The sequence below is a fragment of the Pinus tabuliformis genome, chromosome 1_2 (genome assembly GCF_031772625.1).
Source record: "Pinus tabuliformis cultivar Carrire ecotype Pingquan chromosome 1_2, CPIR1, whole genome shotgun sequence".
NCBI lineage: Eukaryota > Viridiplantae > Streptophyta > Pinopsida > Pinales > Pinaceae > Pinus > Pinus tabuliformis.
In genome coordinates this window covers 893,977,615-894,049,703 of record NC_142298.1, presented here as the reverse complement: position 1 = coordinate 894,049,703, position 72,089 = coordinate 893,977,615, and the positions used below count along the sequence as shown (strand labels likewise).

General features: G+C 36.3%; 1 protein-coding gene and 3 pseudogenes across 8 annotated transcripts; 2 read left to right on the top strand and 2 right to left on the bottom strand.

Annotated features, from left to right (window-relative positions):
* The first annotated feature begins 26,935 nt into the window (after window positions 1-26,935).
* On the top strand, window positions 26,936-39,823 carry LOC149208831 (small ribosomal subunit protein eS28 pseudogene; annotated as a pseudogene). Of its 6 annotated transcripts, XR_016252796.1 has the most exons (5): window positions 26,975-27,069; window positions 28,091-28,209; window positions 28,320-28,436; window positions 28,692-28,726; window positions 39,358-39,823. The product of XR_016252796.1 is annotated as a small ribosomal subunit protein eS28 pseudogene, transcript variant X3 (transcript). The 6 variants fall into 6 exon arrangements; XR_016252795.1 differs by lacking the exons at window positions 28,091-28,209; window positions 28,320-28,436 and having other exon boundaries at window positions 26,954-27,069; XR_016252799.1 differs by lacking the exons at window positions 26,975-27,069; window positions 28,091-28,209; window positions 28,320-28,436; window positions 28,692-28,726 and adding exons at window positions 35,623-35,794; window positions 39,149-39,181.
* LOC149208832 (cytochrome P450 750A1 pseudogene) lies at window positions 33,403-34,491 on the bottom strand (annotated as a pseudogene).
* A 14,465-nt stretch (window positions 39,824-54,288) lies between the features above and the next one.
* Window positions 54,289-55,966, top strand: LOC149208830 (uncharacterized). The gene has a single exon (XM_089396179.1). It carries the CDS (start codon window positions 54,684-54,686, stop codon window positions 55,386-55,388), a length of 705 nt encoding a protein of 234 aa, XP_089252305.1. The 5' UTR covers window positions 54,289-54,683; the 3' UTR covers window positions 55,389-55,966.
* Window positions 55,967-65,391: 9,425 nt separating this feature from the next.
* LOC149208829 (putative pectinesterase 68 pseudogene) lies at window positions 65,392-66,089 on the bottom strand (annotated as a pseudogene). Its single transcript, XR_016253074.1, has 2 exons — window positions 65,854-66,089; window positions 65,392-65,545 (listed from the first exon to the last, which is right to left on the bottom strand). The product of XR_016253074.1 is annotated as a putative pectinesterase 68 pseudogene (transcript).
* Window positions 66,090-72,089: the final 6,000 nt, after the last annotated feature.

The window sequence follows — 72,089 nt, the reverse complement described above, 5'->3', positions numbered from 1 at the left end:
CATGAATATAATTATTATAGTTTTTTATTAATTGCTTGAGTTAATTGCTCGAATACATTATTTATATTTGTTTTTTGTTTAAGTGAATTGTTTATGTAATAAGTTTTCTATTATATTTTATTTAAATAAAATAATTTATCATAATGATTTTGTTTTAATTAATTGTAATTTTATAGTAATAATTTTGTTTATATTTATTTAATTTTGCAAGTTTTAGTTTTTTAGGAGGTTAATGTATTATTAATGTTGTATTTCTAAGCTTATATGCTTGTTAATGAATTATAAAAAGTTTTATATGGTTAGGAGAGGAGCTAATTTGATCTAAAGATGAGAGGGTAAGAAGAAAGGGAGGGTCATTTTAATCCATGGGGGTGAGAAGTGAGGTCCAATTCCTACTAATTTCCAATTCCTATCAGGGGAAGCTACGACGAAGGCTTTGTGGGACAAGTTAGGGACTTTGTGCCAATCTAAGTCTCTGGTGAATAAACTGTTCCTGCGGAAAAAGCTGTATAACCTGAGGATGAAAGATGGAGACTCAGTGATAGAGCATCTGAACGCATTTAATACTGTGGTAAGTTAGTTAGCATCTATTGATATTAAAACTTCATATGAAGATAAGTGCATCAGTTTGTTGTGTTCTCTACCAAATTCGTGGGATAGTTTAGTTATTGCAATAGGTAGCAATGCAACTGCCTTGCAGTTTGATGAAATAGTCTCATCCTTGCTGACGGAGGAGATGAGACGGAAAAATATGGAGAGCGAGAATGGTGATGCCTTGTCTGTACGAGGACAGTCCCATAACAAAAACAAAAATAAGTCATCGAGTGGGAGATCTAAATCTCCAGGAAAACCTGTAAAGGTGGTGTGCTGGAAATGCGGAAAGGAAGGGCACTACAAAAGGGACTGTAAATCTAAAGCTCCTGATAAAGGAAAGGGATCTGATGATGCTCCTTCTGTAGAGGTGAAAACCACCTCAGATAAAGGTGGAGATGTGTACTTGGCTTCTTCAAGTACACATGTAGATCACGAGGCATGGTTGATTGACTCAGGTGCATCCTTTCACTTCACTCCCCATAGAGAGTGGTTCTGCGAGTATGAGAAATACGATGGTGGTGATGTCTTCTTGGGGGATGACAGGAAGGCTAGAATCATTGGTCGTAGAAAAGTAAAGTTGAAGTTGCAAGGTGGAAGGGTTAGAACACTTCCGGGTGTTTTACATATTCCTGCATTGGCTAGAAATTAGATTTCTGTAAGCAAGTTGGATGATGCAGGTGTAAAAACAATGTTAGGGAAGGGTAACTGCAAGATGGTTCGAGGAGCACTAGTATTGATGTGGGGAGTTCGGATTGGAACTCTATACAAGCTGCAAGGTAGCACATTGTTGATGAGTGCAACAGTTCTGTGGTTCTTGAAAGCGGAGCAGAAAATCCAGTGGTCTCTGGAGAGAAGACCATGTTGTGGCATCAAAGGCTTGGACATATTGGAGAGAAGGGTCTTCAAATACTTCATGGTAAAGGTATGGTAGGAGGTATGAGTAATAGCTCTCTGGGTTTTGATTTCTGTGAAAATTGTGTATATGGGAAGAAGAATCAGGTGAGTTTCCCCTCTGGTGGTAAGAGGGCGAAACATATATTAGAGCTTATGCATAGTGATGTGTTTGGACCTGTGAAGGTTCCATCATTGGGTAAGTCTATGTACTATGTATCATTTATAGATGACTTCTTAAGGAATACATGGATATATTTCCTTAAGAAGAAATCTGAAGTCTTTGACAGGTTTAAAGAATTTAAGGCTCCGGTGGAAAACTAGAAAGAGAAGAAGATAAAGGTGCTGAGGACAGATAGCGATGGAGAGTTTTGTAGTAGGGAATTTGAAGAATTCTGTAAAGTGTGGTATAGCAAGGTAGAAGACTACCCCACATACACCTCAGCAAAATGGAGTTGTAGAAAGAATGAACAAGACGTTGATGGAAAGGGCAAGAAGCATGCTCAGTGGTGCCGGCTTAGGACAGGAATTCTGGGCAGAGGCGGTGGAGACAACATGTTACCTGGTCAACAGATCACCTTCATCAGCGTTGGAGGATAAGACTCCATAAGAGGTATGGACTGGTAGGAAACCCTCTCTTTCACATATGAGGGTGTTTGGATGTGATGCACATGTACATGTTCCAAAGGAGAAACGAACCAAGTTGGATAGTAAATCTGAAAAGTGCTTCTTTATTGGGTATAAGGATGGTTTAAAGCGTTATAAGCTTTGGAACCCAGTAAGAAGGAAGGTTGTGTACAACCAAGATGTGGTGTTTAGAGAGGTGAAAGACGTTATTAAACATGAAGTCCAACCAAAGGAACCTGAGAAGATAGAGTTTGAGCTAAAGGAGGAAGAATCAGACTCTACAGCAGAGGAGGAATCAGAAGATGAAGAGCCACAAACTCCGAGTGTGAGAAGATCAGTTCAAGAAAGAAGGTAGCCAGAAAGGTATAGTCCATTTGCTTTCTGTTCAAATTTTGCTTTATCTATCACTGAGGATGATCCCAGAACTGTGAAGGAAGTAGTGGATTCAGAGGATGGAAAACTGGAAAGAGGCCATGGTTGATGAAATGGCATCTTTGCACAAAAAAGAGGCTTGTGATCTGGTGGAGTTACCGGCTGGAAGGAAACCCATCGGAAGCAAATGGGTGTTCAATAAGAAGACAAATGCAGAAGGAAAGGGGGAGAAATACAAAGCTCGATTGGTAGCAAAAGGTTATTCCCAGGTGCCGGGAATTGATTTTGGTGATTTTTTTTCTCCGGTTGCCAAGGTAACTTCTATTAGATTACTTTTATCTGTTGTTGTTGCTTTTGATTTTGAGGTAGAACAGATGGATGTGAAGACAACATTTCTTCACGGGGATCTGGAAGAGGAAATCTACATGAAGCAACCTGAAGGCTTTGCGGTGAAGGATAAAAAAGAACTGGTATGCAAGCTAAAGAAGTCTTTGTATGGATTAAAACAGTCACCAAGGATGTGGTATCAGAAATTTGATACATTTATACGAGGACTTGGCTTCACCAAAAGCAAAGCAAATCATTGTGTGTATTCTAAATTAATTGGTGGTCGTGTTATTTATTTGGTCTTGTATGTGGATGATATGTTGCTGGTTGGAAATGACAAAGAAATTATCCAGGATTTGAAGACCCAATTGCCCTCCAAATTCGACATGAAAGATCTTGGTGCTGCAAATTATATTTTGGGCATGGAAATTAAAAGAGATCGGGCAAAGAGGAAGCTCTGGTTAAACTAGAGGAAGTATGTCGAGACAATATTACAAAGATTTAATATGCAGGATAGTAAACCGGTGAAGGTTCCTATTCCTGTAGGTGTAAAGTTATCTGTTCAACAATGTCCCAAGAAACAAGAAGAGGAAGAGGACATGTCCCGTTTTCCATAAGCAAGTGCAGTCGGTAGCCTGATATATGCAATGGTCTTTACTAGACTAAACATTGTACATGTAGTGGGAGTATTAAGCAGGTTTATGTCAAATCCAGGAAAGGAGCATTGGATAACAGTGAAGCGGGTTTTCAGGTATTTGCGTGGCACTAGTGATTATGGTTTGTGCTGCTAAGGAAGACCAGGATTGGACAGAGTGTTGGATATTCGTGGCTTTTTTGATGCAGACTGGGCTGGAGATCTGGATCAGAGAAGATCTATAAGTGGGTATGTGTTTAACCTATTTGGAGGTGTAGTCAGTTGGATGAGTAAGAAATAATTTGTAGTGGCACTATCAACTACAGAGGCAGAATACATGGCAGCCAATCATGCAAGCAAGGAAGCAGTTTGGTTGCAGAGATTGTGTTCAAGTATGGGGTTAGTACAGGGAGCTATAAGGATAGACCGTGACAGCCAAAGTGCAATTTTCTTGGCAAAGAACCCTGCATATCATTAAAAAACAAAACACATTGATGTTCAATATCACTTTGCGAGGGATATGGTAGAAGACAAAAAGGTGTTGCTGGTAAAGGTGGACACTTTGAAGAATACTGTAGATGCATTGACAAAATCTATGAGCTCTGAGAAGTTCTCTTGGTGTAGAGAAACAATGGGCGTTGCAGGGCTGGATAAATGACTAAGCTCTCTTGTGGCCCCCTATGGAAAGAAAACAACAAGTGGGAGAATGTTGGGTTGTGTTATATTCTTTCCATGACTAGCCCACGCAGTTAAGTGGGGGGTTAGAAGGGGGCGGGAGCCCCCCCTTCGTTGCGCTGATTACATAGCGGGGGGAGTCACAAGGGGGTTTGAGGGGTGCAAGTAGCCCCACACTATGGGGTCCCAGCGCCCCAGAAAATTTTGGTTTTAGACCCTATGTTAGGTTGGGCAGACCCACCTATGGTTTGCGCATGATTTTCGCACATGGTTTTTGACGCAATGGTTTTCGGTCCATGGTATTGGATGCTTCGGCATGTATAAATATGTATTGTAACATTGAAAGGAACATAATGAAAAATCAATATGGTAGTCCCAGTTTTGGGATCCAAGGGAAAATCTCTGTGTATATGTGCTTTATGTGTTATGCTCTCGCATTGTTTATTTTCTGTGTTTTAGAATTCGTATGCAAGTAATTTTTGTACGGGGTTAAAACCTACATTAATATATATAATAATAATAAGGTTATAGTTTATATATACTATGTAATTACATAGTATATATAAAGTATAACCTTATTATATATATATATATATATATATATAAAATTAAAAAAAAAATTATTAAAAAAAAACCTAGAGTTGTAAAAAAAAAAATTAGTGTTATTAAAAAAAAAATCGATAACCTAGGATTCAAGAGAGTGTTACTAAACGAATTATACAAGCTGAGTTACATATGCCGAGATGACAAATGCAAACTGAAGGAAATTGCTGACAATAAGCTTTGAGGGCAAAGCTTCTAAAGGAAGGGGCTATGTTATGAATATAATTCATAACAAGTAAATAAATAAAATAAATGTAAATATTAAATAGTCAAATACTGATTATGTTAAATAGTCATTAAGTTAAGTGAAAAGGCATGTCTAAAAGACATGCCCAGTCACGAAAGGACACCTACCTAGGTATATATATGCAGGTCCTCATTGTAACATTCAATCACTTATACATTTTTATATTAATAAATTATTATTAAAATACCTCTTGTATATTTTTACGATATTAAGTCAACAAGCTATCAGTTTTTATGCTTTAGGTTTCTTGTAGAGTTTCAACTAGTAACCATTGACTAAAAGTGGAATTCCTTCTTCATCAATTGTTCCAATTTGGACAAAGCCATTCTCATGACACGTTTCCACCAGATAAGGACCTAACCATCTTGTCATCATAATTCCTTGAATCTAAAATCATACAAAAGGGCCCAATCACCCTCCTAGAAGGTCATTTCTCTTATGTTTTTATCATGTCAAATCTTCCTATACAACTACGCCACCTCAGTATGCATATGAGCCTATAATCTAAATTCATCAAGAGTATTGAGTTGTTGCAGCCTCTCTTGTTGGGCTTTGGTGATGTCTAGGTCCAATTGTGTTGCCATTCTTAGGGTGTTGTAATGGACAACAATGTATTTTTTCCATAAACCAACTCAAAGGGAGTGAACCTAGTGGTGGTTTTCCAAGTGTTATTGTAGCCCCAAGTGGCCTCCACAAGTTTGGTTGCCTAATCCTTTTTGTTGTTGCTGACAACTTTGGTCAAGATACTCTCCAAAGTTTTGTTTGTTACCTCCACTTACCCATTTTCTTAAGGATGATAGTGAGTGGATTTTATGTGCCTTATGTGATGTTGCTCCATGATTCCTTCAATTGATTTTGAAGTGAATTGAGCCCGTTGATAAGTGACTAGATCCCTTGGGAATCCAAACTTGTAGAAAATGTTCTCCCTCAGGAACTCTACCACCTTTTACTCTGTTGCTGCTTTAACTGCCTTCACTTCAACCCACTTTGTCAAATAATCAATGCACATAATGATGTATCTCTTTTGTTCGGATGGGGAGTCAATTGGTCTAATGAAATCCACGCCCCACTTCTAAAATGACTCAAGAGTCACTCGAGGTTGTAGGGGAATTTCATCCTTTGTTGTAGGCTTTCCCATACTTTGGCACTAATCACATCTAGCAATGTATCTCCTAGCATCTTGGTGTAGGGTAGGCCAATAGTAGCTTGCTTGGAGAATTTTGAAGGTTGTTCCCTTAGCAGGAAAATGGCCCCCACAAGGTCCATCATGGCATGTTGGGAGGATATCAAAGACCTCATCCTCCCTTACAAACCTCCTCAAGATATGATTTGGTCCCAATCTGAAAAGATTGCCCCCAATCCAAGTGAAAGGGGCACTTTTTCTGATAATTTGCCCTTCTCCTTGGAGGAGAGACTAGGAGGGAATCTACCAGCGACCAAGTAAACAAAAAACCAACGAGACAACAATGAAATAGCAAAGAGTTGCTCATCCGGTAGTTGATCATCTATCATCTCCTCATTTTCTATAGGAGATGTTAGTATAGACAAAAAAGTTGCAATCACATTTTCCTTCCTTGGCTTGTCAACAATTGTTAAATCAAATTGTTGCAACAATAATAATCATCTAATGATCCTAGCATTAACATTAGGTTTGTTTAGTAAATATTTAATGGTTGCATGATCAATATGTACAAAAACTTGGTACCCTATGATATAATGCCTAAACTTGTTCAAGGAGTGCACAACAACTAAGAGCTCTTTTTCAATAATTGTGTAATTAAGTTAAGCTTTGGATAGATTCTTACTAATAAAATATATACCATAGGGAAATTTACCTTCCATTTGTCCCAAAGCTTCCCCTAAAGCTTTGTTAGATGCATCAATGTGGATGTGAAAAGGAAAGGCCCAATTGGGACCCCTAAGAATTGGTGCAGTGGTCAATTTCTCCTTTAGCTCTTCAAATGCCTCTTGACATTTATTTGTCCAACAAAAATTTGAATCCTTAGTTAACAATCCAAACAAAGGTGAGGCCATCTTACTAAAATCTTTAATAAATCTCTTATAATATCCAGCTAGTCTGAGGAAACTTCTAACATCCCTTTGTTTATGAGGGACATGCATCCTTTTCATAGTGACAATCTTGTTAGGGTCAATTTGGATCCCTTCTTAGAAAGGAAGTGACCTAGGACAATCCCTACATTCATAAAATATTCACACTTCTCTAGACTTAGTGTGAGATTCATTTCAGTGCATTTCTTTAAAACTTTAGATAGACTGGAGAGAGCATCTTGGAAATCATTCCCATAAGGAGTGAAGTCATCTATATAAATTTCAACTGTGCCATGAACAAGATGAACAAAAATACTCAACATTGCCCTTTGGAAGGTAGTAAGGGCATTGCACAAGCCAAAGGGAAGGACTCTATAGGAAAAGGTCCCCCATGGATATGTGAAGGTGGTCTTATCTTGATCCTTAGGGTTGATCTAGATTTGATTATACCCACTAAAACCATCAAAGAATGAAAAGAACTTCCCTGCAAGACTATCCAAAACTTGATCAATGGAAGACAAGGGAAAATGATCTTTCTTTGTAGCCTTATTAAGTTCCCCATAGTCAACAAAAATTCTCCACTTCCCATTATTCTTGGGTACTATAACAAGAGGAGACACCCACTCACTATCTGAAATAGGATAAATGAATCTTGCATCCAATAACTTTTGTAGTTCTTCTTTCACAATGTCTTTAAGAGCAAGGTTCATTCTCCTCTGGGGTTGGTGCACATGTTTACATCCCTCTTTAACGTAGATGCGATGTGTACAAACTAAGGGATGCACCCCTTCCATCTCTTTATAGTCCCAAGCAAAAGCATCAATATGTTGCCTTAGCACAATGTGCAGTTTCTCTTCTTTCTCTGTTGAGAGGGAAGGATTGATTTTCAGGGTTTTAGATGGACTGATTTCCATAATCTTAGCATGATATTGATAAGAACCAACAATGAATAGTTCGGCCCTTGGGTGGTTCTCAGGTTGCCCTAAGGATTCTTCTAATATCTCATCAATTGACATGGAAGCAGGAGGTTAGTTTTGTAGAAGGTTGTCAATAAGGTCATCCTCATCTAGCTACCTGCTTCCTACAATGGTGTCTAATGTATAGATTGGGTAGGGGGATGACTAATAAAAATCTTCCTCTTCTTCTTCCTCTACCCACATAGGTAAGTCATGCTCAACAAGGGGTTGAGCAAGGGATATAATCCAAGTTGCTTTGTGAGCCACCCATTTTTAATTGTCATGTTTCCAACCCTGCAATTAATGTAAGCATCAACAATAGCTAACCAAGGTCTCCCTAAAATGAGAGGATACCCATTAAAATTGGTTTTGGGTTGGAGTACAAGGAAATTTGTGGGGTACTCCCATGAATCAATGGAGATCATCACATCATCAATAACACCCTCAGGGGCTATTGTGGACTTGTCTACAAGCTGCAGGACCATGGTGGTCTTCTCAAGGCTCATTGGAGGTCATGACATTGATCGCAACCCCAAGGTCAATCAGTGTGTCAGGGACTACAACATTGTTAATGTGTACATCCACTACTGGGATCCAGATACTTTAGGGAGATGACCGTAATCATTAGATCATCCAACTACCCAACCACAATAATAGTGGGATCATCTCTTCTTTCTTCTTCCAGTCCTCTTGAAACAATCTTCCATGATAAGCTTGTTATAGATGGGGACATCTTTGATGGCCTGGAGAAGGGGTATTTTAACACACAAGTTCTTCAATTCTCCCAGAAGTTTAGCCTCTTATGGGGTGTGGACTTTAGGTTGGAACAACCTTTCAGGATAGGGACGTATATTGGCCTGAGGGGCATTATCTTCCTCCTCTTCTTCAAGATCTTCAGATGGAGAAGGTGGGTGATAATCTTAAAGTACCTTCCTAGACCTAAGGTTGATTTCTTGGATCTCCACAACATAGGCAGGATAAGATATTTTCCCACTATAGACCTGCTAGGTTTGCTTGTTGTTTGGGTTCGGATTGGGTTAGGCAGGCATCTAAGGTTACTTGGGTGGATTATTGTGGGGTAGTTGTGCTTGAGGAGACATTAAGACAGGTGGTTAGGTTGCCTAAGGCCTCCATCCTTGTGAAGGGTTGCCCCATTGAGGAAGTTGAGATTGATATGGATGGAAGGGTGGATTGATAGGCTGAAGAGGATATTAAGGAGGATAGGACCAATGAGAAGGCATGGACTAAGGTGAGTGGGTTGGAGGATACCAAGGTTGAAAGGGTGCACTCTGATTTGGATTTAAAGAAGGATAGTGTGCACCTTGCATGCCTTGTTGATATGGCCAAGGGCCTTGTGGCCTCCTTTGGTTGATGAAACAAATTTGTTTTGCACTTCTCTTAGCCCCTTAATACACAACCTTCAATCCTAGAAGAGATGGACACTTATCAGTTGCATGGTTCTCATCACATACTAGGAAAACCTCTATCACATTTAATGGACATTCATTCCTAGGGTGCCTTTTGGTACATTTGGAGCAAAAGACAACTAGTGCCCTTTCTGCCTCCTCTTATTTCTTCCTAATCTGCATGGTGTCCATTTGTAAGGAAAAGGTGTATAACATTTCACTCTTGAAATCTTCCAACATACTCCCTATTTCATGTTTGATAACTGAGGTAGCAGGAGAAGAATTTTCCAGGGCTTGACTAGATCTACCTCGTTTCCTTGCAACCCTAAAGTGATTCTTAAACAATGTTTCGATGTCATCATAATTCAACTAGTAAATGTTTCCACTGGACAATGTATTAAGGGTTTCCATTGGCTCATCCCTAACCACGAGGGCTTCATTCAATGAACCTCTAACATAACACGTGTGTTCGTGGCATACTAAACAATACTCTTAATTTGACTACATATTAGAAAATACCTCTAAAAATCACATAATTTAAACCCCTACCAATACGAACCCAATACATCTTACTAATTTAAAAAACCCCTACTTTCACTAGATATTGTAGGTTTCCAATTTTTCATTAGCATTTTTTATACCCCTTTATATATTTTCATTAAATTTGAGGTCCATTTTTTTATACCTATCAACATTAAAACCCTTTACCCCCTATTATATGCTCAATATATTTTGTCATTTTTTCCTTAATATATATCCCCCAATATGAACCCACGTGGTATGGTATTGCTCCCCCAGTGAAGACCCCATGTCCTTAACCCCTCTGAATAATACAAGCTTTACTGATACTGAATCAAGGGTGTATTTGGCTCTCCTATAGCTGAGTTGAAACCTCTCCTCATAGTCTTCTAAGGACTCATCTATCCCCTAAGTCATCCTAAAGACTTCTTCCCTGGTATCCTTTGACCTGCAATAGTCTTTGTACTTCTCATTGAAGGCTTGCTGCATTTGAGCCCAAGTGGTGATGTTGCCTCCTTCCAAACCCATGAACCAACGCAGGGTTGCATCCTTGAGAGTGGAGGGAAACAACTTCAACTTCTACTCATCAGAAGTGTAATCATATGTTTTATAAACCACAAAAAACTCGAACATGAATGTATCAAGGTCTTTGAAAACTAGACCATGGAAGTGTGGGAGAGAAATGGGGCTTATGTTCTTCATTCTAGCCTCCCCATTGGTTTCTCTAATAGGAAAGAGCTTAGGCTGCCTGTTTTCAACCATCTTTTGGGTAGGTGATGTAGGTTCTTCCTCCCCTATGGGTTCTTCAAAGATATCTAGTTGCTCACCTAAAGGATTCTCCAATTCCTCCGTGGTTAGAGTAGGGGGCCCACAATCACCAAAGAAGAGTGATGATTGACTGCTTGTAGGAGTGGGGGGTTTTTGGCAGAAATTTCCTTAAGTTATCCTTAACCCTATGAGGCATGAAATAAATATGTGTTTTTTTGTGTTTTCTTTTTTGTTTTGGATCTTTCGAGACAAACAAAAATTGATGCAAAGCATTTTTTTTTTTTTTTTTTTTTTTTCAGGAAATAAAGTGGGAAAAGAAAGCAACTCTAAGCATAAACAACACCTACTTGGACACCTCCCCGATAATGATGCCAAAAAGTGATGAGCTCTAGTATTACAACAAGAATGTTGCAACTCCCAAAGCCATTGGCTTTAATTTATCAATTTGCGATTCATACAAACTTAAGAGGTGACAATGTTGTATGCACAATAAGCTAAGTTGTATTCAAGATGTTTCGAGGTAATGAACCAACCCAAGGTGTACAAAAACCATTTTAACAAATAAATCTAAATTTCGCAAGAATGAAAGAATGTTGCCTAAGAAGCTCTAATTTAATTGTAGAAACAAAAATGTTGCATGAAAATAAATTTTAAACTATTTATCATAAATAGATAAAGTATAAATAGAATTTTATTTTTTTTAAATAAAAAATAATTTATAATATTTATGATTATGGTTTTAGCTTTTCAAAGATTTTCATGTATAATAATATTATTAATTAGAATTTGTTTTGAACCATTTAACTTAATATATGTGAGGGGTAAATTTTCTCTTCACTAAATATTTTTCGAATTTACGCTAACATGTTTTCTTACCTGCAAGAAAGATAACCTTTTAACCAATCAAAGGCAGTAATCATATTCCATGTGAATAAACACTACTTTTTACCATCCAACCATAATGCATTCACAATTAATTTTTATAAAAATATAAAATTTTCCAAATAAAAAAATGAGTGCTTAATTTAGACCATCGATTTAATGGACGGTTCGGTTGAACTAGGGTTTGAAGGCTCGAACAACTAAGTTCTTTGAAACCCTAACGAGGTTTCATTTTTACTTATATCCAAGAAGCGTCTGAAATCGATTGTTTCAGGCTTATCCGGTGGAGCTTGGACAGAGATTTGGAGCTCAGAACGTGAGAACTGGTCTGCGAGGTACTGTTTCTTCATTTTCTTTTCCTCTTTCTCATGGATGTCATCTTCTATTCCTTTTGAGTCCTTCCCTGATGTCCATCGCGGCCTTGCTGATTTAGTGGCAAAGCCTCCCGGGAAAGATACTGATATTTTTGAAGTTGCAGGTAGAAGCACATAGTTTGTAGGCTAAGGCTTCAGTAAACAGGAAAAATAATTTTAATTAGGATGTCCGACAGTGGTTATTACAGCGGATTTTCAGTTCCCATAGTATTAGCCCTCGCTGTTTTTTTTTAATAAATAATCTTTTGTTGTAAAGCAGCTTCTGGCAATCTCTAAATATACATGTCTTCAAGTAGGCTTTAAGGCTTTCACTTCACCCTCTGTTAAAGGTAGTATACTTCATTTAAAGAGAGTAAGATAACTTCGATTCTGTTCTCAGCGTCCTTCAGCTTAATTCTCAGAAGACTTTGAATGAACGAACTAGCAACACTGTGGTGGGTGCCTTGTATTGCTAATTGAGAGGGAGGGGTTTGGGTTTTGGGCTTTGGCATTGTGAAGATATTCACAATTGATGATGGCAGTGTGCTTTAATATTATCTCCTATGTTCTGTGAAACTTAGTGACTGCTGCAAACTATGGATTTTAGGTAGGATTGCTTGATGACCATCGTCTATGACTCTCTAATTTGATTGGAGGATGTGTCAGGATGGGTTTAAAAGCATTCAGTTTACCATTTGTCTATTACCCAAATTGCTAGTACATCTAATGTTAAGATGTATTGGTCCAATTGGGGATTCATCCTCTGTTGAAGGTAGCATACTTCATTTGAAGAGAGTAGAGAAGTTAGATTCTGTGCACAATATCTGTTGGCTTCAATCTCAGAGGACTTTGAAGGAACTAGCAACACTGTGGTATGTGGTTCAGGAGGATATTACATAGATTGATGAGGATTAATGTCTGTAGCTTTGGTGTAGTGCTTGGTAGGGTTCATCAACATATTTGTGATGAGCCATAGGACTGATAATGACAGTATTGGTGGCACTGATCAGTTTAATGTTTGTAATGTGCACACATTGATTATATATGTGTTACAGATGTTATATTTGTTCTTTCAACTTGTTTCCATGTTCCTCAACTCCCCGTCTTACAATTTAGATTGTTTACTATTTAATCATTGCTTTATTTCCTCTGGTCAAAGCTGGACAACTTAAGGTTTGAATGTTGAATGTTTGTAGAGAGTTCAGTGTTTTGGGCATTGAAGTGGAAGGTTTTCTCCTTTGGCTTTTAAGCCTCAATAGATCTATATAGGCCTGGTTATGTTTAACTAATTGCAAGCAACTTAACATGGTATTCTTAACATTTTGTTTTAGATGGCTGAAGCTTGTGTATCTAAACTGATACTTCAATTCTATTGTTTATTTTATAAATGTTTAGATATTTAACATTTCTGCTGCTTGTCTTGGTAATATTATTATCGACTGCCAAAATCAAAGTGCAGTGCTTGTATTTATCAAATTGCTTGTGTTGCTATCAATGCAATCACAGCATTAAGCATGGATTTATGGTTTCTAATATGGATTGTAACTCTTTTTATTGGATATCATTCAGTGCTATCATTTTCTAATACTGATATTTTTGAAGTTGCAGGTAGAAGCACATAGTTTGTAGGCTAAGGCTTCAGTAAACAGGAAAAATAATTTTAATTAGGATGTCCGACAGTGGTTATTACAGGGGATTTTCAGTTCCCATAGTATTAGCCCTCGCTGTTTTTTTTTAATAAATAATCTTTTGTTGTAAAGCAGCTTCTGGCAATCTCTAAATATACATGTCTTCAAGTAGGCTTTAAGGCTTTCACTTCACCCTCTGTTAAAGGTAGTATACTTCATTTTAAGAGAGTAAGATAACTTAGATTCTGTGCTCAGCGTCCTTCAGCTTAATTCTCAGAAGACTTTTGAATGAACTAGCAACACTGTGGTGGGTGCCTTGTATTGCTAATTGAGAGGGAGGGGTTTGGGTTTTGGGCTTTGGCATTGTGAAGATATTCACAATTGATGATGGCAGTGTGCTTTAATATTATCTCCTATGTTCTGTGAAACTTAGTGACTGCTGCAAACTATGGATTTTAGGTAGGATTGCTTGATGACCATCGTCTATGACTCTCTAATTTGATTGGAGGATGTGTCAGGATGGGTTTAAAAGCATTCAGTTTACCATTTGTCTATTACCCAAATTGCTAGTACATCTAATGTTAAGATGTATTGGTCCAATTGGGGATTCATCCTCTGTTGAAGGTAGCATACTTCATTTGAAGAGAGTAGAGAAGTTAGATTCTGTGCACAATATCTGTTGGCTTCAATCTCAGAGGACTTTGAAGGAACTAGCAACACTGTGGTATGTGGTTCAGGAGGATATTACATAGATTGATGAGGATTAATGTCTGTAGCTTTGGTGTAGTGCTTGGTAGGGTTCATCAACATATTTGTGATGAGCCATAGGACTGATAATGACAGTGTTGGTGGCACTGATCAGTTTAATGTTTGTAATGTGCACACATTGATTATATATGTGTTACAGATGTTATATTTGTTCTTTCAACTTGTTTCCATGTTCCTCAACTCCCGTCTTACAATTCAGATTGTTTACTATTTAATCATTGCTTTATTTCCTCTGGTCAAAGCTGGACAACTTAAGGTTTGAATGTTGAATGTTTGTAGAGAGTTCAGTGTTTTGGGCGTTGAAGTGGAAGGTTTTCTCCTTTGGCTTTTAAGCCTCAATAGATCTATATAGGCCTGGTTATGTTTAACTAATTGCAAGCAACTTAACCTGGTATTCTTAACATTTTGTTTTAGATGGCTGAAGCTTGTGTATCTAAACTGATACTTCAATTCTATTGTTTATTTTATAAATGTTTAGATATTTAACATTTCTGCTGCTTGTCTTGAATTGCCTTGATAAGCTATGGCCCCCGAAATATTTGGATGATATTCTATCCGGGGATTTATGATATTTGTTTGTAAGATTCTTGTTGTTGGTCACTGCTTGGGTTTACTGGTGGAAAGTCAAAGGCAGTATATGGAAGAGGTGGCCATCAAGGCACCATAATTGTAAAATTCTCTCCCTCTTCTGCTGGTTTACAAGAGGCAGAGCAGCTAATCAAATATTTTGAAAGTAAAAATCATGGGCGGAAAGATTGGCTATGAGTTCATTCTTCAACTGTGAATCAAGAAAATGGTGAAGAGAATCCAGAGTTACTAGAGACTGATGAAAAAACTAAGCTGAAAAAGAGGGTACTGTATGACTATCTTGCAATAGTTGGGGACTTGGAGAAACTTGACATTGATACTAGAAAAAGGGCTTTAGTAAAAAGCAAGAAAGATATAGATGCTACAGCAGATGGGCAGGTCTAAGATGGCATTTCTTTGATTTTAACACGAATAATATAATTGCCTTCACAGTGGTTTACTTAGATGTCAAGATTAGGTAGAATTTGTGGTCATGTATGGCATCTTTTTCGGTTATGGTTTATAAGGTTTAGTGATTCAAAGTGACAGACTTATTCGGTCTTGTAGCACAGTGGTGTTTATCTATTTCAAGCTATGGATGTCACTGAGAACTTATGAATGCTGATTATACAGTTTAAAGCATGCATGCTCTTGATTAGATTGGTAGATTTGCAAAATGAGGTTCATCAGTTTATGTACTATGAGATGTAGTTTTCTTTCTAATGGTCAACGACAGCGATAGTATAATGAGGAGAGAATAAACATTTATATTCTTAAAGTGCCTGAAACTAGTCTTCTGATTATTACTATACTAGATTATGACACCATATTTAACAGGCAATGATTACAATTAGTTTGTCCTTAGTAGGTTAAAGGAAGCCTTGATTCAAATTGAAAACTTTAGTGAGTGAAGGTCCTTAGGAGGAGTTAGTTCCCTAGCAAGAATGACACCCTATCTGTTTGTCCAGTTTGTACAGCTGATATATGCACTAAGCACATATTATATCACATCCCTTGGATTTTGTAATTATTCATTTAGTACTACTAAATGTCATTATATTCACAATTTGGTAGTTTTTTACTTGAAACTGTTTTTGTAAAAGACAATATTATAATCACATCTTAGTGCTGACTGCTGAAAAGGAATCTTGCTTTCCCTAAATTGATTTCTCTTATGAGTATTTAGCTGGTGGAGAGGGCTACCCATTCTTCATAATATGGTCTGTTATGCCTACTGTCTTCAATTGGGGCACCTCTTTTGTGTCTTTTTCAAGCCTCAATAATGTTTGATCTTCTTTATTTTTGGCATTTGTTGTAGTGGTCTCTTAGCTAAGAACTTACACAAGCAGAATCCTAACATGTCTAGTCTTATGTTTTACTTCGTAGAAGTTGCTTTGCACATTGTGACACGTCAAACTTGTCAACATAAAACTAAGCATATGCAGTAAATTTATGTTACAGTATTGATGATGATTTGTTGAAATTAAAATAAAATTTAGCTAATTCTAGGATGCTCTACATACAAGCAAGTGTTTAGTCTTATGTTTTAATTTTAATTAGGATGTCCGACAGTGGTTATTACAGGGGATTTTCAGTTCCCATAGTATTAGCCCTCGCTGTTTTTTTTTAATAAATAATCTTTTGTTGTAAAGCAGCTTCTGGCAATCTCTAAATATACATGTCTTCAAGTAGGCTTTACGGCTTTCACTTCACCCTCTGTTAAAGGTAGTATACTTCATTTAAAGAGAGTAAGATAACTTAGATTCTGTGCTCAGCGTCCTTCAGCTTAATTCTCAGAAGACTTTTGAATGAACTAGCAACACTGTGGTGGGTGCCTTGTATTGCTAATTGAGAGGGAGGGGTTTGGGTTTTGGGCTTTGGCATTGTGAAGATATTCACAATTGATGATGGCAGTGTGCTTTAATATTATCTCCTATGTTCTGTGAAACTTAGTGACTGCTGCAAACTATGGATTTTAGGTAGGATTGCTTGATGACCATCGTCTATGACTCTCTAATTTGATTGGAGGATGTGTCAGGAAGGGTTTAAAAGCATTCAGTTTACCATTTGTCTATTACCCAAATTGCTAGTACATCTAATGTTAAGATGTATTGGTCCAATTGGGGATTCATCCTCTGTTGAAGGTAGCATACTTCATTTGAAGAGAGTAGAGAAGTTAGATTCTGTGCACAATATCTGTTGGCTTCAATCTCAGAGGACTTTGAAGGAACTAGCAAAACTGTGGTATGTGGTTCAGGAGGATATTACATAGATTGATGAGGATTAATGTCTGTAGCTTTGGTGTAGTGCTTGGTAGGATTCATCAACATATTTGTGATGAGCCATAGGACTGATAATGACAGTATTGGTGGCACTGATCAGTTTAATGTTTGTAATGTGCACACATTGATTATATATGTGTTACAGATGTTATATTTGTTCTTTCAACTTGTTTCCATGTTCCTCAACTCCCCGTCTTACAATTCAGATTGTTTACTATTTAATCATTGCTTTATTTCCTCTGGTCAAAGCTGGACAACTTAAGGTTTGAATGTTGAATGTTTGTAGAGAGTTCAGTGTTTTGGGCATTGAAGTGGAAGGTTTTCTCCTTTGGCTTTTAAGCCTCAATAGATCTATATAGGCCTGGTTATGTTTAACTAATTGCAAGCAACTTAACATGGTATTCTTAACATTTTGTTTTAGATGGCTGAAGCTTGTGTATCTAAACTGATACTTCAATTCTATTGTTTATTTTATAAATGTTTAGATATTTAACATTTCTGCTGCTTGTCTTGAATTACCTTGATAAGCTATGGCCCCCAAAATATTTGGATGATATTCTATCCGGGGATTTATGATATTTGTTTGTAAGATTCTTGTTGTTGGTCACTGCTTGGGTTTACTGGTGGAAAGTCAAAGGCAGTATATGGAAGAGATGGCCATCAAGGCACAATAATTGTAAAATTCTCTCCCTCTTCTGCTGGTTTACAAGAGGCAGAGCAGCTAATCAAATATTTTGAAAGTAAAAATCATGGGCGGAAAGATTGGCTATGAGTTCATTCTTCAACTGTGAATCAAGAAAATGGTGAAGAGAATCCAGAGTTAGTAGAGACTAATGAAAAAACTAAGCTGAAAAAGAGGGTACTGTATGGCTATCTTGCAATAGTTGGGGACTTGGAGAAACTTGACATTGATACTAGAAAAAGGGCTTTAGTAAAAAGCAAGAAAGATATAGATGCTACAGCAGATGGGCAGGTCTAAGATGGCATTTCTTTGATTTTAACACGAATAATATAATTGCCTTCACAGTGGTTTACTTAGATGTCAAGATTAGGTAGAATTTGTGGTCATGTATGGCATCTTTTTCGGTTATGGTTTATAAGGTTTAGTGATTCAAAGTGACAGACTTATTCGGTCTTGTAGCACAGTGGTGTTTATCTATTTCAAGCTATGGATGTCACTGAGAACTTATGAATGCTGATTATACAGTTTAAAGCATGCATGCTCTTGATTAGATTGGTAGATTTGCAAAATGAGGTTCATCAGTTTATGTACTATGAGATGTAGTTTTCTTTCTAATGGTCAACGACAGCGATAGTATAATGAGGAGAGAATAAACATTTATATTCTTAATGTGCCTGAAACTAGTCTTCTGATTATTACTATACTAGATTATGACACCATATTTAACAGGCAATGATTACAATTAGTTTGTCCTTAGTAGGTTAAAGGAAGCCTTGATTCAAATTGAAAACTTTAGTGAGTGAAGGTCCTTAGGAGGAGTTAGTTCCCTAGCAAGAATGACACCCTATCTGTTTGTCCAGTTTGTACAGCTGATATGTGCACTAAGCACATATTATATCACATCCCTTGGATTTTGTAATTATTCATTTAGTACTACTAAATGTAATTATATTCACAATTTGGTAGTTTTTTACTTGAAACTGTTTTTGTAAAAGACAATATTATAATCACATCTTAGTGCTGACTGCTGGAAAGGAATCTTGCTTTCCCTAAATTGATTTCTCTTATGAGTATTTAGTTGGTGGAGAGGGCTACCCATTCTTCATAATATGGTCTGTTATGCCTACTGTCTTCAATTGGGGCACCTCTTTTGTGTCTTTTTCAAGCCTCAATAATGTTTGATCTTCTTTATTTTTGGCATTTGTTGTAGTGGTCTCTTAGCTAAGAACTTACACAAGCAGAATTCTAACATGTCTAGTCTTATGTTTTACTCCGTAGAAGTTGCTTTGCACATGGTGACACGGCAAACTTGTCAATATAAAACTAAGCATATGCAGTAAATTTATGTTACAGTATTGTTGATGATTTGTTGAAATTAAAATAAAATTCAGCTAATTCTAGGATGCTCTACATACAAGCAAGTGTTTAGTCTTATGTTTTACCAAAGAAGTTTCTCCACACATGATGATGGAGTGGACTGGGCGATATAAAACTAAGCATATGCAGTTAAATTGATATCACAGTATTAGCAACTATCTGTTGAATTTTAACTAAATTCAGTGCATTTGAGGGTTTTATACACTATTTGTGTCAAGAGATAAAATTGAAGTAGAGCTACACATAAGTTGTCCAACTGCTTTCTCTGTTAACTTTTAAGCAATATAAGAAGGTGAAATAATTTCTAAGGCATTATTCATGGAGATTGAGAGGTGCCGCTACAACAATAGTTTTTGGTTATTGTGGTATTCAAAAACTGTGGAAGCTGTATTAGGAAGGCATTACACTCCTTTAAGAAATGCGTCAGTTAATGAATGCTAACTGGATGGAAAAGTTAAATCATGAGAATCCATTATTCTATGAAACTTGCTTGCAACAATTCAACCCCAGGGAAGCAGCTTACATAATGCCATTTCAAGGTCAAAATCATCACAGTTTTCATTTCTCGGCTGATTTGAATGGAAAAAATCATGAGAAAGAGCGTGGAAGCTGGCAGGAATGTCAAACAGCTACTCTCCTAGCAAATGAGGCGGAGAAGAAATTTGCAATAAAGCTCATATTGGTGTCTGATATCATGCTCTTTTGCTTCTGCTATAGATTTGTTTTTTCCCTAAAACACAGTTCTCCAGTGAGTAGCTTCCTCAAAGACTCAAATGCAATCCAGCTGACCATGTCTCCAATCACCAGATCAAACCAAACTTTTAGCTCCTCACAGCCACCAACCAAGAAGCTAATCAACAGTTGAGCACTGCGGCTTTTGAACTCAAAATTTTACTCTCCAATCCTAAATCATAAGGGATCCACCGTTAACTGCCACAACCATATTTACAGTGCTTGCAACATTCCGTGTGATACAAGATCCAGTGAGAATGCTACCTGAAGTTTTGGCTATATTAATTCAGGTTAAAGTCTCCTTAGATCGTCTGGACAAGTTCTTACAATATGATGAGCTGAGACCAGATTCTATTGTGAGGAAAGCACTTGTCGGATCCTAGTATACCATCGAAATTCATCAAGCCATACTCAGCTGGGATCCAGAATCTTCATTGACAAAGCCAACATTGAAGGGAATAAATCTGCACATTAAAACTGGAGAAAAGGTAGCAATTTGTGGCTCAGTGGGATCAGGGAAATCTGCTCTGCTATATACAATTCTTGGAGAAATCCCAAAAATTTCAGGAGATGTAAGTTGAACATTAACTACTCTTCTTGAGCAAAAGTAACCATTTCATAGTTCAACAAGATTGTAGATGCAGCTTTTTTGCTTTCTATATACATAAATTCTTCCATAAACTTTTTGATTGGACTACGTGCAGGTTGAAGTATATGGCAATGTTGCTTACGTGGCACAAACAGCTTGGATTTAGAGTGGTACTGTCAGAGATAACATACTCTATGGGAAACCAATAGACAAAATTCAATACAAGAAGGCAATAAAAGCTTGTGCATTAGACAAGGATATAGAGAGTTTTGCTCATGGAGATATGACTGAGATTGGGGAGAGAGATTGAATATGAGTGGAGGACAAAAACAGAGGATTTAGTTGGCTAGAGCAGTATATAACGATGTTGAAATTTATCTATTGGATGATCCCTTCAGTGCAGTCGATGCTCATACAGCTTCAACTCTATCAAATAAGGAGGACATTACATAAGAGAGACTCCAAGGCTTGCTAATATTGCTTGTCGTAGTATGAAAAATTTGGTTTACCTCTATATCAGATCTGTAAAGATCTTAGAATGAGATCCAGACATATTAATGTGAAAATTTCTGTGCATATTAAATATAAAAGATTTGAGTTTTGGGTTATCAAAGCTATAGATTGAGAACTACATGGATTGCTTGATAGGATGGCTGGTTCAATTTGTATATCAGGATTGCTAGCTTCTTTGTGGTGGTAGTGTGAGATCAATTGGGAATTGCTACTCGTTTCATACTTCAAGAGGGAAATGAATTTCCCAATGATGGTGGTGATGAAGGAACCCAGCAAAAGCACAAAGAATAGCATAGTTGATTGAATAAAAAAATCAATTGTGTAAATACAAATAACACACCCTACAAAGTGATGTCTTCTTGAATATTGATCAATATGAATGATTTTCTTTTCACAGTTCTTGTGTTTTGATTCTTTATGAATAGGAATTGATTCATTCAACTAAAATTGGTATTGTTGATTTTGATGGTACTTCTGTTCTCTAGCTTGATGATTGGGTGCTGTGCCGAATTTACAAGAAAAATGGTCATTCTCAGAGAGTACAAGGGGTAGAACGAGATGAATCACCAAGTGCAGATGAAGTGATGGCTTCTTTGCTTGATATTGATCAGCAAAACAAACTGCAACTGCCCAAAATTGCCTCTTTCAGTGGGTTGTTGGAGAGTGATGATCCTTTCATAGATGGTTTTTTAAACGATGAAGCCATGGATGGCAATGGAAAGAGCAACAGACTACCTCAAGTCCAGTCCTCCAGCCTCTCTCACAACAATTTCAGCAATAACAATGACAACAATAGCGATTGCCGATATGAAGTTGTCCCAAAACAAGAAGAATTAGCAGTGGAGAATGACAACAAATTCAATTCTCTCAAGAGGACCCTCTCCTTAGCATATGGGCACGATGAAACCAAACCTGCAAAGAGATTCAACAACATGCAGAACAACTACAGCTACAACGTCAACAATAATGTTTCAGCCTTGCTTAATTCAATGCAGCCCAATCAAACTTTCCAACAACATAACTTCCTAAGGGCATTGAATGACAGTCAACAGAATTTTAGACTTCCCTACATTTAGAACATGCATTGAACCACCTAAGCAAATAGAAAAAAAATTCAACTGCTGCAAAGCCACTGACGTTTGACACACAGACAATATATCTAGGACAGTGATTTGATATTTATCAAGTTTAAATGTCATAAAAACAATGTATGAAACAACTAAATTCCCCCATTTCACAATTAGTATAACAACACATGCATGAAAACCATAACATTAGAAAATTAGCACGCCATGAATTGGGCAATGGAATGAAAACATACAGGACAGTCTTCATCCCTCCTGATCAGATTGACATGTACTGGAACCCTCCTGTCTGCTAGCTCCAATTATTTAGGGCATTTATACTTTTGGATACTCTGCAGAAAAACAATTCAATGCCTATAAAAAAAATTGCAATGTAGAATGAAAATCAGATTATGCTTGTTTAAACTGACATAATATGCAGCTTTCATCATAAAAATAAAAATGCTAGCACATGCTACTTCACACAGCATTACCATTTAGAATAACCATATTTGTCCAAAAGATATAACTGGCACAAATGCTGCTTGAATGAAAATAACGCTGAAGCATAATTCCCATTCTAAAATCTAATTTTTGCATCCCTGTAATAAAAGTGGCATCATATAGAATGCTTCAAGATAGGTCTGCAATTAGCTAAGTAATTGCACTGTTGAGAGGCCATGATGGATGAAAGTTGTATATATTATTATTCTCCAAGGACCATGGAGCTAACTGAAATCCATTTTTATATGATTTGTGACACAAGCAGGGTTAGTCAATATTACCATACTAGTTGAAAATAGAGTTTCAGATAACAATGTGATATGGTTTAAGGTCTTCATATCACACCAGAGTTTGAATTGAACATTGAGGCTTATGATAAATACAACAAACTGTATCTTCGCACATTGTTTGATTTCTCCACTGGATTTGGTTTTGCAAGGATCATAAAAACAATGTATGAAACAACTAAATTCCCCCATTTCACAATTAGTATAACAGCACATGCATGAACACCATAACCTTAGAAAAACTAGCAACTGCATAATTTTATGGTAAGTAATTGTGTTCTTACATTCGAGCTCCATATATTCAACTACTAATATTGCTCTTCCACATGAGGTCCAAAGGAAATCTACGTTCATTTGGTTCCAAAGTTGGAAGAGCTTCAAAATCATTGTCTAAAAGCTATTTCTTCTGTTTTAATCTTCTCCTTCTCCTCTGTTTTGTTGGGCAGTACCAATGGAGATATGAGCAAGAGATGTCTCTGTGTACGATGTTGCCATGGAATATAATAGGCATAGGAACAGTGTGGGCTGGAGGACAATAGAGAGCTCCTTCATGAGCCCAAACATTTGTTTTCACCTCCTTATCAACCACCTGTAGCTTCTCTGCGTCATAAGGAATATATCTTGGCAGGGATTCAGTTCATCACAATGTGACATGGTTTAAGGTCTTCATATTTCTAGGCAAATACATTAGAATGTTGTTTGAAAAGATTAACATACCTCTCCTTAAAATTTTGTATATCGATATGGATACCCAATTGTTGTTCGCATGAATTCATTTGTTTAACTTCACCTTCAACTAGGAAATCTTTAAGGTATCTAAACAAGTCCAGTGGATATGTATGACTACTTTTATTCCATTTCATAGCCACTTTAACCCCCGAATAGGGTTTTCGGCATGGCTTCCTCAATTCAAACTCATTATCATCGACCCTTGCTTTCAAAAAAGCCCATTCAAATTTCAATATTCTTCCACACACTATGCCTTTTATTTGTTTTCTTAATACCATGCCATATTTCTAGGAATATATCCTGGCAGGGATTCAGTTCATAACAATGTGATATGGTTTAAGGTCTTCATATTTCTAGGCAAATACATTAGAATGTTGTTTGAAAAGATTAACATCTGGAGGACAATACAGATCTCCTTCAACTGCATAATTTTATGATAAGTAATTGTGTCCTTACATTCGAGCTCCATATCTTCAACTACTAATATTGCTCTTCCACATGAGGTCCAAAGGAAATCTGCGTTCATTTGGTTCCAAAGTTGGAAGAGCTTCAAAATCATTGTCTAAAAGCTATATCTTCTGTTTTAATCTTCTCCTTCTCCTTTGTTTTGTTGGGCAGTACCAATGGAGATATGAGCAAGGGATGTCTCTGTGTACGATGTTGCCATGGAATATAATAGGCATAGGAACAGTGTGGGCTGGAGGACAATATAGAGCTCCTTCATGAGCCCAAGCATTTGTTTTCACCTCCTTATCAACCACCTGTAGCTTCTCTGTGTCATAAGGAATATATTCTGGCAGGGATTCAGTTCATCACAATGTGACATGGTTTAAGGTCTTCATATTTCTAGGCAAATACATTAGAATGTTGTTTGAAAAGATTAACATACCTCTCCTTAAAATTTTGTATATCGATATGGATACCCAGTTGTTGTTCGCATGAATTCATTTGTTTAACTTCACCTTCAACTAGGCAATCTTTAAGGTATCTAAACAAGTTCAGTGGATATGTATGACTACTTTTATTCCATTTCATAGCCACTTTAACCCCCGAATAGGGTTTTCGGCATGGCTTCCTCAATTCAAACTCATTATCATCAACCCTTGCTTTCAAAAAAGCCCATTCACATTTCAATATTCTTCCACACACTATGCCTTTTATTTGTTTTCCTAATACCATGCCATATTTCTAGGAATATATCCTGGCAGGGATTCAGTTCATAACAATGTGATATGGTTTAAGGTCTTCATATTTCTAGGAAAATATATTAGAATGTTGTTTGAAAAGATTAACATCTGGAGGACAATACAGATCTCCTTTAACTGCATAATTTTATGATAAGTAATTGTGTCCTTACATTCGAGCTCCATATCTTCAACTACTAATATTGCTCTTCCACATGAGGTCCAAAGGAAATCTGCGTTCATTTGGTTCCAAAGTTGGAAGAGCTTCAAAATCATTGTCTAAAAGCTATATCTTCTGTTTTAATCTTCTCCTTCTCCTCTGTTTTGTTGGGCAGTACCAATGGAGATATGAGCAAGAGATGTCTCTGTGTACGATGTTGCCATGGAATATAATAGGCATAGGAACAGTGTGGGCTGGAGGACAATACAGAGCTCCTTCATGAGCCCAAGCATTTGTTTTCACCTCCTTATCAACCCCCTGTAGCTTCTCTACGTCATAAGGAATATATCCTGGCAGGGATTCAATTCATCACAATGTGACATGGTTTAAGGTCTTCATGTTTCTAGGCAAATACATTAGAATGTTGTTTGAAAAGATTAACATACCTCTCCTTAAAATTTTGTATATCGATATGGATACCCAGTTGTTGTTCGCATGAATTCATTTGTTTAACTTCACCTTCAACTAGGCAATCTTTAAGGTATTTAAACAAGTTCAATGGATATGTATGACTACTTTTATTCCATTTCATAGCCACTTTAACCCCTGAATAGGGTTTTCAGCATGGCTTCCTCAATTCAAACTCATTATCATCGACCCTTGCTTTCAAAAAAGCTCATTCACATTTCAATATTCTTCCACACACTATGCCTTTTATTTGTTTTCCTAATACCATGCCATATTTCTAGGAATATATCCTGGCAGGGATTCAGTTCATAACAATGTGATATGGTTTAAGGTCTTCATATTTCTAGGCAAATACATTAGAATGTTGTTTGAAAAGATTAACAACTGGAGGACAATACAGATTTCCTTCAACCATAATTTTATGATAAGTAATTGTGTCCTTACATTCAAGCTCCATATCTTCAACTACTAATATTGCTCTTCCACATGAGGTCCAATGGAAATCTACGTTCATTTGGTTCCAAATTTGGAAGAGCTTCAAAATCATTGTCTAAAAGCTATATCTTCTATTTTAATCTTCTCCTTCTCCTCTGTTTTGTTGGGTAGTACCAATGGAGATATGAGCAAGAGATGCCTCTGTGTACGATGTTGCCATGGAATATAATAGGCATAGGAACAATGTGGGCTGGAGGACAATACAGAACTCCTTCATGAGCCCAAGCATTTGTTTTCACCTCCTTATCAACCACCTATAGCTTCTCTGCGTCATAAGGAATATATCATGGCAGGGATTCAGTTCATCTCAATTTGACATGGTTTAAGGTCTTCATATTTCTAGGCAAATACATTAGAATGTTGTTTGAAAAGATTAACATACCTCTCCTTAAAATTTTGTATATCGATATGGATACCCAGTTATTGTTCGCGTGAATTCATTTGTTTAACTTCACCTTCAACTAGGCAAGCTTTAAGGTATCTAAACAAATTCAATGGATATGTATGACTACTTTTATTCCATTTCATAGCCACTTTAACCCCCAAATAGGGATTTCGACATGGCTTCCTCAATTCAAACTCACTATCATCGACCCTTGCTTTCAAAAAAGCCCATTCACATTTCAATATTCTTCCACACACTATGCCTTACGGCGTTTCCTTTGCAACATTAGGTGCAAATGCTAGTAATATTATTAATTAGAATTTGTTTTGAACCATTTAACTTAATATATGTGAGGGGTAAATTTTCTCTTCACTAAATATTTTTCGAATTTACGCTAACATGTTTTCTTACCTGCAAGAAAGATAACCTTTTAACCAATCAAAGGCAGTAATCATATTCCATGTGAATAAACACTACTTTTTACCATCCAACCATAATGCATTCACAATTAATTTTTATAAAAATATAAAATTTTCCAAATAAAAAAATGAGTGCTTAATTTAGACCATCGATTTAATGGACGGTTCGGATGAACTAGGGTTTGAAGGCTCGAACAACTAAGTTCTTTGAAACCCTAACAAGGTTTCATTTTTACTTATATCCAAGAAGCGTCTGAAATCGATTGTTTCAGGCTTATCCGGTGGAGCTTGGACAGAGATTTGGAGCTCAGAACGTGAGAACTGGTCTGCGAGGTACTGTTTCTTCATTTTCTTTTCCTCTTTCTCATGGATGTCATCTTCTATTCCTTTGAGTCCTTCCTTGAAGTCCATCGCGGCCTTGCTGATTTAGTGGCAAAGCCTCCCGGGAAAGAGCAATAAAACAGAGAATAGGGTGACATTTAGGCACAACTTATCACTGAATGTGACTATCATATATTCTGCAGTTTTATAATATTGCATTTGATTTCAACGCCACTTCCATCGGGCTGTTATCAATGAAAGCTCGATTTATGCATGAAATTGGTCCTCAAACAACTTTTAATGGTAGCTTCACGGATGGCCTCTAATAAAGATACTGTTTCATAGAAAAATGTTAGATTGAAATGCTATTACGCTGGTCTTTGTTGATCTTTGTTAATGTTTTTCCAGAACAGAAGCGGATGCTAAAGCTTATATCATTTTTGTTCTATTTGTCGGAAAGTGAATATTAATACTGTAGGTAGCATCTTCATCAGGATTCGGTTGCATAGAGTTCCTTTTGCCCTTCTTGAAAAGCGTTTAAATTTTTTATTAAGAAAACTGAAAGGGAAAAATGTAATAGTGCTAGGACGAGTTTCTCGAGAGTTGTTGCAGTTGGAACTTGGGACTTTATTAGCATTTGCATCTGATGATTCCATAACAAATCCAATTCGAATGACGGGGTTTTCTTCTTATAGACGGGTTGATTGAATTTTTTATAGTCGGTAAAAGACTGCCTGTGTATCTCTGCCCAAATCATAGTTTAAAAAGAGTGGTTTCATATTGAATAGGATTCAAAAACTTATAACCTTTTTGTTAAAGACGGTTAGATTCATTATAATTGCATTTAGAACAGATAGTAACAGGTCTTGGGAAGCGTGTTTCAAATTTGTCTTGATTTACATGGCTGCTTTTATTCCACTCTGTATCTTTGTAAAAATATTACGTTAATAAAAATAGTTTCAAATTGAATAGGAATTCAAAAGTTTATAACTTTCTTGCTGAAAATTGATAAATTCTTTATAACTGTATTCAGCAGATTTTCCTTAAAGGCAGATCATAGCTCTGTCCCCTCAAAACAACCGACATGAATACATCGATATGGTGGTCCATCCTTGTCACCACTTCTTTCTGATTCAATTCCATTCTGAAGAGGTCAAAACTACCTGTGTCTTTGTCCAAATCTTAGTTTAAATAGAGCAGTTCCATATTGAATAGAATTCAAGAGCTTATAACCTTACTGAAAATTGTTGGATCCTTTACAGCTGCAATAAGAACCGATAGTAGCATGTCTTGGGAAATCCTGTTGCAAATATTCCGTGTATGAATTGTCAATGTCTTGACTGAAGCCATTCCACTCTGGAAGAAGTCAAAAGCTACCTGTGTGTTTCTGTACTAGTTTAAAATTAAATAGAATTCAAAAACTACTTATAATTTTTTTTTTTTTTTTTTTTTTTTTTTTTTTTTGTGAAAATCGTTAGATTTTTTTTATATATAGAGGATTGTAGAATATATATACATATATATATTTTTCCTCTCTCTTCTCTTTTTCCGGAAAAAAGAGGAAGCAACGCTCACTGGTAGATATCAAGATGGATATGGTTGCTGCTTCTCACTGTGCCTTATTGCTTTCATAGGTGCACAACTTCGTTCACCGCCTTCAGACTTGCAGGTATTTCTAAAACTTGTTTTCCATTAAAATAATAATAATAATAATAATGGATCGAACACTATATGCAGTGAATTATTGTTTTATGTTCAAGATAATGGATAGCCTTTAATATTTTTAAGTTCTCTCTGGTAGCTATCTGCTTTTTGGATAAATCTTATATTTATTTAGATGTCAGGATTGATATCCATGTTACTTCTTCTTTTATAGGTGCACAACTTCATTCACAGCCTTTAGACATGCACATGCAGGGATTTCTGAAACTTGTTTTCCATAAAGATAATGGATCAAACACTATATGTATTGAATTATTGTTTTATGTTCAAGATGATGGATAGTCTTTAATATTTTTATTTTCTGGTTGGTAGCTATCTTTCAATGTCTCACCTTGCTTAACAAGGCTAATCTCATTCTATTCTGGAAGAGGTCAAAAACTACCTGCCTACCTGTGTCTCTGTAAATCTTAGTTTAAAAAAGAACTAATTTCATTTGGAATAGAATTCAAAAACTTAGAACCTTTTTATTGAAGACTCTGAAATATGCTTATGATTATGTTAAAAACAGATACTAAAAGGTCTGCATTAAGAAAATATATTTTCTATCAGGGATTGTTCTTGGTTATGTCAAGAGCAGCAAAGCTGTCTAGATGGATATGGACGTTGCTCCTTAGCCTAAGGAATTACTAATTTCATGGATATGGACGTTGCTCCTTAGCCTAAGGAATTACTAATTTCATATATGCACAGCTTCATTCACAGCCTTTGGACTTGTATGTATTTTTTTTCTTTTTCTATTAGGATAGTGGATGATGGATGGAGACTATACAATGGATTATTGTTATTTCTCAAGATAATTGATAGGTTTGGTTGTCTTTATAAATGTTATGGTTATTATCCATGAATTTTTTAATCAATTTTATATTTTATTTATTGTAGTAATGAGTTTAAAGCAACGAATCATAGATGCAGAAAGATAATTTATATTTGAGTTATTTACCACTAAAATTTATTTGTGTGTTTTTTTAAGTAATAGAACACTTCCAATCCGCCTCAGTGATGTAGTGAACGAAAATTTGTATTATCATTTGCTTATGAATCTCTACAATGCTTAGTGCAGAGAGGAGAAACGGAAATGTTAGAGAGAGCATGGAAAAATGTTAGACAGAGTATTTTCGTGACAAGTAGAACTTAGTCAGGAAAATTTTTCCTTCATATTCGTGCTTCAAATCTTCCAGGTACGAATTTTCAATGTCCCCCTTAAAAGGGTTGTTCCCATTCCATTCTGGAAGAAGTCAAAACGGTCTATGTTTCTTTGCCCAAATCTTAGTTTAGAGAGTGGTTTCATATTGAATAGGATTCAAAAGCTTATAACCTTCCTGTTAAATATTGTTAGATTCATTATAATTGCATTTAGAACAGATTATTCCATTCAGGAAGATGAAAAAAACTAATTGTATCTTTCTAAAAAACCTAAAATTAATAAAATTCAAAAGTTTATAACCTTCTCTTTGAAAATTGATACATTCTTTACCACAGTCACACTTGCCCAAGGAAGACACAAGGAGAATCTTTCCCTCCCAATTTCTAATGGCAGCGTCATAGATGCCAAACTCATTATTAGACCTTTAAGAGACTAGTTGTATCTGAAGCCCATTCTTGAAAACAAGCAGTCCACTTTCTGACAAAATCCATATTTTCAGACAAATGGAATAGCTCCTTTTTTGTACTCTATATTGCTGGCAATTGTATAACTTTTTACATGACACGGTCTTCAGAATTTTGTGAAATATGTCAGAATATACTTAAGACATCCGATACCTTTAAGAGTATCGCCTAGGTTGGAGGGAGGGATATTTCCGACAAAACAATGACCTAGACGAAATAGGGGGGCCCTGGAGTAGCGCTAAACAATAAGGACTACGGATAAATAGGTAGGGGTGTGCGACGTCCTACCAGCAAAAGTGTTGGGTGTACTTAGCCAAACCAAAAAGTGATGTGTACCCAGCTGTACATGGGAAGAGGTGGTTTCAGGGTACTTCATAAGGCAAGGGCTAACCAGCCTGCCATAGGGCATTAAATGCCCAAGAATATGCATGCTCTATAACAAAATAACACCCAGTCTTTACTTTTAATTTATGTAGCCACCAAGGACTGTGTGTTATTTTGTTATAGAGCATGCATATACCTGGGCATTTAATGCCCTATGGCAAGCTGGTTAGCCCTTGCCTAATGGAAAGAACGTTCAGGGAAAGAGGGTAGTACACAAAAATTATTTACTACTTTAATTTGACTTGAAACCATCGCATAGATTATAAGAGCTGAGGATTATCTCGAAAGCTATACAGATTTATCAAACTTATTAGTGTAGTTTAGATTTATTATTAGTTTATTTAGCCGATAAGTCTTTTTATGCATCAACAATTGTCAACATTTTTACTCTGCGTCGTTCGATCAAGTGAGACACTTTCAACCGTTGATTTGAAGTGTCATCTGGCAAGCATGCACTATACTTCGAATGCTTTTTCCAAATATTGGTTGAGTTGCCTTCTTTTCACCTCCGAGTTATGCGGTGCATTGAACCTGGCCCTATTACACAAAAACTATGATCCCTTGAAGGCCCTCAGTGTTACTACATAGAGTTCCTTTGTGTCACTTTCCTGATCGCCTTTGTTGTCCATTACTTCGTGACTTCGTGGGCCGACGGCAAAACGAGCAAATCACCTTAGCCTGGGCAACGTAATTTGCAACGAAGGACGGGGTCTTTGAGAAAAATTTTAGTTTATTAGGTACCGGGGATGGAAACGATACTCCCTTGCTACTGAAAGAAGGACAGAATGTCTTCAAGTTTTATGCCAGTGGGCGCCGATATTGCCAGGGCTTGTTGGCGACCATGGAGCTTTAGAGCAGGCATGATTTGATCTCGAGGATGTATAATTCTATAGTGCCTTGTAGGGATGAGGTAAATATTGAGGTTTATGTGAATGAGGATGGTATGGATGCTGTCGTATTTGCGCTGGCCAGGAAGAACGCTGCCAAGAGTATGCACAAGGATACCAGGGATCTCCAACAGTGTGCCAGCTTGCTTACGCTGCCTTCGAACCAAAAGTGGCTCGGCAAGGAGCTCATTGCAATTTCTGAGTCGCAGATCTTGTTTTCTTTCCCCTCATTTTGGTTTAAATTCTGCTTCTTTGTTTTGAGCGGTGCCGAACAAACCATCTTTGATGTCAAGAGACTCATTGGGAGAAAGTAAGTACTCTGATCTCTCATTTTCTCATTCATTGGACAATTATATTTATTGCAAGTCCAATTCTTGCCTTGATATTGAACCCACAAGGATGCCAATCATGAGATTGGCATGTTAAGTTAGGGGTCGAGCAACATTCTAGTTGGGGTCAGATCAGGATTTGATTTCTGCCCTGTCCAAACTTCAAGAAAATGATTTCAAACTTTTACTTGATGAGCACAATTAAATGAAAACATTTGTTTTATATAGGTTTGAAGGCAAAGAAGTTCAGAGGGATATGAAACTGGTACCATACAAGATTGTGAACAAAGATGGGAAACCTTATATTCAAGTTCAGGTACGATATGGAGAGACAAAGGTATTTAGCCCTGAGGAAATCAGTTCTATGATTTTGACTAAGATGAAGGAGATTGCAGAAGCATTCCTTGGCAAGACTATAAAGGATGATGTGGTCACTGCACTAGTACCATACAAGATTGTGAACAAAGATGGGAAATCTTATATTCAAGTTCAGGTATGAGATGGAGAGACAAAAGGAATTTAGCCCTAAGGAAATCAGTGCTATGATTTTGACTAAGATGAAGGAGACTGCAAAAGCATTCCTTGGCAAGACTATAAAGGATGCTATGGTGACTGTCCCTAGTATGCTTTCTTTTCAACCTTTTTTTTAATGAGGTTGTGGGTAACCAATTGTTGACTGCGTTGTCACTATCAGCTTGTGGGCTTGCGCAGGTTATTTTATTGATGCACAGCGCCAAACAACGAAGGATGCCGGTGTTATTGCTGGCTTGAATGTAGCTCGTATTATCAACGAACCCACAGCTGCAGTGATATCTTATGGCATGGACAAGAAGGGTGGAGACAAAAATATTGTTTTTTTTTATCTTGGCGGTGGCATGTTTGATGTCAGCGTTTTGACTATTGATAACAGAGTTTTTGAGGTTTTGGCTACAAATGGTGATAGCCATCTTAGAGGTAATCTGTCTAAACTTTGTCTGGCAGTTTTACATTATGAATTTGAATGTGTGCACAGTGGTTATCATTGACTTTTTTGGTTGGCGTTCGAGCTTTGAACTTACCGGGATGTACACTAATATGTAGGTGAAGACTTTGACCAAGGGATAATGGAATATTTCATCAAATTGATCAAGAAAAAGCACATAAAGGATATTAGTAAGAATAGCATAAATGAAATAAGACATTCAATGTGTTCCTTGTAATATAGATATAATCAAAACATCTAAAGAAAAGTAATTGTACAATGATGCAGTAAAAAAAAACAAGGTTTTTCACAAACCACTTAACTCTTTTAGAAAAATTCAACAATTCCAATTTAATAATCCTATCGGCATCTCTTTGTACTTTTTGGGACAATCAAAGTAACAAAACCATACAAATTAGGTAGCACAACCAGATACTTCTCAACATACATACCGTCAAAGACCTTCCTTCCTTATTTTTGGAAAAGCAAAGAGCGGAAAATGGCTTGATATAGAAGACCCACCTTCTGTCATATCCAGCTCTGATGGATCACCATCTACTCTCCAGTCAAAAGAGTGCAGCAGCTGAGCTAGTGCAAGGTCAATCATGGAAACAGCCATGGCGGCCCCTGGGCACCCTCTCCTCCCTGCTGAGAAGGGAAGCATCCTGAAATTTGATTGACCTGTCACTAAATCCATAACATGGTCATGCTCACCCAATTCATGCATGAATCTCTCCGGCTTGAAAACCAAAGCATCCACCCCCCACACATTGGGATCCCTTCCAATAGTCCACACATTCACGATTACTATTGTTTTTTTAGGTATATTGTATCCGCATACGCTCGCGGTCTCTACAGATTCATGGGGAATCGCTAGCGGCCCCGTTGGATGTAATCGCAGCATCTCTTTCACAACACATTGAAGGAACTTCATCCTTCCCACATCGGATCCGTTTACTTTGCCACGTTTTCCGACACAGGATTCTATTTCTTGCTGCAACTTTTTCAGGACATGGGGATGTCTGAGCAGCTCACTCATTGCCCATTCTAACGTGGATGCCGACGTCTCCATTCCAGCGATGAATATGTCCTGTACAAACCAATGGGAAAATAGTTTATGTTGTCAATTAAAAATCAATGTAATATTGAATTGCTGAAGTTAATTTATTTGCATCTAGATTCAGGGGGTTCTTGGGAATATTTTGAAATTTGAAGGACAGGGCAGAGTGTGGTAAAGAGGGATGCCAATTATGTGACCTTCCAATAGATTTCCTAAATTTACAATAAAGAAGAATCGATTTAGCTGTTTAACTCGATTTAAGATTTCCTATCTACATACAAACATAATCAATTTAACTGCTTCCCGTTTGGCTTTGGTGTCTCCCTTTATATCATTGTTATCAGCTGTCATCTGCAGCAACACATCCACGAAATCTTTAACATGCTCTGCCTCTGCCTCTGTCGGTCCCTGGCTGTGGCCGTCACTGGAGGGCGTGGCGGCCTGAACATGAAGATGATCGTCTATAATTTTCAGTGAAGGCATCGTATGTTTGCTTATTTCCACCATACGCCGCTTGTTACTTGTGTTCTTTGATGGAAGTTTTGTAATGAATGAACGAAATGTGTTCTTTGATGGAAGTTTTGTAATGAATGATTGAAAAATACATGGTGAGAGAAAAATGCATATTATGCTAATTAAGGAACGTTTTTCACTTGTTGAACTTGTAGTATACATGTTAATCTATTACTTGTGTTCTTTGATGGAAGTTTTGTAATGAATGAACGAAATGTGTTCTTTGATGGAAGTTCTGTAATGAATGATTGAAAAATACATGGTGAGAGAAAAATGCATATTATGCTAATTAAGGAACGTTTTTCACTTGTTGAACTTGTAGTATTGAATTTAACACACTAACACTTTACAACAATGAACTAACAATCTTCATGATGAAAATAATAATATCGAAGATTTATCTACATAATGAAAAAGGAAATATGGGATATTCCAATCACGTTCCGAGGCATTTTTTAAAATGTGGATGTGAGAAAAGGTTGTTGTGGAAGGTGTTGTTTGTATATGGGAAATTTCTTGATCATGGTGTGTAATCTTAATGTTGATAGGTGGAAGGTGTTGTTTGTATATGGGAAATTTCCTGATCATGGTGTGTAATCCTAATGTTGATAGATATGTCTACTTTAAAATGTGGATGTGAGAAAGGTTGTTGTGGAAGGTGTTGTTTGTATATGAGAAATTTCCTGATCATTGTGTGTAATCCTAATGTTGATAGATATGTCTACTAAGTGGTTCTAGTTAATGGGGCATTGATGTGAGCATTCAATATATTTTTATTCTTTATCAAAGTATTTTTTTGTTGTATTTTTGTAATTCAATTTATGCCTTACGGCGTTTCCTTTGCAACATTTGGTGCAAATGCTAGTATATGTGAGGGGTAAATTTTCTCTTCACTAAATATTTTTCGAATTTACGCTAACATGTTTTCTTACCTGCAAGAAAGATAACCTTTTAACCAATCAAAGGCAGTGATCATATTCCATGTCAATAAACACTACTTTTTACCATCCAACCATAATGCATTCACAATTAATTTTTATAAAAATATAAAATTTTCCAAATAAAAAAATGAGTGCTTAATTTAGACCATCGATTTGATGGACGGTTCGGATGAACTAGGGTTTGAAGGCTCGAACAACTAAGTTCTTTGAAACCCTGACGAGGTTTCATTTTTACTTATATCCAAGAAGCATCTGAAATCGATTGTTTCAGGCTTATCCGGTGGAGCTTGGACAGAGATTTGGAGCTCAGAACGTGAGAACTGGTCTGCGAGGTACTGTTTCTTCATTTTCTTTTCCTCTTTCTCATGGATGTCATCTTCTATTCCTTGAAGTCCTTCCTTGAAGTCCATCGCGGCCTTGCTGATTTAGTGGCAAAGCCTCCCGGGAAAGAGCAATAAAACAGAGAATAGGGTGACATTTATATGATGTTTCATAACATGGTATATGGTGTGAGGCTACTGCTTTGTTTTTTTTGTTGTTGTTGCTATTGCTGGTTTTCTGGGTAGACGGATGTGAATGGGAATAATTAAATTATGTCATGAGTACTCCCATACATGCCCGTTGAATTTGCAAAACGGTTAATGGGAATTTATCCCTTTTGTTATATGAGGTACATGGGATCTATACCCATGTCAGTTTAAATTGAGCTAGGGCTTCTTTAGCCGAACATCTATAGCAGACATTTTCCGTCCAGTTATTGATCTACCAACTTTGTAGATGGATACATCAAATCACTTGAATTGCCAATATTTGAAACAAAATAGATAGCCTGATTGCCAATATTTAGATGCAAGGCCATATTTGGTGTTTGCCAACACATAAAAGAGGAGTAGCACTGTGAGTGTCACATAGCTGATGCACGGACATGGTTACTAGAAGCAAGGGTTTGTAGGTAGATTTCATAATTTGAGAACCAGGTGATCAGCAACGTAGAACATTTTCTAAGTTTATTTTCCAAGTTTATATAGACAAGTTATCGACAGATTACCAGAGAAAGCATTTTGCAATGATATACTTATAGATTGCTCGTCGAATATCTGAGAGAATGAGCAGTTTTTCATGGTCCGTTGATTGGTTATGTTAAGAGAAGCGAGATGTTCTATAGACCAGGTAGGGGTGAAGCGCAACGGTTTGTTGTGAGTGCCTAACCCTACACTTCTAATAATTCTAGGGTTAAGATGAATCTATGCTTATGTTACGGTGCATATGGCTATGGTTTTGTGTATAAGACACATGCAAGGAATGGTAAATATGTATCTAATAATTCTAGGTTTAAGATGAATCTCTGCTATGTTAAGGTGCATATGGCTATGGTTTTGTGTATAAGACACATGCAAGGAATGGTATTTATGTATTGGTCAAAACATCAAAATGAAAATGACATAAACTGAGTCATGTGGTGAAACTAAGAAAACCGGTTTTCATCATAGCCTATACACTACATTTCCAACTTGACATCTTTTAGGTCCAACTAGGTGATAATAGTTTGATAGTAATTAGAAGCATAACTAGGAGGAGATGCACATGCACATGCAACTACTTGGAGCCATACGCACTTGACATTTCTTTAACTCTGATACTGTCTTTGATGGAGAAAATGGAACTTTTTGATAGCTTTGACAATATGGGCGAACAGGCAATTTTTAAAGCAACATCTTTTTTATCTGCTGGTATTTGCTATCGTAACAATTTGGATAAGGATTGTGTACATGCAAAAAGATCAAATAGGCTGAGAAAAGCTGAAACTATAAGCAATAACGAAGTCAAATGATGAGTTGAGAATTCTTTGACATCTGTCATTCAATTTTCAGAATTCTTTGACATTTTGTCATTCAATTTTCAAAATCCAACTATTACAAAAGCAAGAGGACGGTATTTTGAGGGATATTTTCACCTTGGTAAAAGTATTATTATCTTGTTAAGTGAAAAATCATTAAAATTTTCAACCTTGAGTCCAGGATAAGATCACGGACTTGAGTTTTTTTTTAAAGAGTGGTTGTGAAGGATCATACCAGGCCTCCCTTAGAATAATTGTTTGACGATTTTTTCATCCTGGCAAAGATTTAGTTCTTTTCGTTTTTCTCGTTCTGCACAAACATTTGTGGGACATTCATTATATAGGTAGAGGCTCATCTTATCTTATCAGTCCATTCCTGTATGGGTTCCAACTGAGAATCCCTAAAGGACATTTCATGGTAGTTTTGATGTTTCTGTGGCTAAAAATTGGGTGGTTTGTGTCCAAATAGAGCCCCATTCTCTTTTTATTTTTGAGACCCTTTTGTATGGAAGGCTGAGTGATAAGAGGCTTATCTCTTGGTCCAAGTGGTAATAAATCAACACTACATGGATGGGACTTTGTTACATAAAGTTACTGAGCCGACGTCGTTTATCAACAGATTAGATTGGATAATCTTATAATTGTCTAGACAAATGACCATAGAAGTAGGCCAGTGGGACTAGAGGCATACATCAATTTTAGGTGCAACAAGTATTACTGTTTCAACACGGCGTTCATTAACTCATAAGATACGATATGAAAATTTTAGTTAGTGTCGAACAAATAACCGCAGAAGTAGGTCGATAGGAATAAAAGAGTATATGCAATGTAGGTAACTCCTAGATCAATACTTGATTAAGTTGTTTCCATTATATGGTATTTAAGAAATTATGCCTTTGTTTTATATGTAAGTGGGTCATCACCTTCTACTTACAATGATATCCTGTAATGGCAACCATTGAGATTGCAGGTATGACTGTAACCAAGAGCAGATAAATTGAAAGGATTATCACATTAGGAACCATTCATGATAGCTAGCTACCTTGCATGATTGCCACATTATTGTCTTTTGGCTGTGCACCATCTTATGTATGTGGCCTTGTTGCTTAGTGGTATAGGCAAGATCATGTCTAGGAAAATTATGATTTTGTAATTTTTTACTGTTTAGGTGGATTATATTGGGGGCCATTTAAGTCATTGTTTTTGGTTTGCAACTCATCTTCACTGCCCGGATGAAAACTTGATAAAAATTGTTTTTTTGTTTTTGTAATGGCAGCCATTGAGATTGCAGGTATGACTGTAACCAAGAGCAGATAAATTGAAAGGATTATCACATTAGGAACCATTCATGATAGCTAGCTACCTTGCATGATTGCCACATTATTGTCTTTTGGCTGTGCACCATCTTATGTATGTGGCCTTGTTGCTTAGTGGTATAGGCAAGATCATGTCTAGGAAAATTATGATTTTGTAATTTTTTACTGTTTAGGTGGATTATATTGGGGGCCATTTAAGTCATTGTTTTTGGTTTGCAACTCATCTTCACTGCCCAGATGAAAGCTTGATAAAAAATGTTTTTTTGTTTTTGTTTTTGTTTTTCCCTCAGTTTTATGGCTATTGAGTTAAATAACATCTACAATCAAGGTATGTAAAGGAATTTGAGCCGTTCCTTGTGCAACAGTCAATATCTTGCTACAGTTTATTCTGAACTGTCTTCATATGCACCTGATAGTAGTTAGATCCCACTAAACAATTTGTACCATGCAGGCAACTGTGCTGTTTGACTAATTTAACATAAGTTAAATATTGTTTTTGCCTGGATAATTATATTTTGTTTTTCTTGAATTAGGCTGTGCGTAATTCAAGGAATTGCCTCTTAATAGTGGGTATAGTACTGACAAGTCTGCTTCCTTCTTTCACGAAATGTATTTGTTTGGCTAAGGGCTTTTTTTTTTTCAGTCTTTAGCGTTGTGCTTGTAGTCTGGTGATTTACCTTTTAAGTTGTTTTGGTGATCATATAGCATTACTTACACTGCTTGAGACTATATATCTTAGCAGGAAATCATGGATACAGGTGTGAAGTTGGCAGTTGTGGTGAAAGTAATTGGCCGTACTGGATCCAGAGGTCAAGTTACACAGGTCCGAGTGAAGTTTTTGGATGATCAGAATCGGCTGATCATGAGGAATGTGAAAGGACCTGTCAGAGAGGGTGATGTCCTTACCCTTCTAGAATCCGAAAGGGAAGCAAGAAGATTGCGGTGATCATATTATTCCAGATTATAGATTGGAGTTATAGTGATCATATTATTAATATTGTAGATTTGAGTTTTTCAATGGGTTAGTTTTCTAGCGTTTGCTTTTCTTTTCAATGCAAAAAGACCACGTGCAAGGCACTAAATGGTTTGTGATAATGTTTCAATTTGTTTTGGAGGGTTAAGACCTATCTTATTTTTGAGGGGGGAGTTGGAACCATATTTATGGATTGAAATTCAAGTTAATACAGTTACAGATTTTTTGTGAAGAAGCATTATTATAGAGCTGTGCTTGTTTCCGCAAACTTTTGCATTTTTATTCTTTCACAACTAAAACTAAATCATTTCGTTACAGGGTTCGAGTAAAATTGCTATTGTCTGGAACAGTAACCCTGAACTGCAACAATTGATTATACTTGTTTCCTTAATGAAACCTTATTGCCTTCCTGCTCTTATTTTCAATTTCAAATTTGATTAAAGTTCCTTTCTTGATGATAGATATAGTTTTGCAATCATCTGAATATTACATTATATGATATAAATTTTTAGATAATTTTGAACTGATGCATGTTGTTGCTGAAGTATATTTTTATCATTAGATGAATCAAGGTGCTGGTAGTATTCCTTATTCCTGTTTTTTCCATATAAAATTGCTACTTCGTCTACAATTTGCAATAAGGTTAAAGTTTCAACTGTTTTTATTATGAACTTGAGCATCAAATGTTGAACTGTTTGGATTGATTTGAAATTTATTACTGCATAGTTTAATTGGGTCGTTTTGGGTATAGTTCAAACTGCATGCTTAGGAAGATGTCATGGACCCTTTTGTCTTTTGCTGATTCACGGATCACATTAGATATTAAATTCTCAACCATGAACTTTACTTCTGTAATCTGTATTGCATCTCTGCCCACTCTGTCACCTCTGTCTGTACATCTGTATGGTTTGAATCCATCATGGGGATTTGGAACTGCATGCTTAGGGAAGATGTCATGGACTCGTATCGAAGGTTGGTTTAATATGTTGATATAAAAAGCGAAAGCTCTTGAACTTGTTGGATGGGTTGTCAATTTCTTTACTGCTAGAGTAAAATAATGTGATCGTGCATTGAAAATAACCATGTCCATTGACTCCTATGCAAGGCTGGTTGACTCCTAGGATTTTATAGTATGGCTTATCCTTATTCAATTTCTCTGGATTTTAGACATTGTGATCAGGTTTGAAAACGTGTTACATCTGAATTCTTCAAGTCATGGATTTGATTCTGCATGCAGATTACATGCGCCTTTTTTGGGTGGTAAATCATACTGGCCAACAGTATTTTCTTGGGTACATATACCTCTATATTTTTGGAATGAAATTGTTTAGTCAACTGTGTTTTGTTATGATAATGGGAGTTTTTAGGGTTTTTAAACATGTGGTTCTGCGGTTTATCAGGTTTGAAAACATGTTACATCTGAAACCTTCAAGTCATGGATTTGGTTCTGCATGCAGATTACATGAGCCTTTTTTGGGTCGTAAATCATACTGGCCAACAGTATTTTCTTGCTCCATATACCTCTATATTTTTTGAATGAGCGTATGTTGTTTTGCTAGCAACATGAATTGTTTGTTATGATAATGGGAGTTTTTAGGATTTTTAAACATGTGGTTCTGCGGTTTATGAAAATGCCTTACTTATTGTAATCGAGATCATAGATTTTGATTTTAATTGGGAGCTCTCATGTCTGTGGCAAAGAGGTGGCCAATGATACGTGGTTTTGTGGCAGAACTCAGAGTAACTCCGTGATAACATGAATTCTATGAATTGATGTTATTTTTTGGTGCTTCCTGTACATTTAGTGCTAACACATGACCCCCCATCATGTATGCAATGCAAGTGGAAAAGCTATCAGTCGGCAGTGTTATCAGGATCAGACAGAACTGGTATAAACTAGCAGGTCCGACTGTTTTGAGGACCACAATAGGTGCCAAGTATTCAAGCCTGTGGCCCTACTATTGCTGTGCAATTCTCCTTTGTCTTTTATTTTCATCCTTTTACTTATATTTACCAACTTCCCCCAGCTGTGTACCAGTTTGCACCGGATGGAATGTTAGACAGATGAAGTTTTTTAGTCTGTCGGATTAATAGTTAATAGTTGAGAGAAAACTAATAGTTAAGGTGCGTAATGGGCATGTTCAAAAAGTAATCGAACGACTGCTTCTTGCTGAACGGTTTCTTATTCAAAAAGTAATCAAACGGCTGCTTCTTGCTGAACGGTTTCTTAATGGCTTAATGCGGAGTTCGGTTCTCCAGAAGAGGAAGAAATCTTGCTCAATTAACAGAATCCATACTCATCCCATGAATAGAAGGGAAGCCTAATTTCTTTAACAAAACAATATTCAGCATGCCCTGAATTTAGCTGCCTCATTTCATTTTTCCATTTTCTGAAAGTGGTTCTGGCGAGATTTGATGAACAATTTTGCTGGACTATATGGTGGACGTGACGCAGAAGGTAACGGTGTTAGGGCGTGCGGATCCTAAGAAGAAAATGCAGCGAATCAGTTCAATGGCCAACGACAAGAAGAGAGACCGTCGATCAATTTGAGGGGCTGGAAGCGAAGAATACAATCATTGCAACAGCCTGAGTATTGCAGCAGGAGGGTGGAAGCTGCTGAAATCAAGGGATTATGATCTCATCACCAAACGGTCCTGCTTTTCTGGCTGTGCATAGTCTGACCCCCTCCTCTCTTATTTTTTTCGCAGAGTATATATATATATATATATATATAAAACCATAATTTTGTTATAAAATTGATTGAAATTAAAAATTGGAGTAAAAAAAATATATTTTTTAAATAATAAAAATTTACAACTGCACATCAATTCTTTGATCCTATGGTTCTATTAAAAATTTTGGTAGAGTAAGCCGTAGATAACAAAAAATGTGAGTTAGATTTTTGATTGTGTCGGTAATGTTTTGTTTATATCATTATTTTATAGGCCGAAATCAGATTGGATGACAAATTAGATTGTGTAAAAGATATCATGGAGGGGCATAGAGTTCAAGATGGATGCGATCTTGCTCTCCTAACTCTGAATGGTTTAGTGATTGATTTCATTTATTATTATTATTTTTAATACATATATATAATAATAAATTTAAATTAATATTATTATTTTAATTTTTGATGTTAAATTATTAATTATTTAATTACGCAAGAAGCACTTCAAAGTCGCCAATAAAAGCCATAAAATCATGACACTATCGTTTTGTTGGGAATCTGAAGAATAATTTTATTTGAGAAGTAATTATGACGGCATTAATATCCAAGCGAGGACCTCGGAAAGAGTTGAACATGGTTCATCTTTCAAGCTCAAAGAAGCGTGCGGACCTCAGAAAGAGTTGAACATGGGTAATCTTTCAAGCTCAAAGAAGCGTGCCTCATTGAGGAAAATCAACATATCAACATTAGAGTTGAGAATTCATGATAAGCGAGAAGATTTGTGGATTTCAATTAGTGGAAAGGTTTATGATGTTACTAAATGGTTATAAAATCATCTAGGAAGGGATCTTCCAATGTTAAATTTGGAAGGCTAGTATGTCCGATGCATTTATTTCCTATCATTTAAGCTCTATGTGGAAGCATTCAGTTAATGATTTTCCATCATGAAGATTACAAGGTTTCTGATATTTCCAAGGATTATCGTAAGCTTTTGGGTGTTTTGAAGTTGACTGGGCTCTTCACTGGGCGGCCTTTGTTAGTTTATGTTTTGATAGGTTTATGGAAGATGGCAATATTGGTTTTTTGTGTCATTGGTGTGGTGTTGGTGTTTTAGGTGGTGTTTGGCTTCATGCTGGGTGTGGGTTCTGTTGGGAGTGGTGTAGATTTAAAGTGGATGGATTGGACACATTTGACTCAATGTGGGTTGTGGGTCATAAGAAAATTGATAGGGTTATTCAGTTATGCAATTAGAAATTGCATGTTTGGATCAACATTTGAAGGTGGAGGAGAAATCATAATGCCCATCATAATTCAAGCAATAGTTTGAAGATAATTGTTTGACACTAGGAACTTTATAAATTATAGAGTGTGGTTGCATTCATGTTTAAGGGTACGAACTGATTTTGCTTACTCATGAACATTTTCACCGGATAAAGGAAAGAAAAAGTCTCAATTATAAAAAGCTATCAAGTGGCAACAACACTACTCAAATTGGGCTACATTTAGATATCATGACATATCATATTACTCTTCTTCTATGCTCCTTTTTCATATGCTATCGACTTACAACGTTTCTTTACATTTGGTGGAATTGCTAGTTTAAACATTACCATGAAATGACTCAGGATGTTTGAGAGTGGTTCCGACCTTGTTGGATTTCATATGGAGAAAGTAGAATTTTAGATTTCACTCAAAATTTAGCAGACTTAATAGTTTTTTAGGGTTTCAGGATTGGGGATTGCAATGTTTACATTGGATTTTGTCATGTATGAGGGTATCGAACTAACATTTAATTAAGAACCAATCCCTCTATGTACCTTGATATTAGTGGCATTGATTGTTGAACTCCTCTACCATGATCCTACTAAAAATGTACCCATCACTCAAACAAAATCTTGAATTGACATGCTAAGCAGTTTTTTAAATTTTTTGATTAGATCTCACTCAAAATCGAGCAGACTTGATAGTTTTTGAGGATTTCAGGGTTGTGGGGATTACAATGTTTGCATTGGATTTTGTCATGTATAAGGTTATTGAACTAGCATTTAATCAAGAGCACTGATTCCTCTATTGCAATGTTTGTATTGGATTTTGTCATGTATAAGGGTATCGAACTAGCATTTAATCGAGAGCACCGATCCCTCTATGTACCTTGATGTTAGTGGCATTGATTGTTGAACTCTCATGATCTACTAAAAATGTACCATCATTGAAACAAAATCTTGAATTGACATGTTAAGCATTTTTTAATCTTATTTTAATGCTTAGAGGGTGGTATTGATGATGAAGATCCCAATATAAGCGAAGATTTTGATGATATGTAGGTTTTTGTTGTAGCATGATTTTTTCCTGGATGCTAGGGGTCATCTAGGTCCTGTTTTTTGATGTATTTTCAGATTGCACTCGACGATATTTGGTTGTTTACACTTAGATGCTCTATAAATGAGAGATTTTATTTATAGTTTGGATTCATCTGGACTCACATGAACATATGTGGTTTTCTTCAAAATTGGAGTATTTTGTGTTTTTGGTTGACTGGTTTTTTGATCTGGTTGTTTTACAAGTTCTGGTCTGGTTCTGACTGGTTCTCAATCCGGGGCATACTGGTTCTGATAACATTGACAGTTAGCATATGCAATGCTAGTGGGAGAGCTAACTGCTAGTACGTTCCCTAATATCTATGATATAAACAGCATTTTGTGATCTTCTCTGAATGTTTAGATTGGTGATTTGGTATGGTTAGTGATTTAAATTGTTAACATGACAGTCATGTATCATATTAGTCTGTGCATCGAGTTTCATTCGCTCATTATACGGTTGATCAGATCAGCAGAGGATTATAAATGCACAAGGCCTATCTAGAATGATTAAGTTAAATTTAAAGTGTCCTTAACGCTCATTTAGATGAAATGTAACTTGAAAATGCGTTTACAGTTGAATTCTGAAGCTTGGATCTAGTCACTGAGATTATAGATGACTTTAGTATGTTGTTAAATTTATGGTGTCAAAAGCGTTTAGTTAGTTGAGACGAATATGAAACACGGGAGGCTGGATGCAGAGAATTATAAATGCAAAATGACTATCTGGAATGATCTAGGTGAATTTAAAGTGAGCATTTAGATTAAATGTAACTTGAAATGCATTTAGGGTTGAATGCTGAAGCTTGGATGATTTACGGTTCCGATTATAGTGATGATTTTAGTATGTTTTTAAGTTTAGGGTGTCAAAAGAGTAGTTGGGCGAGACGTATATGAAATAATGCGAGGATGGATGGAGAGGATTATAAGTGCAGAAGGGCTATATAGAATGAACTAGGTGAATTTGAAGAGACCTTGACGCTAATTTAAATTAAATGTAACTTGAAAATGGTTGACAGTTTAACGCTGAAGCTTGAATCTGGATTCACTGAGATTATAGTGATGCTTTTAGTATGTTTTTAAATTTATGGCGTCAAAAGAGTAGTCAAGATGAGACGAATATGAAACATGGGAGGATGAACATGAAAAAAGGTGTACATGGTTCGCATGGAGCATTGTATAAAATGACATGATTGCCAATTCTTTCATTTGGATTTTAGTGATGATTTTAGTATGTTTTTAAATTTATGGTGTCAAAAGAGTAGTCAGTTGAGACGAATATGAAATATGGGAGGATGAATATGAAAAAAAGTGTACATGGTTCGTATGGAGCATTGTATAAAATGACATGACTGGCAATTCTGTCTAATGGATTTTCATTAAGTAAACAAGGGCTGCAGGCAGCTTCAGTCCCTGGCGGGTCTGGGTCTGAAATATTAAAGGACATTATGCTAACAACAAGTGCTTAAAAAAAATGATAAGTTCTTTATGACGCTTTACAAGTTCCGAAGGCCTACCAGAGGAACATCTTCCCTAAATAACATAAATGCACTATATTACAAGTATTGCAACTATACAATATTACCAGATATTGCACGTTTTGCAACAATTAGGTTAAAAATTGTTACCAATCAATGCACAAAATTCAGACTACAGATGTCTTTCATTCCCTACCTATACTACCAGTTCAACTATGCAATGGAAGATAAAATAATAATACCCTCCTGAACGATTGCTACAGGCTTCTTTGGGCAATATATCCTTGACAGAAGTGAAAAAAATGACAACCTTGTGTTAAACACCTATACGCTAATATAGGCTAATAGATTAAACACCTATACGCTAATGGAGCAAGATTGCTAAAAGCCTCTTGAACATGAAAATCATTTCCCATAGTTTATGAAAACACAACTATGTAGTTGCAGATTTAAACACCTATACGCTAATGGAGCAAGATTGCTAAAGTCCTCTTGAACATGAAAATCATTTCCCAGAGTTTATGAAAACACAACTCTATGTAGTTGTTTGCAAGGGATGATGAACTTGGTGATAAATGCTTACACTCAGATATTTATCTCTCGATGGATATAGAAGCAACCCAAAGATCCAACGGTAAAGTGGTCAATGATTATGGATACTACTCTGCGCATTAATGGATAGATAACACGATATATTAGAAGCAACTCAAATATCCAACGGTAAAGTGGTCAACGATTGTGTAGGTAGTTTACTCCACATTTCTAGTAGGTGCCATTCATTCTCTGAAAAATGGCATTTATCAGTTTATCCAAAATGACTACATAACTGTGGCTTTGGAAAGAAAACCATTAGATGTCATGGCTAATTAAAAGCTTTAAAACCCAACGATTATATACTGGGTCTACTGCAATTGGCAGGAAATCAACTTGGAAAATAATAATATAATAATAAAGAGCATGACTGTAAACAGCAAATTAACTTAGAAAAAAAAAATAATAATATAGAGCATGACTGTAAATTTTCTAGACCTTCATTGAATAATTGAATACTTTTGCCTTTAGGCCCACACAGTATAAAAAGATAATATGCAAAAATGCAGAAACAGTTGCCATGCTGACAAAACGTTTCATAGAAATACAATGTTTTCATCCACTGCTTCTAGACCTTCATTGAATACTTTTGCCACTAGGCCCATACGTAGAGTCTACAAAGATGATATGCAGAGATTCCATAAACAGTTGGAATAAGAAATTCCAGAAATAATTGCCGTATTGACAAATATTTTCATAGAAGATACAATTTTTCATCAGTGGTTTTTATATCTTCATCGAATACTTTTGCCTTTGGACCCATACAGTGTAAAAAGAAATATGATATGCAAAAATTCCAGATAAAGTTCCCATAGTGAGACTGACAAGGTGCTGACAAGCCAAGCCCCTCTCCAATTTGGTGAGGAAAGTTTTCATACAAGATATAATTTTCATCCACTAAAATTCATTTTGACTCCTTTATTCGAGGTATGCAGGCTTTCCAGTGGCAGCGGCTGCAACTCCTTGCCACTCTCCCCAGTGCAACTTCTCCAATATCTGTGTATGTAGAGATGCCTTCCCACCTGCAAATAACAAAAGACATGGAAAATAAGCTGAATGAAGTTTAATGTAGTGTATTCTGATTCCTTATTTGAGAATGTTGTCCACACTTCAACATACTCTATTGTTGTAAGGTATGGTGTTATTCAAAGTTGGTCCCTGGGCATGCTGGTCATACAAGGACCAACCATTCACTATTTGCGCCTAATGAATGAATGCATGGTATGGAACCTGACCTCAAAGTCCTAATGTTAGTAGGCATAAGCATAGGATCAAGTAATCAGAGGCCAATCATTCACCTACAGGTAGCGCAGAAACCTAGATAAATTAATGAAGTACCATAGCTAGTGTTGAGGGGGCTCTCATTAAAGTTTGCTACCCACATCTGCACAGATGAAGAAGTAGAGACGTGGACTTATGTATTCATCTAGCTGCATGTTTTTTTCTCAGGTAATTAGTTATCATTTATATGTTTTTCTTATTTATGTTACATAACCTTGTGTAGTATCTTTTTTCTATTTATTCAATTAAAGTATACTATGCCACGAAAATAATAATTGAAATTAGAAATTAGAAATATTAATAAGAAATAAAATAACTAAAAGCACTGGTTGGGCAGGCCTGCGGGTGCATACGGCCCATGTGTCTCAACTCTTTTCTTTTACAAGGAAGGAATGACACTGTAAGGATTGTTGAGTGCGAAGAGGAGAATTATATACACGAGGAGGAGCAAATTGCAGTGTGCTGTACTGTAAACAACAATCAACTGCTTCATTGGTTATTACTAAGATGCCACTAATCTAGCTAGTTAGGGAGAGACAACAAACAATTTTCAAAAGAGGAAAAGAAAGCAATAATCACAGAGGGCATAGCTCCTTGGAAGCACTGCGACATATTCGTTCGCAAATTTTTGTTCCTGACATCTACACCAAATAAGTAAGTGTTTTTTCTTTTCTCTCAAATTTAATTTCGATAAAGTTCAAGCCAATCTAGACGAAAAGGGGTTGTTGACAAATGAATTTTTTGGAGGGTAGTGCAATAAGGAGAACTTTAGTGTAACTCTACGATCGTCAGCAACCTGACCATGAAAATCGTATTTTATTATGTCTCAAAACTATAATATGCTATAAAATTCTTGCACGAACAGGTTTTAGAGACTACATTGATAGGTTTTAGAGGTGATACCAATTTCTCGTTGTCCTATTCCCAATTCACCATATTTACATTTTGCTTGCAGTAAAATTGAAATTGCATCCCATAACTATGTTTTCCTTCCTAATCTACTCCTTATAATGAAGCAAACTTCCCTACAATTTGTCATTTGAGGGGCATAATGCATTATAGGATTTGTTCATTACATCGAAGTTCACGAGCAATACAACAATAAATGATATATGATAATCTAAGTTCACGAGCCAGACAATAATAAATGGTATACGATAATCTATGCCTAGTTTTGTGCTCTGCCCTAATTTTTTGCATGCCCTAGAAGCCACCTTGTTTCTGAAAATTAACAAACACAAAAATAAATAAAGCAGTATCGTTGAGGCTAGAGAACATGCCTCTAGATTATGCCACTTGTACCATCCCCGCAGTGGATAGAATGTGACAATGGCCATCAACTATTTGGCTTCTTTGTGGATGAGCTATATGTATGTTATTTATTTTTTAGTAATTTTGCAGCTAGTGCAATAGTTTCGAGATAACAACTTCCCCTTAGAAGCTGATTTAAGGTCTTACCTAGTCAGTTGAAAAATTTGGTTGCAGGTAACTATGGGTGGAGTAAAAAAGATAAGGGTATTGATAAATCGGCATGCAAGAAGGGAAACCAGACTTGAAAGCAAGAAAGCTACACAAAATGCAAGCCAAGTGAGAAAGACCGGCATGCAAGAATGGAAACCAGACCTGAAAACTAAAAAGCCACACAAAATGTAGGAAATAAGGAAGCAAGATTTAATAAGTTTAGACTTAACTTCACGAAATTGATTGAGAAACTCGAGGCCAATCGTTGCACCTCTCCTTTGGTGGCTCTCAAAGCCAAGTTCAAGCAACAATGTCTATTTCTCCTTTGTTGGTTCTCAAAGCCAAAGTTCGAGCAACAATGTCTTCAGATTCGAAGATCAGCTCATTGCTCTCAAAGCCAAAGTTTGAACAACAATGTCTTCAGAGGCGAAGATCAACGCACTGCTCTCAAAGCCAAAGTTTGAGCAACAATGTCTTCAGAGGCGAAGATCAGCGCACTGCTCTCTGGGGTATGCATCGCCTAAGAAAGGTGTCATTTACAATACTAGAGCTTACATCTGAATATCAGCTCATTGCTCTCTGGGGTATGCACTGGCTAAGGAAGGCGTCATTTACAATACTGGAGCCTACAATACTAATGTTGCATGCATGCAGAAGGGCATGTGGAAAGGGCCTTGGAAGGACATTGGCTGCTGTAATTTTGGACGTATGCACTGCTATAAACGTTTGGATATAGAAAAAACTTTTGCACGAGGAAACTTTGGATAAGAGACTTTGCCACAACTAGGCTATGGTTAAAATAAAATTGGGCCAACCTTCCTGCATTGGGGTATGTGAAGTTTACAATAAGAAGTAGAATGTTTTCCCTTCAAATACTTTGGTTAAAATTTTGATGAATGAAATTTTCAACTTAACACTTTAGTTTAAATTGATAGAAACCAAAAAAGAATAGGTCAACCAATGAATTAATTGGTGGTCAACGATCGAACAATTGCTATAGTCCTCCCTGAGAAACTCGAGGCCAATCATTGCACCTCTCCTTTGGTGGTTCTCAAAGCCAAGTTCAAGCAACAATGTCTATTTCTCCTTTGTTGGTTCTTAAAGCCAAAGTTCGAGCGACAATGTCTTAAGAGGCGAAGATAAGCGCACTGCCCTCAAAGCCAAAGTTCGAACAACAATGTCTTTAGAGGCGAAGATTAGCTCACTGCTCTCAAAGCCAAAGTTCGAACAACAATGTCTTCAGAGGCGAAGATTAGCGCACTGCTCTCAAAGCCAAAGTTTGAGCAACAATGTCTTTAGAGGCGAAGATCAGCGCACTGCGCTCTGGGGTATGCACCACCTAAGAAAGGCATCATTTACTAAACTGGAGTTTACATCTGAAGATCAACTCACTGCGCTTTGGGGTATGTACTCTGGGGTATGCATAGGCTAAGGAAGGTGTCATTTACAATATTGGACCTTACAATACTAATGTTGCATGCATGCAGAATGACATGTGGAAAGGCCCTTGGAAGGACATGTGGAAAGGGCCTTGGAAGGACATTGGCTGCAGTAACTTTAGAGGTATGCACTGCTATAAACGTTTGGATATAGAAAAAACTTTTGCACGAGAGGTATGTGAAATTTACAATAAGAGGTAGAATGTTTTCCCTTCAAATACTTTGGTTAAAATTTTGATGAATGAAATTTCCAACTTAACACTTTAGTTTAAATTTGATAGAAACCAAAAAAATTTAGGTCAACCAATGAATCAATTGGTGGTCCACGATCGAACGATCGCATCGCAGGGACTAATAAAAATATTCCAAGTGATTATGATGTTCATACCTCGTGATATGGTATAGAGATGTCACGGTCTATTGGTTGATGCTCCCGCCATTAGGCAGGGATACATTTGATGTGATGTTTAAATGATCCTTTGAAGATTGAGCGCTATTCAACCGAAAGTGCTCCATTCAAGGAATTATCACCACAATTTTAGAGATGGCAAGATAACGTTTGGAGCAGGGGGACTGATTTGAGGCCAATAAATAGAGTAGCCATGTTTATTGAGTTATATTACAGGAAGATGAACAAAACTCCTAATTAGTACGCGCAATGCAGAGTGTTTGTCATTGAAGAGTGGAGAAATTGCTACTTTATTGTTATATGTGAAAGTGAAAATATCGCCTCAACGTGCATACATTGTGTAGTGCAACCACCATGTGTCCATGTTTTCAAGTTTCATGTCATCATTCTACACACTATGCTTGCCACAATGGCTATTGCTAACTTAGTGTAATTAAAAGGTTTAAATGGCTACATTGTTCACTTGTTTAATGACATTTACTCTTAAGAATTGAATAATTGTAAACAAAAAAAGGTGTAGAGGGCTCAGTAACCAATATTTGTTGCAGTCGATTATGAATAATGACAAAATGTACGTTTCTATAACTACTAAAAGAGGCAAGGACTATTTTTCTATGCAACTATCACACTTGTTAAATAAATAAGTGACTTTAATAATGTTTTGACTATAATTTTCTCTACAAAGACTTTCTCCACAACACCTTCTCCAAACTTGTTTCTCACACACATTTATACACAGTGGTTCAATGCCTTTGTCAATGAACTAGATTTATAGCAGAGAGTTATAACAACAACAACTATAATGGCACCACAACGACTCTGCAAATTGTGACTGGTCACAACCTTAGAACAACCATTGCAAACTGATTGCAAGGGTTCACGATGGTGACGACAATGGCTAGCAGTGGTGGCTAGAACTTAAGGACACGAGATTCTTTCCCAGGCCTTGTGGTACTGCTCTTTGCTCGTTCCCAGTGAACTGAACAAACACTAGATAACAATGACAACGACTCAACAACAATATGAAAAACTCTTTAATGCTTTTATCCAAACCTCACACTCAAATTTTCTCCTTAAATGATCTGAAATTCAAAATACTATTTGAGGTGCCAAGCTCTACACTATGTGAAGAGACTTAAGCCATCTGTATATGCTTAGGTCTTTTGGCTCTCTCCCTTGGGGCATTGCATTGTATTGCATGTCCTCCTCATCATTAAATGGGTTTCACATAAATTAGAATAATCTAAAATTGTTTCATATTAATCTCTTCTAAAAATATTTAAGATTTTCCTAAATTTCTAAAAATATATGAGATTTGTACTAATTTTATAACAATATTTTGATTAACAATGTTTAAAAATATTTTCCAAAAATAGTAACTAAATGTCTAAATGCTTTAGTTAATACAAAGGATTATTTCATATTAATATTAAAAGATTAGTAACATATTAATATTAAAAAAATAATTTTTAAAGTTATACCAAATTTCTGTAAAACACTTTTTAAATCATATTACTTTTTCATAAATAGAAATTATATATTTAAAATAATAATTACATTCTGTATTTTAATTTTCTTTTTATATTATACCCAAATGTTTTTTATATAACTTTAATAAACAAAATTGGTAATCATATATTTGAGTTTTTTCAATTTTCATTGCAACTTTCGTAGCATAATTTTACACCCATCATAGATATTTGCCGATAAAGGGCCACTTTTCACGGCAAGAGCTAACCAGCCTGCCATAGGGCTTTAAATGCCCGTATGGAGGCGACCCTTATCATGGATGTCCATATCAATAATTGTAATAGGTATAAACTTGTAAAGAATCTAATTGGTACTAAAATAAAAAAAAAAATAAATGAAGGATAATCCATAATCAAAGTCAAATGACAACATAAAAATCAAACCACTCTTCTCAATAATAATGGATCGACCATCTAACTCGTTTTGAAATTTTAGTGTTGTTTTTCTATCCAGTTGTCCAAAGCACGCCACAATGCACGTCAGCGTAGAAAGTTCAGCGGCTTTAGAATTACAAGTATTAAATACTTACCGAAGCACTGCACAGTAGGAGAAAAAGACAGGGGACAGTGACTCGCTTCAATATGTATCTAGCTATCGAGAGCCGGACTCCATGTGAAAAGTGGGCAAGAGCTAACCAGCGTGCCATAGGGCATTAAATGCTCGTGAGAAGAGTAGTTTGATTTTTATTTTTGATATGGACATCCATGATAAGAGCCGCCTCCATACGGGCATTTAATGGAATTTAGTGAAAAAATTTAATGTGAAATTTTAATTTGTGTTATTTACATTGGTTTTTTGAATGTATATATAGATTCAGCGCCCTCAGGCACTTAAATACTTATAAAAGAATTATTCATCAAACTTATGATTACAATAAATACTTACCAGATTTTAGAAAAATAAGATAAAAACTCAGAAAACTTCCCAAAAAAAAAAAAAAAAAACTTCCAAAAAATTAAAACAAAAACAACTCGTTTGAATTTTCATAGCATTAAATTAACACTCACTCTACTCAATTTCCATTTTCAATGGTTCATCCCAGTGAGATACATTATATTAACACTCAACTTACTTTTCTTTTAAATGATTTATGCACGTGGGGTGCCAAATTTGACTACTTTTCATTTCGGGGGAGGGGGACCGTGGTTTGGGATGTTCACTGAAACCGCCACTTTTCCTTTGGAAAAAGGGAAGCACTACGTGAGAGTTAATATTAATATATACATTGATAAGTATTTTATTCATTAAAGACAACTCACCGCTGGATTCCCTCCATGTGAGCACTGTTTATAGATTTGTTTTTTTAATAGCGACAACTCATCGCCAGATTCCGGGGATTTTCATTTGACTTGAAAGACTCAGTATGGAGTTGCTATAATTGTGACAGTTGATGTCGACTTTCATATGCTCGTGAGTTTTCAGAACAACATTATATTAACACTCTATTTTGCATTTTTTATGTTTATGCAAGTGGGGGTACGGCAGACTGGTGAGCTCTGGCACACTGGTTCGCTCTTGCCCATGGTAATGGCCGCCTCCATAAGGGCGGCCGCCTTAGTATTTGGTGGTTGACAAGACGTAATTAGTATTTTAGCTCTTGCCCATTGTAAGGGCGGCCTCCTCCATAAGGGCGGCCGCCTTAGTGTTTAGTGTTTGGTGGTTGATAAGACAATTAGGTCAGAGGCCGCCCACTTACCAATAACCCATAATAGCTCTGTTTATTAGCGATATAGCACCAGCGTTGAAAGCTGCTCTTCCCCCAATTTATATAAATAAGCCAATGCACCCATAATTCTGGCCCAGCGATCCCAATATCGTCCACCTTCGCATTTAGTGAGAGGGAAAATAGGTCTGTCATTAATTGAGACTGCGCCTCCTTCATGGCGGAGCCGAATCCAAATCCAACAGCCAGAGATGATGAAAAGCAGGGAGAGGGAGAAGTATTGTTTAACGCTACCCGCCATGAGCATGAGCTCTTGCTGTTTGAGGGTCTTCCGGCGTACACATGCAGCGGCTGCAAAGAATACGGAGCCAACAGGGGTTACAAGTGTAAGATTTCTTCTGGTTCGAAGTGTAAGAATTTCACTCTGCACGAGGTCTGCGCCGCCCTCCCTGACGCCATCCAACACCCGTTTCGCAGCGACGTGATCATCAAGTTTCGTTCCAAGACGTTTCTGAGGCATCACTGCAGTGCCTGCTACGAGGTGATGAAAGGTTTTGTGTTCGAAACTGAAAGGCATAACACAAGGCTCCATCCCTTGTGTGTGGCGCTTCCTAAAATACTCGACTACGGTGGGCACGCAAATCACAAACTCAAAATTGTGACGGGTGATTTAAAGGGGAAAGCATACACTTGCAGCGCCTGCGATGGTTACATCGCTTGCGGTGGTTGGAGATATCGGTGCGAGGATGTGGCGTGTAAGGTTTACGTGGATCCGAGCTGCGCTAAAAATGACATTTTTGGACTCTCAGAGCATGGTATTCATCGAGTTGCATCCGTGGGTCCCAGCACATCTGCCAGTAAAAGTGCTCGTTTGGTTCAGGCAATCGTCAGTGGGGCAGTAAGTGGGCTCTCCAACTCATGAAGTAGTAATATTTTGGAAATATTTTTTAATTTACAATAAGCACATCTGCCGGTAAAAGAGCTCGTTTGGTTCAGTCAATCGTCAGTGGGGCAGTAAGTGGGCTCTTCAGCTCATGAAGTAGTAATATTTTGGAAATATTTTTTAATTTACAATAAGCACATCTGCCGGCAAAAGAGCTCGTTTGGTTCAGTCAATCGTCAGTGGGGCAGTAAGTGGGCTCTTCAGCTCATGAAGTAGTAATATTTTGGAAATATTTTTTAATTTACAATAGAGCTCGTTTGGTTCGGAAAGGGTTAATGAGCCTGCTATCGTGCATTAAATGTCAGTTTAGCTGCAAGCTCGATAGCCATATAAAACAGACGCGCCGTGTTTTCCGAATGGTTCAGTCAATCGTCAGTGGGGCAGTGAGTGGGCTCTTCAGCTCATGAAGTAGTAATATTTTGGAAATATTTTTAAATTTACAATAAACATAAATTTAGATTTATTTTAGACTTAGGACATGAATATCTATATGTAAGTTTTTGTTTGTATTTTTTCAGCACAAATGTAAGTTTTTGTTTGTTTGTTGGTCGTGTAAATTTCACTCATAAAAATGAATATTTATCTGTAAATTTGCAATCATTTTCATCTTGATTGTCATCTATTCTGATTTTATCATTTTATCTTATTTTCTTGAGCTCTAGTTTTTAAAGCATCTCCCAATTAAAAGTCTTTGGTCCAATTCTCCTCTATATTTTTTTGTGAACATAACGTCACTGATTTAATTATCCTCCATACCCTAAGAGTTAAACCCATCATTAAGACAAAGAAAAGAGAAATGCCTGAAATACTATTGCCACAAAAACATAGCAGTTAGCGGTCACCAATATCTGCATCTCTCCATAAACCACACTCAAATTAAAAAATAAAAATAAATGATACATGGTTTTCAATTATCTTTCTGTACTTTTATCCTCTGTTGGATACAACATCACGCAGCGTGATTATTTTCGAGAGCGAGTACTTATATTTTTTGTGGATTATATTAATAACTTATAGCGTCTCCGTAACAATGGTGAATGATAAAAAGCAAGAGGGGCAAAGTAACCGTTTAACCGTTTAAGGTTTCCAACAGTCTACTAATATAAGGAATTGACTCAAGGAGATTAGCAAAAATGACCAGGGGTTCGAATTTTATGAATTGATGGTATTTATCATTATCATTGGATAAAAATGAGATGATAGGTTTTTTTATTTTAAAATTTTATTTTTATAGGTTGAAAAAGCAGAAGAAAACTTTTAATTTTTAATTTATTTTAAATTAATTAAAATATAGGTTGAACGGCTTAGTGAATCTTTTACTATTTAATTATCTTTATAAAACTATATATTTTTTTAATTTTAAATGTGAATTTAAAACTTGAAGTAATTTTAAATGATTTTGTTTGAATTTTCTTTAACGTTTATTGTCTACTTTATATGTTTTTTATAGTATAATTTCATTTAGGTGTTTGAGTATTTTTATTTATAAAGTGAAGCAATTTTAAGAAATTTAGTTTCAAGCTAGTGCATCTACATAAATTAAATGTATGATAAATGTACATAAATATTTAAAAAAACCTACTTTACTATGCAACTTACATTACTGAAATAATAAAAAATCATAAAAAATAACTAAGTTATATTTTTAAGTCTAGATTAACTTAGCTCCACATTGTGGCTTCAACTTCCTTAACTAATTATGCCTTAAATAGTTGATCTTTTGCAAATTTTGGTCTGGGTTTCTCTAGTTGGGGAGATATTGAAGAACTCACAAGATCACAGAAAATCCAAACTCTCTTAAGGAAATAGATTTATTAGATATGATATATCAAAAGTTGCTCACCAACAAATTCAACATAATCAGTGAATCAACGAAACATTCAAACAAATGAATTGGCATTCAAACAATCAGTTCCAATTTGATGAAATAAACAACTCAACATGCAACCCCTAGGAGGATACCAAAATTAGAATTTAGGAGCCCAAAATCTCATATTGGCACCTCTGATTAAGTAATTAGCACTCCTAAATATACCAAAACTCCACAAAGTCCTAAGTTTGTAGAGGCAAAATCGAAGATGAAAACCATAATGCTACAAAAACAGATCTAGAATTACAAATCATGAGAACTGCATCCCTCTATGGTAAGGCCTGCTACATGAAATTTAGCTCCAGGAATACTGAGTCAAATGAGGATCATAATCAACTAAAAGATCTAGAAAAATAACAATAAATGATCTTAGAGCTAAGAATGATAGCTAGTCCATTGGTCCATGGCTCAATCCACATTACAAGTTCATTACAAGTTCTCAACTAGGGTCGATCTTGAGGGTGATGGAAATCCTTTGTGGGATGAGAATCCTAAGATCACCATTACCAACAAATCCTTGTTGATTAATGCAGAGGAAATGAATTCCCTCATTGATTATTTTCCCCATCAGATAGAATTGGCAATAGAGATTCAAGAGTCGATCGTTCACTGTGAGCTATAGAATTTGGGGTCAGATTTGATTTCAAGATTTACTCTGGACTCCCTCACAAATCTCCTAGATCTAGACGAGAAGGTGGGGAAATGCGTAATGGTATACATGGAGGATATTTGCTTAATGGCTACCATAATACTATCACCAAGTACTCCATGTACATGTGGGAGTTGTAGGAAGCACTAGATGAGATTTCTAAAAACATTTCATGTAGCTGCATACATCACATGCTTCATGTGGTTGGTTCTATATTGCATGCAATAGATTATCTGAACCTATGGCTAGAAGAGTTCAACTTGCACAACTCCCAATGGAAAGTGCTTCAATATTGTTTCTCACATGCCACAACTCCTCATGGTTTTGATACCAAAACAAGAAAAACAAAGACAATATAGAGAGATAGAATAACTATGCAACTTATTCTGGTCTACAAATGGAAACTTCCATTTTTTCTTCTGCTTCTTTGAGGTTTTCTATCAACCACTTTACCTGTTCTTGTTGCAGCCTTCTATGCAACTTAGGCCACTTCACTGGCTTCCTCTTCAAGACCCAACCTTGTCTTTGGTTCTCCTCTAGCAGCATTACTAACACATCGAGTTCTTCTCTTATCTCATCTATTTCCTTGTCAATCTCTGCTTGACTTATCTGTTTCCTATGGATTGTTTGAGCACCCTTCTCATTCATCTTGTAGCCTTCCTCTGAATCTTCCATATGACTATCCATAGCCATCTTCTCTGCTATGTGAGCTCTACACTTGCAACCAATCAACTTCCTTCTCAATTGATTTTCTCACCAAGCTTCTCCTCTTCTTGGTCTCCAAGTCGTCTTTATTTAGAATTTTCACTGAGCAATCTTGCTCTCTCTCTGGTTTCTTCACTCACTTCTCTTAAGGACTCCTCTGTCCCTATCTGTTCCAAGCCTCAGCTGGAATGAGGTTCTTCTACAATCTCTAAGAACATCCAAAAATTCTTCTACAGTCTTACTACTGTAGTCCCGTGCCCAACATTGCCATTCATTCAATTGCGGCAACTTTCATACCTTTTGTATCATAAATCTTCATAAGCAAAACATCCTTCTCGTAGGAAATTTTCTTCCCTTCCCCTGCTCTGATACCAAAATGATGCAACCATACGGCTGCTACACCCTCACACCTTATTGGGACTATTTCACCCTTAAAAACCTTTAAAGTTTCATGCCCCCATATACATATCAGAAGCGTTCTCATATGCTTTTGCTTTAAAAACCTGGGACCATACCATTTTACTGCAATACATAGAAACACGGGAAAATCAAACAAAACCCCGCTCCGAACGCTTTAACCAGAACTCAAATTTTATAAGCTCGCTTCTATAAATATCGGTGGATCCATCCTTTGGTCCATCACCGTCCCACTGTCATTCCATATCTCTGATCTCCGATGTCCGATTCTTCTCCGATCTAACGGTCAGCATTGATTCTGAACATTTAAACTGACACCAGTTCTCCATTATCGATTTGCGCATAGCGGATATGACAGTCCATATCTTATTTCGGGCGGACAATTTATACGAGGGTTAACCGCCCGATAAAGCAGTTTCCCTATTCACCCTCACTGCTACGTGTCGAAGGGTGAATGGGATCGGGTGACCACCACTCAATACCATTTACAATCCTTCCGCCATTCGAAATACCATACACTGTTACAAAACTGCTTCCGCGATCCAATGGCCACGGTTGATCGCGATCTGACGGCTACGATTTAATCGCATATCGCATGGTCGCAATCCTCCAAGCCAGGCTCTGGCCACTCTAAAGCGTTGATCTGATATTCTTACGGACCCGATAAAGTATAAAGCCTCGTCTATAAATGGTTCAAGTCCGGATTCCAAATCCGACTATGTTTTGCGCTCATTCTTAGTGTAAACTGGGTTTTTCACTTGCGGGACCAAAACTATGTAAAAAGATTTTGCCGACCCGCATCAAACAATGATATTTAAAATAAAGCCATGACTGTTGTCAATCACATGACCTAGGCTTTTAAACATAACAAAACTAAGGGATAATCACCCGGCCTGAATACAAAGAATCTGAAAGCACAAGGGTTTCCGCAGGCTCGAAAATCAATTATAAACACAGCAATATCATTCATTCAACATAAAACGATTACATAGTCTCGCCTTGGCCGATTACACAGATTAAAAGACCTCTATTTCAATTACAATCCACACACTATTTTGCGCTCCTGAATCCTTCCTCTTTGGCCTGATTCTTCAATTAGTGGCCTCTATTCCTAAACTACCTGTAGGCTTACAATTCCCTCGTGAATCCTCTCTCTCTGTCTCCTCTCGACTCCCCCTTCCAGAAAATAAATGAAATTACATATATGTTCCATCTAACAGTTTCCTTCCACAAATGAAGGAATTCACTATATTTTAAGAAATCAAATCCTACTCTAACTAATCAATATAGCTAATTGGCTTGATCTCCACGCAGGGAGGATCACTTGCCATTTTATTCCCAATTCTGTTCAGAATTAGGCAACAAATTAACCACTTACATAATTTGAAATTAATACAATTTAAATAACCAATTCTTCCTCCAAAATTTCATTAGCCACAACATGTGACCACACCATCACATTGCTGGCTAGGTCTAGATGCTCATGCATCACTAATTTAATATAGAAGAATGGATTAGTACAATACATCCCTCTAATTAACTCTAACATCCTATTATTCCTAATTTTATGGATGCATTTTAAACAATAATTCTTTACATTTTGTAGTGAATATGTACTAAATGCTCACGAGTGAGATAGGAGTAGCTATCTCACATCTCTAATTACTACATTAAAATTGTTTTCTACATTATGCAAAGAAATATATTTTCCTCTAAAACAATATATATTTGTTTAGCATTTATATGACACTGCATAAAACACATTTTATTATCAATTTAAAATACATAAATTTTGTAGTGAATACTTGAGAGTGCTTATTTCACACTCATTAGCCACTCTCATTTTTTTATTGTTGCGAATGCTCATGAGTGGCTATCTCATTGTCTCTTCTTTGCTTTATTCAAATTATTTTCAAGGTTATGTAAAAATATCTATTTGCTTTTAAAAGCAACATATATTACAAAACTACATTTCTAATTTGTTTAGTATTTATCTGGCATTGCATAAACCACATTCTATTATCAATCTAAATTATATAAACATGTGAAATGAAAATATTATATATGTAGAATTATATTATTTGTAATATGTTTAATTATTTTATTAATGCTTAAGGTTGTAAATTTATATGAAATCTATCATTGAATCATATTTATTGTTTGTAAATCTAGTTGTAGTAAGTATTTAATTATGAAGATTTAAAATTTTTATAACAATATTTCATTTAATTTATTTCAAAATATAATCTATTTTTTTATTAATATTTTTTGATTTGATAGGTTAAATAATAATGTTTGCACAAAAGCTAAATCATAGTTAATTGAAATAATTTATTAGTAGTGTTTGAGTTCTGTTAAGGCACTCCACCGTGATCAAGAGCTCTCTTAAGGCACTCCTTGATGTGAAGTCATTATTTCAATTCCCTTTGAGGTGATATCTTGGACATGATGAAGATGTAGTCCCACCAAGCCTACAAAAAAAAACTTATTAATAGTGTTGAAAGAAATAGACTTTAAATCTTACTTTTCTATCAATCCATTTTCTTACATAAAGAAAAATAAAACCTAACCAAAAAATTCTAAAAAAATCCCATAAATATAATAATAATTAATTTATTAATCTATTTTTATAACTAAATGAAAATAAAATCTAGCCAAAAAAATTATTTTTCTTCTTAAAAATAAATTAAATAAGATTTCTAATAATTAGAAAAAAAGAAAATGAGAAAAAAAATAAAAAAAAATAAAAATTAATAATAGATAATCAAAAAAATCTATTTTCGTTTCGAAAATAAATCAAATATGAAAAGACAGCATAAATCAAATAAGTTTATTAATCTATTATTAATTCATTTTCTTACATAGAAAAAAATTAAGAAGATTAGATTCCGTTGAAAAAGAGCTTGATTTGATTTGACGTTTATGTTGCGATTATGAATTCTAACTCGTTTGTACCCTGCATCAACATAGACAACTCTATTCCATGTTGACCAATGTTATTTTCATTTTAATTATGAAATTTAGGGATTGTATGGGCTTAACCAGAAAGTTTAACGATGTGTAAATTTGAGTCAATATCAGTCATTGAAGGGCTTAACAGAAAGGTTTAACAACAATGTTTGATTATTGCCTTTGTTGGTTATTCAAATAATCCAAAACCATAGTCAAATCAGATTGAAAGGTCGTTGAGAGGTTTGAAATAATCCAAACAAGGGAAGCTGCATCGCAACAAGTCCCTGCTTTGACCTGTAAGGCTTTACAATGCCTTAACTTGGAAGGATTTACAAGTTATTTTTGAGGCAGCTGGAGTTTCTATATACCTTGGAAATAGCTCGTTCGTTAAGTTACTTTTGAGGCAGCTGGAGTTTCCTGTAGAGGAATAGTACAGTGCAATTTAATAAAACATTCAATATTATCTATATACTTTGGAAATAACTCTAAAACATTCAGTATTATCTATATACTTTGGAAATAGCTCGTTCGTTAAGTTACTTTTGAGGCAGCTGGAGTTTCCTGTAGAGGAATAGTACAGTGCAATTTAATAAAACATTCAGTATTATCTATATACCTTGGAAATAGCTCGTTCGTTAATGGCAGATGAACAGCTCGCAGTCATGGACATTGTAAAGATGTGGAGAACAGGCGTAGAGGGGTTCAGGGGACATTGAGGGCTGAAAGAAAGTCATGCCAATAGAGGCAACACAAAGCTGACAATTGCATTAACCCATCTAGGCTAGTTCGCCATTAACCCATCTAGGCTAGTTCGCCATATCCAAAACCTCTTCAGTCATCACCCAATCCATATCCAAAATGTATTTAATAATTTTGTTGTTTTAAACTTTGTAAAACTCACCGTGAAATGCAAGTCACGTGTTCTTCCAAACCAGGCAATAATATTGAGACCAGTTCTTTTAAATGCTTGAACCAAGATGACTGTCTTGGAATTCTGGAAGCTTCTAATAGTAATAGAAATATAAGCATGGGATTTATGTTCTTTCACATCACAAAGATTCGTATCTTTTAAGTTTTAAAACAAGGATTTAGATGCAGCCCTTTTATACTGGTATATTGCAGTATGCATTTTATCATCAGCGCTCCAAACAGCTGCAACAACTAAGTGGATAGAGGAACAAGCTACACATTATGTTTTATTAATTTTTTTCATGTCCAGAAGGAATTCCGGCTGCCTGCAGCTCTTGTTACGAAGAGTCTATATAAATTTATTTAAAACAACTATGAAGGTTATGTGATCAGATAAACAGGTTTATTAATCTGCGTGCGTGCTTTCAAAGCGAAAATGCACGTGAAGAGAATTTGCAAGGATGCCTAGCATTCGTTGAAACTGGATCCAGCTATCATCCATTTTCGACTCAAATGAGAGGAGGGTAAACTGTTTAGTATGAAATCCTAGTCCCATTTAAGCATATGACGTCAAAAGGCAACAAAATTTCCGTTCTGTCGGACAATAACTTTATAGAAATCAACTCTGACAACGAGGGTGTTGCCACAAGGAAAAGCGACTCTGTAACAGTCTATTTGCACATGGTCCTATCACATATACAGAGACTCCGTTTCCCATGTCCTCTTTCTGGATCGTCTTAATATATTGTAAGGGAACAACTCTTCTGACCAAATGCAGTGTGACCGGGAATCTGGCAGAACAATTACATTGTCATGCTCGGAATATGGCAAACAATTACATTTATTTTTATATCAATATTAAATCTTAACCAACTTGTTTTCAGCTTTCCGGAGATGTGCCAAAATGAAGAAGGTGCTTGGTTAGTTATCCAAATCTAGGATGGAGAGATAAGGGGCACTCCTTTTCGTATTGGATGAATTTTCACATTCTCCAAGGTGCAACATTCAAATTCTACATGAATGATCGAAATCACGATTCTAACAATAAATTACAGAATTTTGGGTTTTTTTCAATCTAACACTATATACAACATACCTCCAAATATTCCCGGCCTCACGTTAAATGCATCCCTATATGCTATTTTAATCTGTCAATACAAGAGAATAATCATATTGTCGCCATTCACTTGATCTTACGCGTTTCTAATTCTTCCAACCCTACTTTCAGTCTCGGTGACCACGTGAAGCTTCACATCAAGCGACACGGGATTGAAAAGTATCATCACGACCATAAGGTTCTTGCCAGTAAAGTCACCACCTGTCACTCTGTCGAACACCCGCACCGATATGGTAGAACACACTACCACAAACCAGCAGACATCTGATGGAAAACAATGAGACAAGTGGCACTCATAAATAAAACGTGTAGTCCATGCAGGTTCGTTTTTAAATTCGTAACTAGTGTATAACTTCCAGTTACTATGAATCTGGATCTGCCTGAACTTCTGCGACTAAAGCTGTCTTGGCCTGCTGCTATGCCTTGTCCTTCCCTGTCATGTGTTTACAGATAAGATGGATATATAGGAGTTCACTCTTTCTTACATTCGCAGTGAAACCTTCTTGAAAGTGTATTAGTCATCTCCTGTAGCCGGTCTTCATTTGCTGTGCGAACAAAAAGCTATGGGTCATAGGCCACAAAGCTGGGTAGGTTTATGGTGCTCTCCGATCATTGTATGAGCGAAATCCATCAGTGGTTGGAAAAGCAATAGAGTAAAGATCCTTTCGATTAGTTACAACGACACAATTCGCAGTTAGAGGGAGATCATGGTAACCGTTCATATGGCATAGTAATTATTGCCGTTATCCTACTCAAATTCTCTCAACAGTTCAGAGAACTGCCAAAGGAAGAATACCGCACTTGGATTGCACAAAAGGAAGAATACCGCACTTGGATTGTATCAAACTATTGCATATACTCCATTTTTTGCCAAAACTAAAACGCAGAAAGGGCAGAAACTGCAAGCACTGGCAGTCGAGAAGGATACTCTCGGAACTCCGAGCTTCCTCGCAGTTTTCTGTGGAAAGGAGACAACCCCGTCTGAGATAATACATGTAACTGGAGGAACGTCTGGTTGAGAATGTTTCAACTTAGCAAGCAGAGGCTAAGAAAGGGCAAAGCAGAGCACAATGTTAGCAACATCACAGTATTTGCAGTTGTTGGTCACCTGGACAAGCACCCCGGGGAAAGGCTTTTCTTGTAAAACCCAGATTAGGCAGACCGCAGGCCACCTTAACATTGACGAGGGATTACAGAGGAAAAACAAGAAGGTGCAATTCCAAATCCAATTGGAAGAGAAAGGTGCAAAAGGTACAATTTTCTCCTAATATTCTTTTTTTAATATGTGCAAAACAAGAGGCATTATTTAAACAATTATTTCAGCTTGCATTCAAAAAAAAATTAAGGGTGTGCGCCTGCATAGCTAATCACTATCCGCAAGCCAATGCCTGCCATTGATGAAACTTTTGACCAGGAACGGTTGAGCCTGCGCTGGTGTCAACTCGTGAGCCCATGAAATCCGACGCGCAGCTCGAGCTCCTGGGCCATAACAATTATACAGACCGAAGAACACAGTTCTGCAATTACCCAATACAATAATTATTGGCCGCTTAATATAACTAATAGATAAAATAATTTTTTAATGAAAATCTGTCAATATAATTTTTTATTATTTAAAATATATTTTGAATATATTAATAAATTCACAACTTTGAAAAAAATAAAATTTCTGCGAACATTTATAAACCAAGCAGTATAATTTATCATCAAAACCAGATGAATTAACTAAACAAACCATTAGATGTACGAATTAGATTAGGTGTTTATCATGTATGTGAGTCGGTAATCACTGAAAAACGTAAATACTTGTCTAATTCATACGCACCCTTCTTTACTGGTTTGATCCCAGTCGTCCCACCCTGCAATTATGTCGTCGAAGTAGGAATAAGCATAGACAATACGCGAGTATTGTCCCATGGCGCGGCCCAGGTAAAGTGGTCCTGTGCCAGTCACTCTACAGTGCACGAAGGAAAAGCCTGTCTGCTCGTTCGGCGTAGTCCGGCCTTGAGCGGCTATGGCGCCAAACACTCGAGCTATGGAATTCAGCTCACATTTCTGCATTTCAGAACTTGGATTTAGAATTACAGATCTATAAATTGGAGTTATCGAACAAGTTTGTTAGGAGGGGCGCTAAGTTCTGTATGAGTACGGAGACAACAAATAAGCTGAAAATTATAAATAATTGGAGATTTCCACATGATTGTTAAAAATATTCCAAGAAAAGATCAGCACATTTTTGCTCCTAATAACCTTTCTTAAATATTTGTGTTTTAATATCAAACATTGATAAATGAATTTTCGTTTTCTTCCACCTCTGTCATTTTTATGAAACGAATGTCGTGACTGCATGATAAACGAATTCTAGTAACTTCATAGCATGATAAACGAAGTCGTATCATTTTTGAATTTGATGCAAAGCACACTCATTCTATTCATCCCAGATTTTCTGTGGGGAAAAATTAATTCTATGAACCTGGTAAAATTCAACGACACCGATAAGTTTTATACCTTGTCTTCTGTGGTGCATAAGTTTTATCCCTTGTCTTCTGTGGTGCAGGTGCAGATGAAAGGAGCCGCACAACTTCATTCTCCAAAACGTGGTATAGGAACCAACGCTCTCTCCATTTCTGCCACTCCTCCGTTGCTCCCACTCCTGCAATTGCATGCTTCGTTTTCTAAAGGTCAGAACTTCAATGGATCAGGACACTTGGAAAAAGCCATAGTAGTTGTCGAAGCCATAGTAGTTGTCGACGAAGCCGTGGCAGCTGTACATGCAGAGACAGCGAGAAGAAGCGATGCTTCTTCTCTAGTATACTAAAGAAATATACTATGATTGACATTTGATTTTCTGATTTAATGCTAGCATTACTTGCAAGCTAAATTTTTAAATTTTTAAATGTGAAGCGCAAATATGATATAACTGTATCTTCTGTGGTGCATAAGTTTTATCCCTTGTCTTCTGTGGTGCAGGTGCAGATAAAAGGAGCTGCACAACTTCATTCTCCAAAACGTGGTATAGGAACCAACGCTCTCTCCATTTCTGCCACTCCTTTGTTGCTCCCACTCCTGCAATTACATGCATTGTTTTCTAAAGGTCAGAACTTCAACGGATCAGGACACTTGGAAAAAGCCATAGCAGTTGTCGAAGCCATAGTAGTTGTCAACGAAGTCGTGGCAGCTGTACATGCAGAGACAACGAGAAGAAGCGATGCTTCTTCTCTAGTATACTAAAGAAATATACTATGACTGACATTTGATTTTTTGATTTAATGCTAGCATTACTTGCAAGCTAAATTTTTAAATTTTTAATTGACATTTGATTTTTTGATTTAATGCTAGCATTACTTGCAAGCTAAATTTTTAAATTTTTAAATGTGAAACACAAATATGATATAACCGTATGTTTTTAGCCTCCCCGCCTCGGGAAGAGGCTAAATAAGACGATCAAATGGATTGCTGTTCAAAAAGTTTGGTTATTCGTCATAGTAGCTACTTATTCGGGATGATAAGCAGCTTAATTTAATGCTAAAAACAACATTTCTATTCCTATAGGGCCATTGCCAGATGGCAGGGACTAATAAACTTCGCTAGGTATTCAAATAATCCAACCCTATAAAATCAAATAAGGTTGAGAAGTCTTCCAATAATCCAAATCTACTTTATTGAGTCTTCAATTAATCCAAATCTATCAAATTCGGTTGAGAAGGAGCAACATGTTATGACATTTCAACTGTCTTCATATGTTACCGTCAAAGTTAAAGTCAAAGTTAATGAAGGTGAAATAAAAAAATTACCTTCGTATGTTACCTCAAACCCCGAAATTACCTTCTCTCACATGTATCATGGGAATATAGGAATATCAATTCTCTCACTCTCGTCATTTCTAAATGTAGGAATATCTGCAATAGAGATGGAATCGTACTAGTGCACATGAATTCTTCATGATCAGCTTCATCAAATAGTGATGGTTTCATTTATGCCATTTTTTTAAACTTCTAGGCTTCCTACACAATTTGAGCAGGGCTTGGGTTCATTTTAAATTATATACATGCCTATCTGTGTATTGTTTGTAGACTGTAGTTTAATTCTATAAAAAACTTGTAGGTGGCTCTTGTCTGGAACAGGGGAAACCTATACTACTTTATGTAAGAGTTGGTTTGAACTCTTTGTTTAAAAGTTGATTGGGGTTGTCAAAAGAAATTTATCCAAAATGAGCTTAGGAATTTGGTTTGGGTTGAATAGTTGCTTCAAATATGAGCTAATCAGGTTCATTTTGTTTGTAGAATGATAAGTAGGTGAATTCACTTCACTTTAGTTAGAAGTGAGAAATGGATCTTGATGTAACATTCGTGGTGAAAATTCCATGAAATAAAAGTTAAAAACAATAACCACGATTGATGGGACACTTATTCCAAGCTAAATGTTGGGCAAAATCCTAGTGATGGGGATCACTTGTGATTGCTTATGGCTAAGGAAAGTGGCAAAGCCAATGGCCAAGGCTTTGGAAAGGAAAAATAGATTTTTTAGCACATTTATTTACGAAAATAATGGAAATTAAGAGAAAAAGGGGTGAAAGGTCACAGGTTGCATGTGAGGAGGAAAATGAAGGAAAATAATGGAAAATGAAGAAAATAGAGGCCTCATCCATAAAAAAGCTTCTGAGGATTAGCTGGTAACCTATTGCCAATTCAGTTTTGGAGCTCTCTCATAGTTCTCTCTCTCTCTCATGCTCTTGGACACTTAGAGTTTTCTTGGAGCACTCTTGGAAGGTGTGGTATACTTGGATTCTTGGATCATGAAGGAAAAGTAAGAGCAAGAAAGCACAAGAAGGCATCAACTTCAGCAACTTCACCAAATTTTCTTGCAGTTACATGCATGATTTCTTCACTAGTTTTGGCATGCATGGCATATGCATGTGGTTTGTTGGTTGTGATCTGTCATTGGCATGGAGGATGGGCGAGTTGACATTTCCTGGATAGCCATGGTGATTGTTGGTTTATTTCTTTGTTGTGTTTTTTATTGGTTCTCATGTCTCCTTAGCTTGGGTTGAGTTACTAGTCTCGTAGCCTTGGTTGGACAAACGCTCTAGAGCCTTGGAACATCTTGTATTGAGTTACCTATACCCAACCTATACCTATGACAACTGTCTTTCACTGTGAGATTTAAAGGTGTAGGGGCCTTCATTATTCACAATCTAGTGGATTTTTCAATGATATACAACATCATCGAAGACATTGTATTTCATGCCATATATTCTCTCCCTCTGCCTAAATTGGAAAATATTTTCAGTGGATGGAAATAACGACAATGGACATTGCAAGATTCGATCTCGAAATCATGTGAATGACTTTCAGTTTATAAGCCCAAACCTTAGGTGAAGATGAACATGGTAGCAAGTATTTGAGGGAGAATGTGAATCCTAAGATAAAATTGAGTTTCTGATGACTACTTTATAGATGCAGGGTGTATTTTGCCATGTTCCTGTTGTCGTTTGGTAGAAATGATGGAGCTCGGTCACCATGATGAGTATATATTCGAACACATAACTGAGTATGTAGTTTTATAAGAAATATTATTGTCCATACACTCAAGTGCTTTCGCGGGCCAGGCATTGTCAGTGTTGGAAATTGTAGCACAGAGATTACTCTTCAGCAAAGCAAGTGAGGAATCCATGACCTTCTCCACTTTATTTTAATTTTTCATTATGTGATTGAAAACATTCATTTCGTCAAAGTTGATTGGTTTGGTTGTCATGATATTTTTAGGTTCAAAATATGACGTGAAGATCTTGGGAGGCAATTCCAATTTTTTTAATTTGGGTTGTTGCTTTATTTTACAACTATTAGTGGTGATATGAATATATTGTGTGTTATATTGTAAGAAAAAACCAATTAATGAATAGAGAAATATAGTCAAGTTAATGGTTCTCAACGTTCTTAGGTGCCACGAGAACACATTATTGACTTGGTTATGTTGAGTTTGTTAAACATCGATGTGTCTTGTCATTCCTTAGTGCTTCAAGAACATTAGTTACTAGTTGTTATTCATACATATGTAAGTGTGTATGTCAAAGAGGTCTATTGTATAATTGACAACTATATAAGTTTAGTACATAGAAAGCTTACCTATATAACTAGATGTATGTATTTTGATGCATACTACTATGATGGAAGCATATCCATAGAGATATTCAGTGTCTAGGCTATTATTTGGGGTAGTCAAGTAGTGTTAATTGTACAAAGTTCTTCAACAATGGTTAGAGGCGTTTATGTTTTAAATGGAGTTCAAGTGACAACTCGAAGATGAGGTGGTGAAGAAAGAGCAGTGTTTGTGAGATTCCAGAGTGGATGTGAGTACTAATGAAGACCAACCAGACATATGTGACTATATGTAATTTATAATTCTTGTAATAATATTTGAAGTGATGTAATGTAAGCATTAAAGGGGGGACTTGGAAATAATGCTTACATTAGTAAATTGATAGATTAGGTTTGTTGGTTGTAGGAATTTGTTGAGATATTTTCTCAACAATATTCTCCTTGTTTGGAATCTGTTGGATCTCATGAGCACTATTTATGTGGCTTGTAATTTGGCTTTGAATACAATATATGGACTTTTTTGTGTGCTTTATGTTTTTTCCTCAAAATTCTTACTAAAAACATACCATAGCTTTGAAATAATAGATTTAAAAGGAAAATTTTAATGGAGTAATTCACTCATTACCTTTCTGGTAAAAAAGTGAAATAATAGACTTATGAGGAAAAACTTAATGGAGTCAATCGGCCATCCCCTTTCCAGTAAATTTTTTTCCTTTAATCTAGAGGAAATTCACCTAAAATATTAATTTAATTGACTGGTGGCAGCTAATTGACTGGTGGAAGCTTTCGACCAACCATTTTGTTTTCCTAGAAATGCCAAAACTTATGGGTGATGTCATTCACATTCGCGTGGAAATTCTTCTATGGAGAATTTAGGTGGAAATGCTTCCCTATAATCTAGAGAATTTAGGTGGGGAAGGCTTGATAAGAAAATTACTGTAATTTCATATGAAATCTATAGTCAATGTTAGGGATGTAAATGGTGCTAGAAAGATCGATGTCGACAAAACCCTTAGTCACTAAAGCTAGTGCAAAATACACCTCCAAAAATAAGGAGCTTGTTCGAATTATGTGAATTCCCGGTATTGCAAAATATAAAATCATCCATATTATAAATATTTTCAAAAGATAAAGGTCATGTTAGCAAAATTGGCACTTTCCATGGTATTGTATAATGAAGTTTCAAACTTTCCCATATAAATTGCTACTAGAAGTTACGAAACTAGCTCAGCTCCTATCTTTCATGGCACTGATATGTTTTAGTGGGGGCAAGGGCAGGTGTCGTTGTTGTAAGAGTTGCATTTAGGAATTTTATAGCACAGAGATTCAAAGCAGTATAAAAAATAAGCAAACATATGCTCTTTACTTGTATGGATGCAAGTTTCCATGGCATCATCAGACTAGCCACACCATCATAAGACTAGCCACATTGCCAATCGATGAGGTATTGCTGGAATATGTGAGGATGAGGTTATAACATCATTGGGTAGAGAAATAAGCATACAATGTTAGTGTTAGAGTACTCAACGTTGGAATGGCCATTTACAAAATTAGTCTTTTTTCATTTTAAAATTATTTGTTCAGAACTGACACACAAGAAAATAAAAATGCACACCACGAGGCTTGTTAAGTCCCATCAAAGTGATCTATGCCAATCAGAAAATGAGAAATACATTTTTCAAACTTTATAAAATTGTTTTAATAATTTAACAAAAGACATAACTAAAAATATTAATCGGGGTTAGATAAAGAGGCTAAAACTACCCCTCGCGAAGGAAGGGACTAATAATATTTCTAGTAATAATTAATCTATTAATCCATTTTCTTACATATATCGACATTTCTTATCTCAGTTCAGATATCCACAATTGTTTATCTCATTGTTAGACCTATTGAAACCCTCCAAAAATTCTCTTCTTTTAGGGATATTCAAAAGAAATTAATGTTGTGGCACCTCATTCTC

Bases quoted from the DNA above. Each gene is read 5' to 3' on its own strand.
- LOC149208830 (XM_089396179.1), top strand. From the start codon at position 54,684: ATGGCGGAGCCGAATCCAAATCCAACAGCCAGAGATGATGAAAAGCAG.